We start from the raw sequence: 72,089 nt of genomic DNA, 5'->3' as shown, positions 1-72,089 counted from the left end.
TTACCGGGCACCGGCGGTGTGTCACTATCACCGACCGAATACGGAGCATAAGAAGAATTCCCCTCTCCCTGGCGGTCGGATGTCGATGTAGCAGTCATGCCTACGATGGGATATGAGGAGAAGGGCAAGGATTAGGACAAAAATCCTGAGTTGAAACAATGGAAGAACTAGCACGAAACGCCAGGTTTTGTGAAAGAAGTAGTCGCTCAAAGCAGCAGAGTCGCCATTGAAAAGGCAAATGAATGAATATATAGGGGCAAAGCAGCAACTGCCCGCCTACCCAAAAAGCCAATTTATCCTGGCCGCGTTAACGTCACCCTCTCCTAGGGAAACGCACTGACATGGTCCCTCCGAGCCCCTTTTACCTGATTGGGTAAATGATGTTGCCCCGCAGAATTCGAGGAATGACGAAGCCTCGGGGGCTCCTCGATGTCGCTAGCACCGGCCCGATAGAAGCTGTCGGTTTAACTCCGGCGCACGGCCCGACTTAAGGATCCCGGTCGCTCCAAAAGCGAATTTCGAAAGGCTAACGTCAAAAGTCGAGAGGTTAAAATCACGAGAGCAAAGGAACAAAAAGAAAATGGATAGAAGAAAGATCCCTCCTTTTACATTTCCAAAAACGTATCTACAAGAGACATCTTTACAAAATCCATCCCCCTGGGATTACATACACGTAAGGACTACTCTTCATCTCCGCTATCTTCGTCCTCATCGGGGGAAATCAAAAGTGCGAGTTCCATCTCCAATTCACGAGCCTCTACGAGATCAGCTGACAGATTAACGCCCCTGGCATCGATCTCCTCCAGGGTTTTTCTCCTTGCCTCTGCCCTAGCACGTTTAGCAACTCGAGCTAGTTTCTGATCAGCTGCTATCGATATGTCACGAGCTATTTTTGGCGCCCCGGCTGCATCCTCCAGATAAGTAGCAACATTCCTTTCAATCTCGGACTTGGCCGCATTCAATACAGCGATCTCCTTGCGAGCTCCCTCAAGAAGATCGAGAGATGACGCCAGTTCCGTAGCCGATACCTCACTCTGCTTCCTCAGCCCGAGGATCTCTGCGTTCAGTCAACTGATCTACAAATCATTTTGCTCGACCTGCAAAGGTAAAGTAAGCCAATTTGCATCGAAGTATGGGTGAAAAGGTCGAGTACAAGCAGGACGAAATACCTGCACAACGAGATCGGCCTTTTCCCGGAGCGCTCTCTCCAAAGCAGCCCACAGCTCTCCTGATTCTTTCTCTCCTCGGGCAGAATGAGCCTCCGATTCCCGCAGCATCGAAGCAAGCTTCTTGCACTCCTTCTCACGGTAAGAAAGCTCCTCGCGGAGCTGAAAGATGGCATGACCATACATGTCCTTGCACTAAGGTACAGCGGAAGAGTTAGAAAAGAAAAACGAAGAACGACACCCAAAAGAGGCATATGAAAGACGGCTACCACCTACTGCATGGATCTCTCCACAACTTTAACGGCGCCAGGAACGTCAAGACCGACGTTATCACTAACACCGTCAAAAATGTTGGCAAGTGAGCCTCCCCCCTTGAGAGGAGTCCCCGTTTTGACGACGCTTGCATCTCGAGCGTCCCTCAGATCCCCCGACGAGACCTGATAGCAAGAGATAAAATCATTCATGTCGCCGGTGTCCCCAAGAGGCAACCCCTGCTCCTGAAAAGCTCCGGTCCCGGACCCTTCAGGATCGATGGCAACGGTCCCCCTAGCAGAAACTGAGCCAAACTCAGTCATGCGATCCGAGGCCACATTAACACCCTCCTCGAGGGTCTTCGGTCCACGGGACCGAACCGAGTCAGCCGTCCCAGATTCAGCGGCCTCCAATCGAGACACCTGCGAGGCTCCCATACTCGACCTCATCCTCCGTGCTAGCAGACACTCATCGTCATCCTCATCCGCAGCCTCGGGATTTGCCTTATAGTAGAAGCAGAGGTCGTGGTAGTGGCTTGATGCTTGAGTGACCTGGGTTTCTATGCTGCGGGAGGATCAATAGACACCTTACTTTCCCTCTTCTTGCCCTTGCCGGGCTCTGACGCCTCCACTTCGCCACCAGGGGGCGACCTCATCAGCATATTCTCGCCGAGACCTGCACAAATGCAATAACCGCAAGCTGTCATCACAAAAGACGTAGAGAGAAACGCAAATCTNAAAAATAGTGAAAAGAAAATCATTTAGTAAATAAATAGTGATAGTGCTGTTTTAGCCTTGCTACCCCGAGGCTCATCGGGCTTGAGATGTGCCCCTCTGCTCGCAGCCTGTATGGAAGGTCTGCTCCAGATGTTAGATTGGCTGCTCTAATGGGTAGTAAGGACCGCGCTATGGTGGCGACCAGCTAAGGAATTCCTCCCAGGTGTTTTCATATCCCAAACTGAAGGTAGTGCCATGTTTCTTGAGTTTTATTGGTTTAGAGATCCCTTGAGGTTCTTGCCGAGCCCTTTGCCAGGTTCGTACCCACTCCAATTCAGTATACTCTCGATTTTTTTATCCCACCATTTGTCTTTGTCGACAACATTGACCCGCTCAATGTGGTGGTATGTTTCTCCACCCAACTTCCGTCTTCCCCCGATCGCCAGAGTGGTCTAACGATTGTATATAGGGTTGCTACCATCGCCGTGAATGATCACTTGTTGGTGATTCCATTCGCGACGAGACCTGATAGCAAGAGATAAAATCATTCATGTCGCCGGTGTCCCCAAGAGGCAACCCCTGCTCCTGAAAAGCTCCGGTCCCGGACCCTTCAGGATCGATGGCAACGGTCCCCCTAGCAGAAACTGAGCCAAACTCAGTCATGCGATCCGAGGCCACATTAACACCCTCCTCGAGGGTCTTCGGTCCACGGGACCGAACCGAGTCAGCCGTCCCAGATTCAGCGGCCTCCAATCGAGACACCTGCGAGGCTCCCATACTCGACCTCATCCTCCGTGCTAGCAGACACTCATCGTCATCCTCATCCGCAGCCTCGGGATTTGCCTTATAGTAGAAGCAGAGGTCGTGGTAGTGGCTTGATGCTTGAGTGACCTGGGTTTCTATGCTGCGGGAGGATCAATAGACACCTTACTTTCCCTCTTCTTGCCCTTGCCGGGCTCTGACGCCTCCACTTCGCCACCAGGGGGCGACCTCATCAGCATATTCTCGCCGAGACCTGCACAAATGCAATAACCGCAAGCTGTCATCACAAAAGACGTAGAGAGAAACGCAAATCTGAGGCATAGGCGGTAAGGAAACTCTGCCATGATTCTTGGCCACCCATCGCCCCTTGGCTAGGTCAGTGCAGGACCGAACAGGATATGGGAACGCCTTGTCTAATCGTTGGATCCATCCCGACAAATTCGGAACCGCCTCGGGGTACCAAGTAACAGTTGCAGGAGACGCAGAGATGTCGTTATTCAAAAAGAAAAATATTACTTATAAAACGCGATTAAGGGAAAATTTCTTACGCTGTGTATTCCACTTTTCCGGAAAAGGCATCCTCCGGGCCGGGATGACATCCACGGTCTTTACCCGGACGAACCTGCTCATCCACCCTCGATCCTTTCCCTCGTCGACGCTCGAGAAAAATGATTTTTTGGATCGATGATGGAGCCTGATCAAACCTCGATAAAATCGAGGGCTATACATCCTAATCAAATGGCTGAGGGTAAAGATCTCACCCTCAACCCCTTGGGTGAAGTGACGGTACATCAATACTATCCTTCAGAAAGAAGGATAGATCTGACCAAGCATTACTTGGTACTTGTCGCAGAAGTCAAGGATAACCGGGTCTATCTCCGTGGGAGAGGAGTCAGAAGAATTATCAGGACCCAAGGTGAAAGGGTAGGTATATACGTGGAGGAAGTCGGCCTTATAGTCCATTATATTCTCATGAGGACCGGGAATCTCCACCTCCATTGCCTTGCCCCATCGGCAGTCCATCCTCACCGTTTGTATGTTAGTCATGACGCTAATATATCGAGACACATGCTCACATCAGCCCGGTGTGGATGAAGTGGCATCGATGGTAAAATCTTTCGACACATCAAGATTAAGTGGAGTGCACTGTCTCAAGGAAGGTATCACTCTGGTTTTCTCTTTAGGCGATCGAGATGGTGATGCGACTTCGTTCCGCCGAGGGACCGTCCTAGAAGTCCTAGCCATATCAATGGTAAGTTTTTCTCTAAAACAAGATGGAAGAGTGTAAAAGATGATGGGTTTTGACTCGTGAATTTGAAGATGCGGAGTATCAAACAGTCGATATATTTATAGGAACTGCTAGGGCAGCAAAAAGGGCAGGCCGATAGGCAGTTCACGGGTTCCTCGATAATCGCATTTGACGGCGACCCTTGCACGATTTTCTGGGGTATGGCATTTAATGCTCTTATAGGTTGACGTCAAGGCAATGGTGCCCTTAAAATGGCAGTTCAAAATCATTTCCAATTACTTCGATTATAGGAAACGCGGAGACTATCTGTATACGGCAAAATGGGAGGTCCAATTTCCCGTCATCGAGGCATTTCGGAAGATCGCCTCGAAGCCTCGAGGCTGCAAAGATGCACTCGAGTCTTCTCCCTCGGAGTCCATCGACACTCGGCCTTGACAGGATATCGGTCGGGGCTAGAGTAAAAATGGTAAGTTCCCAAGACGCGGCTAAGTCTGTCGCGGCTGAGTCTGACAAAGCCTAGCTAGGCTATTCTGAGCCCTACTCGGGGCGTCTTTCTAGTCGTCCCATATCCACACCTTTACAGCGAATGTATGACTTACCATATAAGCTTCCCCCCTTCTATATAAAGGGGATTCGAATTATTTTGTAGGGGACTGATGTTGCTCCAAAGACTCTACATGAAATATATGATAAACTCTCTCTCTTTTCTCTCTAATACTCTCTCTTGATACTGTTGCTCTATTTTATTATCTTCATACTTGTTCCACATTTATTGCTTATTTATTGTTTATTATTGGCCATAAAGAGCCTCCTTTAATATTACTCCATCTGTTAGCCTTTCCTCGATTCTCCCTGATAGCTCGAGCCCGAGCTCGAACCCGACCTCGAGGCCCCAAATCGACCAGCTCAAGGCCCCGAAAGGCTATCTCTCATTTCGATTACTGCTTTATTTAGCTCGCGTATCACCCTTAAACTTTACACACTTAGCATCAACTGCTCCACAACTAGCATAAAAATAGATCACGTATTTTTAGAGTCCCATCAATAAATTTAATTGTCTTTACCATTTTCACGGTAAACACAAATGAAAGCTTACATCCTTTTTCTAACTGACAGCTAACACAAAGAGGGAGTTTATTCCATTTCTTGACATCAATACACTTATTACTACTAAGAATCTTTAAAGACTTTAGACTAGGGTGTCCCAATCTAGCATGCCAAATACTGTCAGTATTCTTCCACTCCTTTGATGTGGATAGGGCATAGCAGTTATGGTCCTCCAGTGCATATAGATCATTCTTCTTAGATCCCTTGGCCAGAAGTCTCCCTGAGATCTTGTCCTTTATAACAAAATGAGATTCATCAAACTCAAGTATACAAGAATTGTCCTTAGCAAGCTTACTAACTGACAGCAGTTTCTTTTTAATCATAGGAACAACAAGAATTTTTTTTACTTTAAGTCTAGATGTTGTTGTATTGCCAATATTTGTGATGTCAAGTTTAGTGACATCCCCAACTATTATCTTATCAGAACCATTATAAGGTCGAAGGTTTGACAGCTTACCTGTTTAATTCGTTATGTGACTGCTTGCACCAGAGTCAACATGCATAGCTTTTTCTTCAGCCTCTTTATTCTGCAAATTAACTACAAAAAAGACCTGTGGCAAATCCTTTGTAGCCTGGTAGGAATAGTCCCACCTGTAGAAGCATTTTAAGGTTGTGTGGTTGTTCCATCCACATATTTGGCAATTTTCCTTGCCTTTTGGTTGACTTGAATTTGCAGTGTTCTGAGTAGCTTGATTAATCTGATTGTTACCTTGTCCTGCAGGTCTAAAACCTCTTCCTCTTGAGGAGAAGTTTGAGTTTCCTCTTCTATTAGAGTAACCCCCACGACCTCTTCCTTTTTGAGAAGAAAAGGCCATATTGTAGTCTTGTTGATTCATTTCTTCTTCATCTTCTCTCATGTAAAATCGTCTAAGAGCATCGACAAACTAGTTCAGGGTAGGATATGGAACCTTTCCCAGCATGACAGTCCTAAAGGTCTTGTACTTTGGACCAAGTCCTCTAGCAAAGTTGATCACTTTGTTGTCTTCATAAACAGGCTTGTGTATGGCTGAAAGACCTTCACATATGCCTTTGAACTCCTTCAGATATTCATGAAGTCTCTTGGTTCCTAGCTTGATGGTCTGTAGTTGTTGCTTAAGTTGAAATTCCTTATCCTTGGTTGCCTACAGGTATGCTTCCTCCATGCATTCCCACATTTCTTTGGTAGTTGAACATCCCACAATGAGATACATGCTTTCCTCAATCATTGTAACAGATATCCAACTCCTCAGGAGCACATCTTTGTCCTCCCAGTCAGTGTTGTCATCACATTTGTCGACAGCCTTATTAGCACCAGCAGAAGTAGATGAATTGCTTGTGTCTGGCTTGCCTTCCTTGATCAGGTTTGTCGCCTTCATTACCTGAATCAACTGGAGTATTTGTGTCCTCGAGATTAAATAGTTCGATGGTTTCAACTTAACTGGACAGGAGGCAATCAGATGATGCAGGGAAGCAGGTGATAGACACAAAGAGGTTGAGGGTGTTGTTATGTCCATGTTTGATCTTGTTTTTGGTGTGGGCAGCGTAGCTTCAGAATGCTCTGATAGCATGTAGAAAACCACAAGATTGAGAAGGAATCGTGTGTTTTCACATGTATTACAAGGCCACAAGTGACTGCATTTATACAAGTCACAAAATAATCGAAAAACTAGGCTAAGTATGCTAAGTGATAGCGTCTACAAATGACTTTGTTCTACTACATGTATGACTATTATATTTAGTTAAGTACAAACTCTATAATGCAATCTAGCCATCCTTATCTCGTGTAAGCTTATCCATATCATGATCAGCTTCTTCAACATGGGAGGTTATAAGTACAGTGATCACAAGAGACAAAATCAACCTGAAAGGAAGGTCTCAGAAATTATTCTGAATCTTTATTCATTAAGCATAAACTTGAAGGTATTTTAATAATGAATTGAATAAAGTAGCTTGCAAGAGATGACTTTTGTTCAAACTTGAAAAATCTGCGACTTCTCCAAGTCACTTAACAATCGACATGGCTTACAACCACGAGGTGGCGAGACATTCTGCATTGTTTTTCAGTTTTGAAATTTCTCAACTGACACCATGAGAATTGCGCATTATTTAGCATCATTGTCTTACAAATAACGAAGCAACAAATTAACAATCACAAAGATGCTACTTAGGAAGTAACTTTGTGAAAAAATTATTGCACACATTAATTATCACTAGGGGGTTTGCCAATATTTATCTAGTCTTGTCTGATCCAAGTTATCTAGAAAAAAAATTCTTTACCATTGTCTTTGTTATATTTTGTTTTCTTTTTTTTAAAAGAATTTTTTTTTTCCAATTGAAATTATTCGGTAAGCTAGCCAGCCATTTAATTATGACACTGGAGTATGGAGTAGGCAAACGAAACCCAGCCAGAAAGATGCTTATGAAATAGAAAGGAGCATATTATAATGATATAAAATATAAACCTTTGAGTACGGAGTACAAATGCAAAATCAACTGACTCACAAACCTGCTCTTTCATTTTTGAAAGCTCGCGTATTTGCAACACTTAACACAACACAGAAAACAAATGATCATAAAAGAAAATTGATGCGAACACAAAATGATTGTCTGACTGACATAAGAAAAGGCTGAAATAGGCATTGGGGACATCGGCTTATTAGCAAGTGAAGCCAGTAGGAGGATTCCTTCCGCAGTTGTTGAGAACTAGGCTAAGGGAGAGTGGCACATTCAGATTTATTCCCAGCACATTTGCTCTTATGGCTGTGCACAAGCAAACTGCCGCCTCTAAATCCGCCAGCCCCGCGATCAAGCTGCAGCATGGCATCGTTGGAGGACTCCCAATTACCGCTCCCACCAATCCACCAACTAAATTTGCACATACACCCAACTTCAGAGCATCTCTCGGGCACCTGCTTTGTCCATTGCCAGCTCCGCCGCCATTCCCTGAACCACCACCGCTGTCGGAGCTGCCACCATTGCCCGAGCCACCAGTGTTACCGCCATTACCGGTGCTAGGAGGGTTATTATGACAAGAGCCACAATCAGTTCCACTGACTATGGCAAAGAAAAGGAGATTCAATGAGAGGAAAAGGGTAACTGAGGCTCTTGTTTTTGAAGCCATGTTATAAGGAAGCTAAGGCAGAAAGTACTTCCTACAAAATTAAAAGTGTAAAGAGAAGTAATTGCAAAGATTGTATGGTATAAGTCTGGTACTAATGTAGGCTATTTATAGAGCTAGGAGGATGAATAATTTACGAACAATCCCTCTTAAGCATAGGGAGAGATATTAAACTAATAATGCGTGCGGTGCATGGTGTTGAAAAAAAGAAGTGTCATTTTTACCAACTCTTAACTCTTAGATGATTTACTACTTTTGTTGTTTACAGCTCCTCTGCTACCTAGGTAACCAGGGAACCTTCTATTATGTGATGCCCGTGACTCGGTGCATGTGCATTAAATATTCTAATTAAGCCATTCTGCAGATTTCCTGATTCCCATTACTTAACCAAATTCATTAGGACATCGCCGATATATCACAAGATATCATGGCAGAACTAGTATGTCGATTACGGGTTCGGCCCCAACCGGTATCTGCTAGGGTGCGGCTTAGGTCAACTAACACAAAAAAGATACAGTTCACTCAAACGATTGTCATCGGGTTAAACTCCATATGGGAATGAGTAAGTAACTTTATTTCAAACTCTATATTTATTTTGATATTTTTTTTTGAATATATATAAATTTTTTATTTAGAACTCATTAATTTAATAGGACTAGAATTCCGAACGCATAAGCTTCAGCTACTCCTCTGCGACATATATATTGTAACTCCTATAGTTACTACGTTTACTTCTGATTTCTCTTCTCTATTACTCCGTAACTTTAAGGACTGTGGATTTGACTTTGTTTCTCCTAACTACAGGGTAATGAATACTGCTTCTAGCTAGTGGAAACGATCTCCTTTGATCTTCTGTATTCCTCTGTCTGCTTTTTTTCTTTTAGTTTACCTTTACATGAAAAAAAAAAAAGAACAACCGAGAGTGATTTCCTTTGATCTTCGACTCTCATGTCTAGTTGGGAATGTAAAGGCCATCATTAGATAGGAAATAACTTGCACATTTGATGTTTATACTAAATCGATTAATGTAAAATATAATCTACTATATCGACTTACGGATAATATAATATCCGTAGAATTTTTAATAACTATATAGCCTTGAACATTTACCTAATACATTTCCTTAGTCCTAGCCTCTTAATGCTACTCATATCACATGTGCACTTAACATGTATAATCTTCCAACCTTAAGTCTCCACCAAATTAATAACACATGCATATATATTCTGAGTTTACAATATCTTAAACTTCAAATCTTCAAGCAAAAAAAGAAAAAGATTTAGGTTAGACTATTAAACTAATACTCCACATGACCTGCAGGAGTACTGACCTCAATTATATTCAAGCAACAACCACATCCTGTGATTCGGAGGCATCTAACTTCATTTCTCTGTTTCTAATTTGTCTTATATATCAAATTTGCCTTATATCTCTATTGGGAATTCTGTATTATAATTGTTCAAAGGCGTGGGAATTTTTTAAAAAATAACACCGGTTCAAACATTCTGTAGAGATGCCTTGGATCACGGAAATTTCTAGTACTGGTGGAGGCTAAGAGGTAAGCAACTAATACTAAATAATCTATGTTAAATATTCCTTTAACATTTTCAACACCACACAACCCATGCATTACCTGTAATGACCCGACTTGTCGTTTTAAGAATTTATGCCTCGTTCAGCGACTTAAGGTCTCGAGCAGCTATGTAGTATGACCCGCGTGCGTGGCCGAGTTTGGCTTAAAGCCTCGACTAAGATCGTATTGTCTTTTGGGACATATTGGCATATTTGGTTAAGGTCCCGAGTGCCACGGGTGGATTTCGAAAGGTTAGCGGAATTGATTTTGGACATTGAAGCTGCTGATTTTTCTGCTGTTCTGGACAACATCTGGTGCATCGCTTCTGCGATGCCTTGGTTGCAGAAGCAACAGCGCAGAAACGTGATACTCGTCGCAGAAGCGACTGGAAAGGGGGCTGGGCAGTGCTGGGCGTTCATCGCAGAAGCGAGCTCGCAGGCGTGAGAAATCTGCCGCAGGTGCGAAACTGGGCAGCAACATTATTTAACCAAAAAATAGAATTTCGGTTAAAACTAGAAATTAAGAGAAAAAATCGGGTTACTGATAATCAGGAGACGAAAAGAATAAGGAATTTTTGAGAATAATAAAGCAGTAAATAAGTTTGTATTTCAATGTAATCTCAATGATATTTCGTGTCCTTACAAATGCTGAGATCTCCTCCTTTTATAGTTGATTTTTTTAGGAAAAGGTATAATGTCTCAGTCTTAAAGAGGCAATTATGAGCATTAAATGACATTAAATGAAACGTTACACAATCATTCCTATTCAATGCTGATTCGTTAACGTATTTGACATTTAATACTGAATTTAGACTCCTTTATGCTATCAGATTCATATCTTCAATTCCTTCTGACCTCCTGGCTTTAATTAAGTTAAATAGATACGAGACTCGTATCATTTGAATAGCATCTCGTGCCTATTTAACTCTCTTCTCTTCGTATCTGATATCGCCCGTGCCCCTCAATTGATCATCATGTTTTGACCATTTGACCAGTCCACGTGTCATGCCACGTCACCTTCAATATAAATTCAGTTTTTTTTCCCAATACAGATAGTCCCCCCACTTTCTATTTATTTATCAATTAAATATTTGGGAAGTGGATCTTCATTAAAAAGGGAATTTTTGCCATAATCAATGCTATGACAGTGTCGACGCTTCAATTGTCTCTTCTATTTAATGCACCATATACGTGTCACCTTCTCATTAGTTCTGCGATTTTGCAGCCTTTTTCTAAGGCTTTTTTAACTCCACTATTCACGAAGTGATAGTTGCCTTTATTATAGGCTTTCCATCATTACACTTCTTAATTATCGACGGTTGAGTTTATATATAAACTTGCCCCCTCTTTCCTTTGTCTTCTTCTTCACAAGCTTTTTACCAAATTTCTTGCTATTTACTTTACCAAACTTTTTGCTATTTACTCTTGTTCACTTCTTCTTCAGTTCATACCTTCTGTTTATACACTCCGCATAGCCATGCTTCTGCTACTAGAACCCTCTTCTGCATAATGAGCAGAGGAAGGGGGAACTATAGAAGGAGGAACGGTAGAAGAGGTGAAAATAGTAGTAGTCAAAGGAGTCGAGGCAGGTAAGGGAGCAGAAATTGACAAAGAGGCAGGAACAGACAAAGTGGGTAAGGAAACACTTGAAATTAGAGGAGGAGGAACGGAAAGAACAAGAACGGAAGATGAAAGAGGAATTTCATCTAAAACCGGACCTAATTCACCACTTTCGAAACCCTCAATAAAGAGGCGATGAGTGGATTCAGGGGAGTCCCTTGGAATGGTTTCTTCATCAATGGTAATAGTAACGGGTTCGGAGATACGAGCGGGAGAGATTTCGGTTTCATCCTCAGAAACAATGCGCCTCCTGGTTCTAGGACGAGCTGTCAAAGAGGTATCTTCATCTTCATCAACGTCAGAATCCTCTTCAACCACTTTTCTCTTTGACAGCGTGGCTTGCGTTCTTTCCAAAGCAAGAGGAGTACTGGAAGAAGCTCGAAGGGTGATAGCTACTTCAGCCGACATCCCTCGAATAGCAAATCCTGACAATAAGAAGGATAAAAAGTTAAAAGAGGGGAAAAGAATTTAACACACGAGAAGCAAAAAGGGATGTATACCGTGAGTTTTCACTTTCCAACCGTGTTTGTTGGAAATAGATCTCCAAGTTCGTGCCTCCATAGGCACGGCTTTCAAGACAGCATCTACCCAACCACGGAAATTAGGAACGGGTTCCACATCTCCCATGGTTGCTACAAAAAAGCAAAGGAATAATAATAAAATTAGAAGAGAAGTTGAAATAACGAAAGCAGATACGGCAAGGAAGAAAATACTTACGTGCAAAGTTCCATTTCTCAGGAAAAGGAATGTTTGATTCACCCACCAAATCAATTGTGGGAACAGCGACAAACCGGGTGTACCAGCCACGGTCGATATTATCTTCAGGGTTAACCAAAACCCTCTTACTTCTTGCAGTTAAGGTAAAAACACCATTGCGGAAAAATTCTCATTTTGAAGCTTAAAAGGAGAGAGTTGACAGGAGAGTTGACTTTTGAGCAAACGATCTCGAATTTTGATGATCTCAATAGCGTCGCATGATGATTTCGAACTTAGGCGTGTGACCGGATTTGGATTTGGACGTCAGTAGGACAATTCGACGCATTTTGGCGAAAGTTGGAAAATAGAAGATTTTTGGAGAATTCGACAATAGGTGGAAATTTTGATAACGAGGTCGGATTTCGATTCCGAAAATTGGAACAGCTCTGTTACGTCATTTATGACGCGCGTAAAAAATTTGAAGTCATTCCAGATTTATCTGATATGTTTCGGCACAAAATATAGAAGTTGGAAGATTTGAAAACTCATAATTCGATTCGATGCATGATTCGTAATTTCGGCATTGTTTGACGTGGTTTAAAGCCTCGACTAAGATCGTATTGTCTTTTGGGACATATTGGCATATTTGGTTAAGGTCCCGAGGGCCACGGGTGGATTTGGAAAGGTTAGCGGAATTGATTTTGGACATTGAAGCTGCTGATTTTTCTGCTGTTCTGGACAGCATCTGGTGCATCGCTTCTGCGATGCCTTGGTTGCAGAAGCAACATCGCAGAAACGTGATACTCGTCGCAGAAGCGACTGGAAAGGGGGCTGGGCAGTGCTGGGCATTCATCGCAGAAGCGAGCTCGCAGGCGTGAGAAATCTGCCGCAGGTGCGAAACTGGGCAGCAACATAAGGACCAAAAACCAGTCATTTTGCCATTTTCAATCGGGACTTTGGGAGCTTATATCTCGCGATCTATAAGGAATTTGGAGATGATCCAAAAATGAAAGTTGTAGCTCTTTGTGTCTAGTTTTCAAAAATACAAACGATTTGTCATTTAGAATTGTGTATAGAAGGTTATGGTTCATACACTTAAGGCTGTCTGGAAAGAGTTTTGAAATAGCCAGAAATTTCTGTTTCACGGGGTTGACTTTGGGAGCTTATATCTCGCCATCTATAAGAAACTGGGTGATGAACAACACATTAAAGTTGTAGCCCTTGGTGTCTAGTTTACAGTAAGTTAAATGATAATAGGCTCGATTTAGGTAATTTGGCGAATGTTTATGCTCCCGCTTCATTATATTCCAATGTCATAATATGGTTAAATGATGAAAAATGGGCTCTAATTGTGAATTTTACACATTGCAGGATGAGGAGCCTATGTGATGCCTTAAAGTTGTGATTGGAGCTAATTTGGAGCAAGAAATATCCCTCGGAGCTGAGTGTGCGTGAAGACTAGAAAAAAAATCGAGGAAATAAAGATCCAGACTAGCGCGAGCTCTAGCGCGAGCAGTAGCGCGATCGCGCTAGTCCAGTTGCGGGAGGCAGAATGTCAGTCGACTAGCGCGAGCTCTAGCGCGAGCACTAGCGCGTTCGCGCTAGTCCCAGTTCCGGAAAAGACTTGTTAGGGGCAAAATTGGAAATCTCGAGGAAATTTCACTTGACCTATATAAAGTCAAGTTCGCCCAAGGATTAGAGATCAAGGTTTTGATAGTTTAGTGCAAGAAACAGAGAGGCAAGAGGCAAGGAGGAAAATCCAACATCAAGTTCTTCTTTTCTTCTTCTTGTTTTTACGTTTTGAATGAAATTAAATATTATTGAGATGAACACTGCTATGAGTGGCGAAAACCTATTGTTCTAGGGTTATGGGTGAAACATGATTGTTGTTGTTCAGCGTTTAATTTAACAAAGTTTGTTTAATCATATTGGGTTGTTTATTTAATTCTTTTCTCAATTATTTTGCTGAGTAGCTAACAGTGGAATACTATCTACGAGTCTATAGTTGAACTCGAAAGTGGGAACTTTGGATTGCATATAGAATTAAATAGAGCAAGTTCTTGAACCTGGGCATCGGGGGACGGATTCGCAATTAGGATAGACATATACCTAATTGCCTTGCTTGGTTGAAATACAGGATTTATAAATGCATTCTTGTTAATCTTAATTCCATAGACATATAGTCATTAAGTTAATCTGAATAGGCGAGTAAGGAGTCGAAAGATCCTTATGAGTATTATCAACCCTGTCAATCAACAATCCAGATAAATTAATTAGCTATTTTAAGCCGAGAACGCAACGCGATTGTTAGCTAGCCTGTGACCCTGGAATATTTTCCCCTACTGATTGTTATTCGAAATTGCTGGTTGTTTGGTTGAGTATTCTAGTTGTTTCATTAATTGATATTTTTAGGTAGTAGATTAGAGACGATTATATTTTGTGGAAAAATCTCTTGGATCAATACGTTAATTGAGTTTGAATCAATGAATAGTTAATCACAAGCCTTGAACGATGCTCTACTCACTACTTTATTACTTGACGATCACGTGCACTTGCATGAGTGTTTTGTTCGCAACATTAATCTAGTTGCGTTTTCAATTAGTACTTTGATAAAAATAGAATCATAAAGAAAATCCAAAAATGAATAGAAGACCAATTAAGATCACATACGCAATCCTAAACTAGATAGATACTCGATTCCAATCCTAGCTCTCTGTGGATTTGATCCCGACCCAAAATCGGGTAAAAGCTATTGCGACCCTCTCTTGCTACTTATTAGTAGTGCGGAGTTGGAAGCGGTCACTTTTTGGCGCCGTTGCCGGGGAGCTAACGGTTTTGGCTATCTATTTAGTTAGTTTTGTGTGTTGTTCTTCTTTCCTTCTTTGTTACTAATTTGTGTGTGTGATTACTATAGGTACCAAATGGCTTTAAATGCTAATGACCCTCTTGGAAATGTACTTGCGGGGAAGGAGGTTGATGAAATTGGAGAGGATGAGGTGCCTCTTGTACCTCCCGGACCACGACGAGGCCGCCAGGCCAATGCTAATGAAAACGTTCCAGACCCTCCTCCGCCACCTCCAAGAGCGGTTCCACGGGTGCTGCCGAACCAAAGCTATGCAAGTGCTATTGTCCCACCCAGAATCCGAGCGGGCAATTTTCAGATAACCAATGTGATGTTGACCTTACTTGAGCAGCGTGGGTATTTCACGGGCGCTGCGGATCAAAATGCCTACAAACATCTCAAGGGGTTCGTGGATACATGTTGGGGTAGCAAGCAGACGAATGTGTCCGAGGATGCTCTTAGGTTGAGGCTATTCCCATTCTCACTTCGGGGGAAAGCATGGATTGGCTTGAGAGACTCCCCAACCATTCCATCACAACTTGGGATGAGTTGGCGGATAAGTTTATTGCTAAGTTTTTCTCACTCGGGCACATGGCGGCACTTCGAGATGAGATATTGGCCTTCAAGCAAGAGCCCATGGAACCTTTGCATGAGATTTAGGAGCGGTATAGAACAATGGTGAAGGAATGTCCCAATAATGACATGACGGCGAATATGTTGCAACAAACTTTCTACCGGGGCATCAACACTACAAATCAATGCATAGTCAATCAACTTGCTGGGGGTAATTTTATGAAATTGACGTATGATGAAGCTTGTGCCGTTCTTGATGAGATTGCGGACACGTCCTCCGCATGGCAAAGTAGAGCCAATGTTCCTCAAGGTAACCCTACGGTTATTCATTTGCATAAGGAATTACATGACCAAGGGCAAGCTATAGAGGAGTTGACAACTACTATGAACCAATTGGCTAAGGCACAGTTGCAACAAGTCCAAAATCCTCGCCAAGTGAATGACATGGAGGGTGTGAATATGCTTGTCAACAAGAGAAGACAACGAAGGCAACAAAACCAAGGAAATTCTCTGCAATTTGATGATGATTGTGATGGGTTTCAAAATGATGGCTATGATGAGCAAAATGAAGAGGTACAATATGTAAACAATTTTCAAGGCCAACGGGGCAACTCTTCCAACCAACAACAGTGGCGACCCCAGGGCAATTGGGGCAATCAACAACAAAACAATGGTAATTGGGGGAACAACAACCAAAACAACAACTGGGGCAATCAAGGCAACCAAGGGAATTGGAATGGTAGTAACAACAATTCGGGTGGCAACAATAATCAAAGTGGATGGAATAATGGAAATCAAGGAAACCGGGGGCAAGGCTTTCAAAGGCCCCCAATGTACCAACAACCGAACAATCCACCCCCTTTCCCTTCTCAAGGTCCTAGTTCTTCGGGTAATGATATGGGTAGAATTGAAATGATGTTCGAACAAATGATGAAGAAGAATGCGGATTCGGACGCACAGTTGGCTTCCCACAATACCTTTATCAGAAACTTGGAGGTGCAAATAGGCCAAATCTCTCAATCATTGAATACTCACCCGACGGGTGCTCTACCAAGTGATACGGTAGTGAACCCAAAGGGTGGGAACAACCATGTTATGGCGGTTACAACAAGAAGTGGGAGAGGCCGTGACGTAAATGCCTCGAAACAAAAGCAAGTTGTTGAGTTGCAAGAAGATGCGGTTCCTTTGGTAGTTGAAGATGTGGTTGATGACAATGAGAACAATGAAGTGAGGATTGACATTAAGGAAACCGAGGTGGAAGCTCAAGAGGCCGTGAACCTGTCTAGGGAGCACGTAATTGACTTGCCGGAGCCGGTTGTGCCAAAAGCCAAGGCACCTTTGCCTAGGCCACCTCCCCCTATCCTCAGAGGCTAGCCAAGCAGAAAAGTGAGAATCAATTCAAAAAGTTCATTGACATGATGAAGAGCTTATCCATCAACGTGCCTTTGGTGGAGGCTTTGGAGAAAATGCCTGGTTATGCTAAATTCATGAATGATTTGGTTACAATGAAAAGATCAATGGACTGTCATGAAACTATCAAGATGACCCACCAAGTTAGTGCTATAGTACATTCAATGGCCCCGAAATTAGAGGATCCTGGTGCTTTCACTATCCCCTGCACTATTGGTAGTGCAGACTTTGCCAAAGCTTTATGTGATCTTGGGGCAAGCATCAACTTAATGCCCTTCTCAATTTTCAAGACTTTGGGTATTGGGCCTCCGAGGCCAACTTCCATGCGATTGCAAATGGCAGACCGATCTATGAAGCGACCATTGGGTATTGTTGATGATGTGCTCGTCCGGGTGGACAAATTCATCTTGTCAGCTGATTTTGATATTGGATTGTGAGGTAGATTATGAGGTCCCGGTCATATTAGGGAGACCTTTCCTTGCTACGGGGAAGGCTCTAGTTGATGTGGAAGCAGGGGAACTCACTTTCAGGGTAGGTGATGAAAAGGTAGTATTTCATGTGTGCAAGTTAATGAAGCAGCCCAATTGTACCGAAGTGTGTTCATTTGTGGATTTAGTCACGGCTGTGATAACTGATGATACCAGTGCAATGATCAATGTTGAGGACCCTTTGGAGACCGTATTGTTGAATTTGGATGTCAATGATGATGCGGGCCGAGTGGAGTGCGTGAATGCTTTACATGGAATGGGCTCTTATTCTTATGAGCCTAGGAAACTTTCTTTAGATCTTGAAAATAGAAAGACGCCTCCAACAAAGCCTTCAATCGAGGAACCCCGGTGTTGGAGTTGAAGCCATTACCTCCACACCTCAGGTATGAATTCTTGGGCTCTAATTCAACTTTACCATTTATTCTTTTCTCTTGTCTTACTAACATGCAGGNCAAAGAAAGAAAAAGATAAGGCCACACCCGAGGGGGAGTTGATACCTAAGGAAACGCATGAATCAAAGAATACTAATGCAACTCCAGAGCCAGTGGAGGCTACAAGGCCACCACCCCCTTTCCCCTAGAGATTGCAGAAAAAGAATGATGATCGCATGTTCAGCAAATTTCTCTCCATGTCGAGCCAGGTTCAATTAAATATTCCACTCGTTGATGTACTGCGTGAAATTCCAATGTGTGCTAAGTACATAAAAGATATAGTGGGTCACAAGAGAAGATTGACTGAATTTCAGACAGTTGCACTTACTGAGGAGTGCACCTCAAGGGTCCAGAACAAGCTTCCTCAAAAGCTTAAGGATCCTAGCAGTTTCACCATTCCAGTGCGCATTGTTAATATTGATGTGGGTCGTGCTCTTTGCGATTTGGGGGCGAGTATAAATCTGATGCCCTTATCTTTGTTCAAGCAATTGGGCCTGGGAGCTCCAAGGCCAACTACTGTGATGTTGCAGCTGGCTGATAGATCAATAGCACACCCCGAGGGAGTGATTGAAGATGTGTTGCTGCAAATTGGAAAATTTATCTTCCCAGCTGACTTCATTATCCTGGATTATGAGGCTAACGAACTGGTCCCAATCATATTGGGGCGACCTCTCTTGGCTACTGGTGATGCAATCATTAAAGTGAGAGAGGGAAAAATGATTTTGAGGGTGGATGATGAGGAAGCAGTTTTTAATGTGTACAAGGCAATCCAACTTCCCCGCCACTATGAGGAGCTCTCAATGATATCCGTTGTTGAGGCGGATGAGCAAATTCTTGACACGACTGTATATCTAGACGACTCTCTAGAGAAAGCACTTATGTTGTTCAATAGCATGGGAAACGATGAGGAGGTTGAGGAGATGATGCACATCCTGGATACATCCTGTGCTTACATGCAAAGGATACACCCCTTTGAGCCCTTGAATAGGCCAGATGGGCCGCCCCCAAAACCGTCAATTGAGGAGGCTCCAAAATTGGAGCTTAAACCTTTGCCCCCTCACCTTCAATATGCTTATTTCGGTGATTCTGACACTTTACCTGTTATTATTTCTTCTGAATTGTCTAAATTGCAGGAAGAGAAGCTGTTGAGGGTGCTACGTGAGCACAAGCGAGCACTTGGGACAATGTCTGACATTAAAGGCATTAGTCCAGCTTTTTGCATGCATAAAATCCTCATGGAGGACAGACACAAGCCCAGTGTAGAGCAACAACGCCGACTCAATCCAATCATGAAAGAAGTGGTAAGAAAAGAAGTGATTAAGTGGCTTGACGCAGGTATTGTATTTCCAATCTCAGATAGCAAATAGGTAAGCCCCGTTCAATGTGTACCTAAGAAGGGGGGATGACTGTGGTTGTTAATGAAAATAATGATTTGATTCCCATAAGAATTGTCACTAGGTGGAGGATTTGTATAGATTATAGAAAATTGAATAATGCCACCCGAAAGGACCACTTTCCTCTCCCCTTTATTGACCAAATCCTTGATAGATTAGCTGGCCAGGAATATTACTGTTTCTTAGATGGGTACTCCGGGTATAATCAGATTGCTATAGCCCCAGAGGACCAAGAGAAAACCACATTTACGTGTCCATATGGCACGTATGCGTTCAAGAGAATGCCCTTTGGTCTCTGTAATGCACCTGCGACTTTTCAAAGGTGTATGATGGCTATTTTGACTTATATGGTTGAAAGATTTGTAGAAGTGTTCATGGATGATTTTTCTATGTTTGGGTGCTCTTTTGATAACTGTTTAATGAATCTGGATAAAGTACTTGCTAGATGTGAAGAGACGAACCTGGTGCTAAACTGGGAAAAGTGCCACTTCATGCTACGTGAAGGTATAGTATTGGGGCACAAGGTGTCTAAAAATGGTTTGCAGGTGGACAAAGAAAAGGTGGAAGCAATTGAAAAATTGCCCCCACCAACGTCCGTCAAAGGCATTCGCAGTTTCTTGGGCCATGCAGGTTTTTATCGTCGTTTCATTAAAGATTTTTCGAAAATTTCCTCTCCCTTGTGCAGGTTGCTTGTGAAAGATGTCTCCTTCAAGGGAAGGCTAGTGACTGCACCAATTATCATAGCCCCGGATTGGGAGCAACCCTTTGAGTTGATGTGTGATGCGAGTGACATAGCTATTGGAGCTGTTTTGGGGCAAAGAAGAAATAAAATCTTTCACTCTATCTACTATGCGAGCAAAACTCTGAATCCAGCCCAGATGAATTACACAGTTACTAAAAAGGAGTTGCTTGCAGTGGTGTGGGCGTTTGACAAGTTCAGATCATATTTAGTGGGGACCAAAGTCATCGTCTACACAGATCATTCGGCTATCAGATACTTGTTTGAGAAGAAAGACGCCAAGCCGAGACTGATTCGTTGGGTCCTTCTCTTGCAAGAGTTTGACTTAGAAATCCAAGATCGAAAAGGAACAGAGAACCATGTGGCTGATCACTTGCCCGTCGAGCTTGAACACAAAGCTTATTGGGCAATTAAAAAGCTGAACATGGATATGGATTTAGCTGGAGAGAAGAGGTTGCTGCAACTCAACGAGCTTGATGAGTTTCGATTGTACGCATATGAGAATGCCAAGTTGTATAAAGAGATGACTAAAATATGGCATGACAAGCACATCCAACATCGAGAATTTGAGCCGGGGCAAGAAGTTCTGTTATTCAATTCGAGGTTGAAGCTCTTTCCTGGAAAGCTTAAATCTCGTTGGTCAGGCCTTTTCGTTGTGGTAAGTGTGATGCCTCATGGAGCTGTGGAGTTGCGGGATATGAGCTCAAATAGTACCTTCTTGGTAAATGGCCAGTGGATAAAACATTATTGGGGTGGTGACATTGCACGTCACAAGACCTCGATGGACCTGTCAGATGCTTGAAAACGTGTTGAGTCGTGCCGTGATGTTAAATCAGGCACTGGATGGGAGGCAACCCATTGAATTGTTGTAATCGTCGTGCCACGACAATAACTAAGGCGCTGGTTGGGAGGCAACCCAATGATAGTTCTAGTGTTACTTGTGAGTTTTACAGCGTGCTAACCAATGCAGGTGACAAAGGGCGGGCGAAAAGACCATCGACCATGGTGGACTCAGGTGAAAAACATGGAAAAACATGTTGCCCAGTAGCGCGATCGCGCAACAACTCGCGCTAGAGGTCGCGCTAACTGGGTAACATTCTGCCTAAGCTACACAAAACTAGCGCGAACGCGCTAGGGTTTGCGCTACAGCTCGCGCTACTAGCGCGATCGCGCTAGTGCTCGCGCTAAAAGTGCATGATTCTGCCTGGACTAGCGCGATCGCGCTAGTGTTCGCGCTAGTGTACGCGCTAGTCCCGCCCCAGAAATCACTGGGTTGGGTCGTTTTAAAGTTTTTTTTTTAATTTTTAATTTTTTAGGTTTCTTTTTTTCTTTAGTCTAACTTAATTCCCCCTCCCCCCCTCTTCTATTTCCCCATCGCATAAACCCCCAAAACTCACACACCCCTCTTCCAAAAACACTCCCAACATCTCAAATTCTCACGATTCCCTTCCCCCCAGTCTCACGATCCCCCTTCCCCACCAGGCTCACACATGTTCTTCTCTCTACTCACCACAGGTATGAGCCCTAGTTGCAATTTCTTCTCTTTCTCTCTCTTTATTTTTCAGATTTTTGTTGTAGTCCAATGCGTTGTTGTAGTAGTTGTTCTTTGGTTTTTATGTGGAGGAATTGGTAAAATATGCAGTGGTGTTGTTGGGTGGTAAGTGTGGGGTGGGGGATACTTGATTTGTGATCTTGATGAGATTCTGTGGTGGATTTATGTTATAAAACATTTCAAAAGGGTTGTGAAGGCCTAATGCCCACAAGGTGTTTGTGGAAAGGCCTCAATGAAATTTACTATGTAGTTGTGACCACTCACGCGGGTGAAGTCTGAGTAACCGCAGTGTGTCACAATTTTTGTGTTCAACCTTGCTAATGTATTCCCGTTTTTCAGGTATCATGGCTCCATCGCGAAAACGCCGCACCACAGGTCCATCCTCAAGCAGCCAAGCCGCCGCACCCAGGACACAAGGGGCAACACCTGCACGCCCTTTTGACAGTAACAAATTTGTCTCAGCCGCTGCTCAAGGCCGCTTTGCGGAGAAGGCCACTAAACAGCCGATTCCAAAGAGGGGAATTGATATGAATTCAGTCCAGCAGAAATGCCCTCACATGTACACGGAGTTGCTAAGGCAGGGGCTGCAGACCTTCATTAATGAGCCAGGGGATGCCAATGCAATGGTTGTACGGGAGTTTTATGCTAATCTGCCTGAGCATGACAATAGTGTGGTCACAGTGCGACGCAAGGCGGTGAATGCCTCTATTGAGGCGATACGAATGGCATACCATTTGCCCCCTCCCGTGCCTGAGCATGATGACTTCTATGAGTATGGCCGGAACCCAACGGACGCAAAGTGGGAGCAATTCTTTGATGCGATTTGCGTACCCGGAAAAGAGGTGCAATGGATGCAATACGGTGAGAAGCTTCACTCCTCAGCATTATCCCCTGAGGCGAAGAGCTGGTTGTATGTGATTAACAGCCGTCTTATTCCGTCCAAAAACACTACGGAGGTAAATGCACCTCGAGCTGCTTTGATTTGGTGTTTCATCAGGGGTCTTAACTTCGATATAGCCAAAGTGATGCACAATGAAATGTTCGTTCGCTGCCCAGTGATAAGGTATGGGTTCTTTTTCCCCTCTTTAGTGACTCAGCTTTGCAGGCAAGCTCGGGTGCCCGAAAATCTCCATGTGGATGGGCTAGTATGAAATGGCCACAAGGTCCGGCCCGATAAGGTCGCCACAGCGACATCAGGTGAAGCGGATGAGAGTGGCTCGGATGACTCGGACGAAGGGGTGGCTGATCAGGTGAATGTGGAGGGCGAAACACAGCCCCAAAAGCCCATTGCAGCAGCTGCAGCACCGTCCGGAGCAGCATCATCTTCAGGAACTGCCAGAGTGTCCCGTTTCACCGCGTTGGAGCAGGAGGTGGCCGGGTTACGCTCCTCCGTGATTGAGTTGGGAACCCGTGTAGACGCAGTGGCTGCTCAGCAGACAAAGTCTGAGAAGAAATTTTTGGGCTGGCTGAGAGCTTTGGGTCGTGCGTGCCATGTGAACCCCGACACTGTCTCCGGCCAGGAGTGAGCATTCAGGGAAGTTCCTTTACCTCACTATTACTTCAATTCTTAAGCCATGGGGACATGTCTTCATTTTAAGTGTGGGGTAGGGGATACTTCAGTGTATATATGTAGTTGTATAAATCGTATGTATGCTTGTTTAGTTTTATTTTGTTTGGTTTTGACAGTTTTAATAATTTAGTAAGAGTTCATTAGTTAGTTCATTAGTTTAAATTAGGTAAGTGGCTTGCCCCGACGACGGGTCTCTTTCGGCGGGGTTCTTGAGGGACTAAGTCGATAAAAAAATGGAAAATATGAAGACTCTTCCTGATTACGGATCCTTTAGACAATTTTCTTGAGGGAAGTTAGTCTAGAAAAATACCAAAAAGATTTTTGATTTTTTATTTTTGGGTAGTGTAGTAACTCCCCCTTGGTTTTTCTTTGGGCCACGGTTCTTTTCCAAGAGTTTAAACTTGAACCGGGTATAGGTAGTTTGTTTTTAAGTTATTTTATTTTCTTTTTGATTTGCAGATTAGGTTTAATGGGCTACGAGCTAGAGAATCAAAAGAGAACCTATAGCGTCGACACACCTGAACACAACAGACACTAGAGTGTAACGCTTAGTCTTATTGGTTGAATTTCACTAAAGTGCCTTAATTGTATGTTTGTCACTGACTTGAATGCTCATAATGGAGTGTCTCGATGAGTTAATCTGGAATGAGTCATATGCCATGTGTGGTGAGGTTTTTGTATAGTCTATGTATTGTACTTGTGTCTAGAACTTGCCCGGTATGTGAGTCGAAGCGAAATTTTAGGTGATGCTCGGTTTGAAAAATGGTTTTAGGCTTTCTTTGATCTTTTTGAGCTTAATTGCTTACATCAAATAAAATCTATCCCTAGTTAAACCTTTTGAGCCTGTTGACTTTTATTTGGCACCCACATTACAAGCCTATACCCTTTTTATTCTTAATTGACATTGTTTTGATCCCTTTTCCTCTTAAAGCACTTTAATTGTAAGCGCTAAAAGAAGTAATAAGGGACTAAGTGTGGGGTGGCTTTGGAGTGGAACCAATAAAATAAAGGAAGGTGCACTTATTTTTGTAAAAGAATACGGCACTAGTGGAAATTGAAAAAGAAAGAAAAAAAATCTGAAAAAAAAGGAGAAAGAAAAAAAAATGTAGTTGAATAAATATTTTATTTTTGCTAGTGGAGTATACATTAAGATGATGCTCAAAGGAAGAGGGAAAACTTTTGGGAGTGATTTTATTTGTGAAATTGAAGTTGGGATTGAAGAATTTGCGCCTAAGTTATCATGTGATGTGTTAAAGTGCTTAGGAGGGTTAGTCACTGTTCCTAAATACATCCTACCCGTCCCTTAGCCCACATTACAACCATGAAAAAGTCCTAATTGATTTTAGATCGAGCGAGCCTACATTAGTAGAGATTTACATTAAGGGCAAGCTTATCGTACCCATTACATGCAAGTGACTTCTTTTGTGAGGGTGAGCGATTTTCTTTGATATATGTGAGCATGAAACTCGAAGATATGAATTAATTTTATTCTCTTTGCTGTGATTGTGAGGGCATGTGATTCGTGAAGGAAAAGCAAGTCTTGACTTCTGTGTAGAGTACTTTGAGGAAGTGTGAATATTGCTTGGCANATTACCGGGTGGAGGGTTTGCATGGACTACCGGAAGCTAAACAAGGTGACCCGCAAGGATCATTCCCTTTGCCATTCCTTGACCAAATGCTTGATCGCCTTGCGGGGCGTGCCTTTTATTGCTTTTTGGATGGATATTCGGGTTATAATCAAATCTTAATCGCTCCGAAAGACCAAGAGAAGACAACATTCACTTGCCCATATGGCACATTTGCTTTCTCTCAGATGCCGTTCGGGTTGTGCAATGCTCCGGCGACCTTCCAACGATGCATGATGGTTGTTTTCACGATATGGTGGAAGACATTTTGGAGGTCTTTATGGATGATTTTAGTGTGGTTGGTGATTCGTTTGAAGAGTGTTTGGGAAATTTGGATAGAGTTTTAGCCCGGTGTGAAGACACAAACCTTGTACTCAATTGAGAAAAATGCCACTTCATGGTCGAAGAGGGCATAGTGTTGGGCCATAAAATTTCAAAGCATGGGATTGAAGTAGACAAAGCCAAGATAGAAGTAATTTCAAGGCTTCCTCCCCCCCCATCTGTCAAGGGGGTGAGGAGTTTTCTTGGACATGCGGGTTCTACCGAAGATTTATCAAGGACTTCTCGAAGGTAGTGAATCCTCTTTGCAAGTTGCTAGAAAAGGATACAAAGTTCGTATTTGATGAGAGATGTATGCAAGCCTTTGAACTCCTCAAGCATAAGTTGACAACCACACCGATCATTACCGCACACAATTGGAGCTTGACTTTCGAGCTCATGTGCGACGCGAGTGATGTTGCGGTTGGGGCAGTTTTGGGTCAAAGAGTGAACAAAATGTTTCATCCAGTGTACTATGCGAGCAAGACTATGAACGAGGCTCAAAGGAACTACACAGTGACTGAGAAGGAATTGTTGGCTATTGTGTTCGCCATGGAAAAATTTCAGCCATATCTTATGGGAGCCAAAGTCATAGTGCACACCGATCATGCCGCCCTTAGGTATTTGATGACAAAGAAAGACTCCAAGGCAAGGTTGATGCGATGGGTGTTACTTCTTCAAGAGTTTGATTTGGAGATAGTGGACCGGAAAGGTAGTGAGAACCAAGTGGCGGATCATTTGTCCCGCTTGGAGGAGGAAGGAAGGCCGTGTGATGGCCTAGAGATCAATGATACATTCCCCGATGAGCAACTACTTTCTGTGTCGATGAGTGATATGCCATGGTTTGCGGACATTGCTAATTTCCTTGTGACTGGCATCATCCCGTGTGAGCTCTCTTCTAACCAAAAGAAGAAGCTCAAACGGGATAGTCTGGACTTCTATTGGGACAAGCCATACTTGTTCAAGATTTGCACCAACGGAGTGATCCGGAGGTGTGTACCTGAGGAGGAGCAATTTAGCATCCTAGAGGCTTGTCATTCCTCCCCCTATGGTGGCCATCATGGAGGGGCGAGGACGGCTTCGAAAGTTCTGAGTTGTGGTTTTTATTGGCCAACCTTGTTCAAAGATGCAAGTGATCTAGTAAAAAGGTGTGATCAATGTCAACGAGCGGGCGGGATTTCCAAGAAAGATGAGATGCCTCTAAACACTATTCTTGAAGTTGATATCTTTGATGTATGGGGTATCGATTTTATGGGCCCTTTTGTAAGCTCGTGTGGAAACACCTACATTCTTGTAGCGGTTGATTATGTCTCAAAATGGGTTGAGGCCGTGGCCTTGCCCAACAATGAAGCTAGGAGTGTGGTGGCATTTTTAAAGAAGAGCATTTTCACAAGGTTTGGCACGCCTCGGGCAATTATTAGTGATGGAGGATCGCATTTTTGTAATAGAGCCTTTGATGCCTTGCTTTCCAAGTATGGTGTCAACCACAAAGTCTCTACGCCTTATCATCCTCAAGCAAGTGGCCAGGTTGAAGTGTCCAACAGGGAGATCAAGAGCATTTTGTCCAAAACTGTCAATGCCAATAGGACCGATTGGTCTAAAAAGTTAGATGATGCTCTATGGGCTTACCAGACCGCTTACAAGACCCCAATTGGTATGTCACCGTACCGGTTGGTGTTTGGGAAAGCATGTCATTTTTACCAGTGGAGTTGGAGCATAAGGCCATGTGGGCCTTGAAGAAGTTGAATCTTGATTGGGATATAGCTGCTAATCTTCGGGTGGAGCAACTCAATGAGCTTGATGAATTTAGGTTCCACGCCTACTCTAGTTCGTCCTTGTATAAGGATAAAATGAAATATATTCATGACAAATACACTCAGGGCAAAGAGTTCAAGGTGGGAGATTTGGTGCTCTTATTCAATTCTCGACTATGGTTGTTCTCGGGAAAGCTGAAATCAAAGTGGAGTGGACCATTTGAAGTTGTGTTGGTGACCCCTTTAGGTGCTCTTGATTTGAAAAAAAAATGGTGAAGTCTTCAGAGTGAATGGGCACCGTGTCAAGCATTATCTTGGGAAGTTTGATGATAGCCATGTGGTGGCTGTTGTTCATTTCAAATGATTGGATGGTAACATGCGTCGTGCCGTGACGTTAAATCAGGCGCTTCTTGGGAGGCAACCCATGTGTTTTTCTTCTTGTATTCATTGATTTTCTTTGTAGTATAGGAATGATTTTTGGGCTAACTGGTTGTGAGATGTTACAGGGTTGAGTTGATGCAGTGCAGGACATAATTGAAAAAATACACAGGTCTCTGAAGTTTGCAGTGCGGCCGCACTACCATTTTGTGCGGACCGCACTGGAAGAGGGTGTAGAAGTAAGCTCTCAGAAGTTTGCCACCGCGGCCGCAGTCCATTTTTCGCCGTCCGCGGTGGGCCTCTGTGGCCGCAGTCCATTTTGTGCGGACCGCAGAGGGCTGCCTTCTCAAACTTGAATAAGAACAGGGTACTGCAGACCGCGGTCCATTTTGTGCAGTCCGCACTGGTATGTGAGAATGGGCCCAGGGTTTTCTCTATAAATAGACCTTGGGGGCCTCCTTTTACCCTTTTCGAACCCTTCACTCTCAGACCTAAGAAAACATTGTTCATCACACCCTCTGCTCATAATTAATTGTTGGAAAGTATTTGCTTCAATTCATCTCATTATCTGGTACCACAATCTTCCTTTTACTTGTTTAATTTTGTTAATTTTTGTTTTTCTTAGCTTTTAGGTCTTCTTCCTCCCCTATTTTCTTAAATCTCCATGCTAGGTTAGTTTAAATCTTAATTCCTGTGGACTGAGTTAGTATAATGGATTGGGCAATCAATTAGAGACACTACTTAGGTGAAAAATTGAGCTTAAAATCTAAAATTTGGAAACCTTAGTTTAGTGCCAAATCTGGGCACCCTGTGCGGACCGCGGTCAATTCTGTGCGGTCCGCGGTGCCCCAGTGCGGCCGCAGTTGCTTATGTGCGGTCCGCACTGCTGAGATTCAGAGGCTACGTTTTTGGAACCCCACACCTGTGCGGACCGTGATAGGTTTTGTGCGGTCCGCGGAGTCTCCAGTGCGACCGCAATTGATTTTTTGCGGTCCGCACTGGGTACTTCTGCAACATGTCTGCAACAATTCTTGTTCTGCTTCTGCTACTTTATTCTTAACTGATTACACTGATACTAACAAGCTGTTTGAACTGTGATTGCAGACAATGGTGAGACAAAGGGGTAAACAACCGGGCAGAGGAAAATCCTCCCGCGGAGGGAAAAAGAAGATGATAAAACTCACTCCCCAAGCTCAGGAAAACATAAAAAGGACCAGGAAACTAATAAAAGCTGCTGATAGAGCTGCCACCCATTCCTTGGGGATATGAACCATCAAGGGATATTTCTTCGGACTCCGTGCCAGAATATATCGAAGACTGGTCGGAGAGATTCAGGCTACGAGACACTCCTCCACCATCACCCACTGCTCAAGCACCAACACATGTGATTTCTGTCGTCTGAGGGCTCAGCAGCAGGTAGTGGGGAATACTCCACCTCTCCTACAGCTTCATTATCTGGAGAGGGTGCAGTAGGTGCGGAGGAGGAAGTTGGGAGAGATGAGGAAGTGGCAGAAGGAGGTGAGCCTCAGGTGGGAAGTATTGCCACAACTAGAAAACCGGAGGTTTGGCGAGATAGGTTGGTGAGTGAGGTAGCGTACCACAAATTTTAGGGAGTGGTGGCCGGTGAGAAAATTGATACCGGAGAGGAGCTTCATTGATAGAGATCTTTTACCCCACAACCCCAATGTGCAAAGACAATTTAGGACTAGAGTGGGCTGGGAACATTTTCTAGAAGAATGTGTGGATGCCAATGAACACATGGTCAAGGAGTTTTATTGCAATGTAGCCCACATAAAAAAGGGCTCCAAAGTGACCAAGGTTCGTAATAAGATAGTGTTGTTTGATGGCAAATACCTCAACGAATACTTGGGCTTCAATGAGGAGGATGAAACTTTGTACACGGCGAAGTTGGAGATGGGCGAGGAGGTCCGTCCATGGTTAGCTCAGTACCTGGCAATCCCAGGTACCATTCCGGATTGGTTGACTGCTGGGGTCAAAATATTGCGGAGGACCTTAAACTTTGAGGCGAGGGGTTGGGAGGCGTTTGTTTGCAGCCGGTTGGATCCTACTAAACATGACCAGACCCTTCCTCTCCACCGGGCTGTATTGGTTGCTTCGATTATGGCGGGATACCCCATAAATATGGGGAATGTGATGTCCCGCATTATCTCGATAGTGGGAGCAGAGCATGACCAGAACTACCCTTTCCCTAGCACCCTCACTATGTACTTTCGGGACTTGGAGGTGGACAAGAAGCCCTACGACGTCAAGGTCAAGGCGACAGCCCCGTTCTCCTGGTATAGCTTGAAGGGGAATGACAACCCCAAGGACAAGAACTACAAAGCCCCTACTTCTGCCCCAACTGGCCAGTCTGAAGAGCCAGTTGTGGTAGAGGTCCCTGTTGAGCCTACCTCCACTTCTGCAGCCATTCCTCCTGGCCATTCCACATCAGCATGCCCGGAGATCCCATCTACCCGGGCCCATCCCATCACTGCCCACCGGCTGAGCCAGGCCCTGCTGAGTATAAACAACTGGATGCAGACTGCCTCATACAAGTTGTCCGCATTGACTACTACTGTAGTGGCTCAGTCGGCATCTCCGTCAGCACAAGTCCCACAGTCGATAGAGGATGCTTTGAAGGAGATACTTGAGAACTAGAAGAAAATCCTCATCGCTCAGGATGCATTGGCCAAGGCAGTCGATTCACACAGCAAGGCTCTCAAGGAGCTTGCTAAGGAGCATAAGAAGTTGCGGAAGACACGGGCCTCCAAGGAGTCAGTGAAGGAGCTGCGGGCAGATGTTGATAGACTGAAGGCAGACCACCTGCCTTTGGACCTGTTGCTTGATGTTCCAGTCCCAGCAGCTCATCCACAGCCGGAGCAGACCCAGAGGCCTCCGAAGAGGAGGAAGATTCCTAGGGAAGATGATGCCATCATCCAGTTGGCGGACCCACCGGAGGCTTCTTCCAGTCAGCCACAGGATGCATCAGTTCCAGAGCCTGTCCAGGTCCAGGCCCAGGTCCCAGTAGCAGCAGAGCAGACCACCGGGAACCAGTCTGAAGTTCTCGAGCGCACAGAGGACCCAGGGACCACCCATGATCCTATGCAGACAGACACGGCTTAGGGAGTCTTCTATATCCTTTTTCTATATTTTTGGTGCTTATTTAGACTAGTTGGCATTGGGGACAATGCCAGCTTTCATTTGAGGAGGTGAGCCCTACATTTTTGTGGATGACTGTATATATTGATATTTTTATGCTTTCTTGACTTTTCACATTTGGTCTGTATATAATTTGATATTATCGCACTTTTATTTCATATTTGGTCTGTATATAAAGTTACATCATATTGTATATATTCATCCCCCGTTGTATATTCAAATCCCCTCTTGTATATATTTATTCTATTTTCGCAAAATTTTTCGTTTTTAGCTTCTTAGCTTCTTACTTGTGATTCGTAGCTTTTTGTTTTCGGAGTTTTCAATAAACCTTTGGTTTTCTTAATGCCACGGTTCTTTCCAAAGGTGGAATGTTGTGTGAACCGGGTGGCTCTTCCCAATGATAGATGGCGTGACAACCTTCTTAAGGGTTTGAGTCCGTTTTTCTTTTTGTTTTTAGTAGTTTGTAGTTAAGGGTACCTCAAGCAAAGCTTCACTTGGGCCTAGCACATTTGCCTTTGATCTTATGGTCAAAAATAAATTGTTGTGTTTAGGATGGTGAAAGTCGTGACCTTGAGACTCTTGTGTTGACCGATGTTCATCAAGTGGTTTTTCGGGACCATTGTGTGCTCAAATCGTATCTAAGGTTGTTGTGGGTCCCCGACTCTATGTCTTTAGCAATCCCTTAGCTTGTGTGGTGAGTAATTGAATTGCGAGCCCAAGTCCCGAGCCATTGGTCTAGAACTTGCCCTGAATATTTGTTGAGGCGAAATCCTAAGTAAATTTTGACTTGAGACGTGATTATAGGCTCTCCTTGATCCAAATGATATATTGAACAATTCCATAGCCTACCAATGATAAGATCCCTAGTCAACCCTTTTGAGCCTTAGACCTTTTTCTTTCAAGAACCATGATACAAGCCTATACCCGTTCTAAAAAGATACCCTCTCTTGGCACCCAAATCTTTCCTTTAGCACATGGCAAAAGTATAAGTTTGGGGGGAGAGACGAGGGTTGCAATAAAGTGGTAAAAAGGCACAAAAGTGAAGAAAAGGAAAGGCAATGAAAAAGAAAGAAAAGCAAAAGGACAAAAAGGTGAAAAAGACTACAAAGGGACTCAAGAAAAGCAAAGAAAGAAAGGTGTGGAAATTTGAAAAAGGAGAAAAGGTTTGAAATGCATAAGAAAGAGTGACAATATGTCTCCTAACCCCTTAGAAAGAAGTGAAATGACTCAAAGAGTCAAGAAAAATTGTGCCAAATGAATCAAAAGAAGTGCTTAAGGGAAGATGGAACCCACTTGAACAAAAACTTGTCCTGCCCTAAACCAAAAGCCTTCGCAATGACTCCACAAAAGCCCTATATGATCTTGAGTCGAATGAAGCTTACATTAGTGGATACTTACATAAGGGGCAAGCATATGGTACTTAAAGCCGGACTTGTGACCTTTCCTTGAGAGAGATGAGTGAATTTCCAATAACCTCGTTTTGTGTGCCAATATTCTAAAAGTGAGGTTTGCTTAGGGAGAGTTGAGATGTGTGAGTTTGGGTTTCACAATGACCAAAGTAATTGAAAGAGTTCTTTAATGTGTTGAGTCAACTCTTGATGCTCTTGTGTCGCACTTGATCCATGGTTTTTCAAAGGTTAAATGTTGTTAATGATTCATTTGTATTGAGGGTAATTGTTAGTCCCAATTGATACTAGTTGAGGTTGCTTTAGGACAGCTGAAAATTTCTTGGATTTTCCCTTAAGGGGCGGGTCTTATTTTGTTTGCTTGAGGACAAGCAAAAGCTTAAGTTTGGGGGAGTTGATAGCTAGGGATTTTGACGCATTTTATACCCCTTTGTGCTTATGCTTTGATAATAAATTCATACAAAATAGTCCCAAAAGGCTCATAAGTTGTGCTTGATTGCAAGTTTGATCAACAAAGTGCCAAGATGTCAAAGATCAGCTCGAAAGGAGTGAAACCTGCACAAGTACCAAAAGACAAGACAAACTCAGGAAAAACAGGCCTAGTGCGGCCGCACTACACTTTGTGCGGTCCGCACTAGAGAGGTTCATAGACTCAGCATTTCAGGCTTCGAAGCAATGCGGACGCACTAAACTTTGTGCGGTCCGCGGTGGACCTACGCGGCCGCACTACCATTCTCTACGGTCCACAGAGGCAAGGTTCAGAGAGATGCCAAGTGGAAAGATTCAAGCCTGTGCAGTCCGCGGTCGACTTTGTGCGGACCACGCTAGAAGCCTCCGCGGCCACAGGCCATTCTGTACGGTCCGCGGAGCCCAGGTTCAGAGAGTCGAAATTTCAAGTTCAAGAGCCTAGTGCGTCCGCACACCATTTTGTCTGACCCCGCAGGGGCAATTTTGTCTAGTTTTCCCAACTTAGTATAAATAGATTCCTTTTCCATTTTTACGGCATCTGACGTTGTAATACAGTAGTTGCGCTCGTGAGAAGACTTTTCTTAGCCATTTTGGGCATTCTTACTTAGTTTTAATCGTTAAATCTTTGTATTTACTTAGTAATTAATTAATATGTCTTTCTCTTCATCTATTTCTCTGATTTTCTCTTCAAGCATGAGTAGCTAGACCCATTAGCTAGGGTTGTGGCTCAACCCTAGCGTGGGTAATTGATGGGTGTTGTGATTTAAGGTTGGATTGACTATAGGTATTTGTTATTTGGGTCAATTTTATGGTTTAATTTATGAATTAGTGATTGCGAACACTAGTTTGTGCTAAGTTGACTTGGGCTCTTCTTGAGAAAGAGAGCCCAAGTCTCCAAAATTGACTCAACAAGGAATTGGGATGGACTCAAGAGATTTGATAGTCCCGATTGAAGGGTTAAACCTCGAGAGAGTGATACCCGACTTGAACCCTAGTTGCTTGAGCAAATATGTATACCTAATTGGTCTTGAGAGAGTCAATTGGGCAAAACCACTCTTTCTACCGAGAGGTGTAGATTGGGTAGTATTGAGCAACGGTTATAACATATTTTCCCAATCATGTCAATCGCGCCTTAGATGCAATTACCCGTCAATTAGCCACCTATGTGAAAGTCACTACCCTAGTGCCTTTTAAATTATTAGATACAACTTGCAATATTTATCTCTTAGCTTAATCTAGTTGCATTTTCAATTAATAGTTTGATAAAATAGAATCATAAAGAAAATCCAAAAATGAATAGAAGACCAATTAAGAGCATATACGCAATCCTAAACTTGATAGATACTCGATTCCAATCCTAGCTCTCTGTGGATTCGATCCCGAATCAAAATCGGGTAAAAGCTATTGCGACCCTCTCTTGCTACTTATTAGTTGTGCGGAGTTGGCAACGATCAGTATTTATATTATAATCCAAAAAAAGATCGGGAAGAATTGACAAAAATGGTAATTGTTTTGTGCTTGCCCTATAGTTTTCCTTCTGACCCTAACTTTGTGCATTATATTAGAATTTTTTTAATCATACTTATAAAGGTTTTTCTCGCACAACCGTAAAGAGCGATATTTATAAATATAAACATGAATATGAACAATATTTGTGCTATTTATTTACTCATATAAATTGTCATGCTGCTATTACAACTGATATTAATAGAAGTGGCAACGACTGTGATTACCTTACTGTTACCAGTCATTGGATTGAAGAGGATTGGATAATGCAAAAGCGCATTATTGCTAGTAGTAGTGATTTTTCACAACTAAATGAGCTTGAAGTTTATTTGTCGCACGGAATTGATGAAGTGAATCCCGGCGGTTCCTTTAATCTTTTAGAATGGTGGAAGGACAAAGAAAAATACTTTCCGGTTCTTTTAAGGATGACCCGAGATATTTTAACTATTCAAGCTTCAACAGTGGCATCGGAGAGTGCTTTCAGTCAAGCAAGACTTCAACTCAGTAATTATAAAGCGTCTATGAGGGAGAGTTTGGAAAAATCAGTACTTTTCAGAGATTGGATCCGTTCGGAATGAAATTTTGGACTTGATGAATCACAACCAGAGGAAGACGAAACTTACGAAGAAATGCTAGCTGAACTTGCGGAGGATGCTGCTTCGCCAGGAAGCGGCAATGACCAAGCTACTTTTCCGCCACCACCAACGGAAATTCCTCCGAACCTTGAAGGATTTATGAAGTTTGTAAGAGATACCATGTAACTTGTATGAACAAAAATTAGTATGTATTATGTAACTTGTATTTTGGCACATCTTGATTAGTTTCTTTTTCTTCTCAATGATGGTATTAGCACCTTGCTGTGCTCAGTCCATACGGGGGAGGAAGGCTAAGAAAGATATTGCCATGTTTTTTTAATGCTATAATAAAATTATAAGGCATTGCTTTGAATATCTCTTTACAATACTTTTGTCTTTAAATCTGAATTGAAAAAATTTAGGTCACAATTCTATAATAAAATTTATAAAGCATTGACTTAGTTTTTTAAATATTTTTTTTGTCTCTAATTTCGATTTTTTTAAAAAAAATTAGCCGTTGGGCCCACTTAGCTCGCCGGCCCGACCCATTTAGCCAAGGACCATGAGTTCGTGGGTCCGATCCCGGGCCGGTTCCTACAAAAAAAATATTTTGGCCCGTTTATTTTGGGATCGGCCCGGGCCCGTTTGGAACTTGGCCCGTTTAGGGACTTAGGGACCGGCCCGGCCCACTTGTCACCGTTAGCAAGGGGTGTTACCTAATAGTCTAATATCCTTTCGAAGGAAAAATACACTATATAAATAGATAAAAATTATTTTTATAGCCATATATGATATATGTTGATTTCCTTTGATTTAATCGTATATTTACTTTTATATACTTTCATGTAGGGCTGGGCATAATTTGGTAAATACCGAATTATCGTACCGAAACTGAAAATTTTGGTATTTGGTATATGGTATTTTGGTATTTGGTATGGTATTCGGTTTAAGTTTTAAAAAAAATTGGTATTAGGTATGGTATTTGGTATTTTAAGATAAAATACCAATATCGTACCGAAATATATATTATGTTACACAAAACACATATTATCAATTATAACATAAATATAAAAAATCTAAAAATTTTCTTTACTTTATTCTCAAAGGTCATCAATTAACTCTAAACAAGTAACAAGACATTTGTAATGATCAAATATTCTTTTATGTACAATTTTATCTATTTTGGGTCGATATTTGCTAGTTTTTGACAAAATTTTAGTCAACAAACATTTTTACTTTTGTATTTTTGAGTACTTTAACTAAGAATATTAGAGTGTATGACTCTATGCACTAGAATAAACCGAAACCAAAAGGAGAAAAACCAAACCATACCGAATTTAATTAGGTACGGTATTGGTATATGATTTTAAGAAACCGAATACCGAAAATACCGAACCGAAATGTCTAAATACCGTACCATACCGACCGACGAACACCCCTACTTTCATGCCCCTTAATGAAAATTTTGGTTCCACTATTGGCTTCAGGTAAACTAAAATATGTCTTCTGCCCGGCCAAAAATATGACAACTACCATAGTAAAATGAAGAATTTGCAAAAATATGAAGACATGTCTGTTTGGAAAGCCATCAGGTAATTGGAATTGGTGTAATTACTAGGGTAGTAATTACACAACCTAGTAATTATACAGTTGTGTAATTATGACGACCTGTTTGTTTGTCATAGTGTAATTACAGTGTAATTACAAGTTTACTGTTTGGTTGCACAAGTGTAATTACACAGTTAGATTAAATTTTAAATGAAGTAATTATCAAAACTTAAAAGTCATTATAATAAATATATGCCTATAAATTTTTATAAGTGTAAATGATATTATATTTGGTATTTAAGATATATATTTTTTCGTGAATATACATTAATTAGTAATCATATATTTATAATTAATAATTGTAAAAAATAATTTATATATATTTTTTAAATTAATAATATTTAGTTTAGATACTTACAAAACTAAAAATATATGTTCTGTAAGAACATCATGGAATTCATGTCTGATAAAATAAATTAATATATATAAATATAATGTCATAACACTATACAAATTTTTGACAAAACTAATTTATTAATTCTAACTAAAAAAATGAACAATATGCAATGTGAGCCAATACTACTAAAACAAATAAATTGGAACCATGAATGTAGCAACAATTTTAAAACACACACAAAAAAAAATAGTTTAACATATGTCAAATTCCAACATAATAATGGAGTAGTAAGTTCCACTACAACTTAAGATTAGGAAACATAATAAGATTATAATCATATTTAACAACGAAATTTTACTTTAATTGCATCACTCATTATATGCCAAGTTTGTTAATGGCTCATTATTTTAATATTAGGAGGTGTAGTTTCAAAAAATAGAATAATAAAATAAATAATAAATAAATTATAAGCAATTACATGTGATCATAAGAAGTAAAGGTAGAAAAATAAAAGATAAATAATGTACAAAGAAAAATTATTTTAAAATTTCAAAAAAAATTAAAAAGTAAAAATAAAATTAAATAAATAGAAATAAAAGTTGTAAAGAAAATAAATAAAATAAAATAAAAAGGAAAGAAACTAAAAAAATAATATTGTAATTACACAGTGTAATTACCACCAATTCTCACCTCCCCTTGAGAATTGGAGAGTGTAACTACACCCAATTTCATGCGGACCAAGTAATTACTTGGCCAAACAAACATGCCAAACTGTGTAATTATACCCAATTATACACCAAATCCAATTTTTAAGGTGGCTTTCCAAACATGCTCCAAATATAATGACGTAATTCTTTTACGAGGGAAATAATGAAATCGTGTTGTTGAAATTTGAAATTAGAATAATATGTGCGTAAAATGGAAGCAACAAACAAAAATAGAAAGCGAGCAGGAGAAGTATTGAAGGAAGATTCTGGAAGTTGCAGCTAAACCGTGATTAATTACAAAATTTAGTAAGTTTAATTATCTATCTACCACGAGTCACTACATTTCTCGTATAAATTCCTCATTGGAACCTTTCTCTCTCCTTTTTCCCTCTTTCTCTCTCTACTCGCGCCTCTTCGAGATCCACCACTCTCTCTACAGCAAAACCCTAGAACTCAAAGCTTCTTAGAGAGAGAGAGAGAAAGGCGAAGAGAGAGAAGCTCAGAGACTATACCAGCAAATCTCTCTCTCACATTTCCCCGATCTAATACAAATCCAGGTACATCAAATTAATCTTACTCCTTTTCCGTACAGGACCTCCATGGTATTTAATAAAGTTCATTTTTTGACGTGTTTATATTCGTTTTTATATGTGATGTGGTGAGATATGTGAATAAGTGATCACGAGCCTAAGGTTTTGAGATTTTTTTTGTTATATTTTTGGGTTAATTTAATACATTTCATGTTTTTTCGTGTTTATATTCGTCTCTATATGTGATGTACTAATAGATATGTGAATAAAAATCACGAGCCTAGGGTTTTGACTTTTTGAGCTTTTATTTTTGTTAATTTTTCTGGTTTATTTTGTATTTAGGCCTTTATTGAGGATGGCGGCAGTAGCAGCAGCAGCGGCAGCACAACCAGTTTCTGCTCAAGTTGTGCGTGTTGAATTAATTCCTGATTTTTCTCAGCTCATTTCTGTATTTTTTTGTCTAATTAGATAGTCATTTGAGTTTATTTTTGTTTGTATATAGGTGGCTAATGCATTTGTGCAGCAATACTATCATATATTGCACCATTCGCCTGGGCTTGTATTTAGGTTTTATCAGGATATAAGCAAGCTTGGACGCCCTGAAGATGATGGTTCCATGGGCATCACTACCACAATGCAAGTAAGCACGGCCTTTCCCCAATATTGATTTAGTTTTAGGAATTCGCGTGCAATGTGCCTAAATATTTTGTTCCTTTATGATTGTGGTTTCTTAATTTTTTATTGGCTGCTTGGAAAATTCTGTAAGAATTGAGAGGTAGTTGATTGATTAGATGAGGAACAAGGGATTTGAGTTTTGTTGAATTTTGATTTTTATTTCTGCAGGTAAAGATCACATTTTTTTTAAGAAGAAATTTATTAAATCATAATTAATGTTAGATGATCACATGTAAAAATCACATTTATCTAATTAATATCCACATATCGCCCAGGAAAAGAATGGTTTTAATCCCTCTGGTTTAAACTAAATGCCTTAATTTGACTTTGCACTTATACTGAAAAGTTAAAAATCAGTTGGTATTAGTTGAGAGAGCATGTTCTATATCAACTATTAGTTTTTGTAGAATATTATAGAGCGAAAAAGTAGTACGGTTTGGAGAATATTAGCTGTTGAGATGTGGATGCATACTTGAATTTGTAATGCAGGTTTTTGGTTTGAAGAAGATCTAGTTGCCTTTTAATGACTTTAAAACTGGTCAACATTGAGAGGCTCATGTTTAGGTATAATAGGGAGATAGATTTTTTACTTTATGCTGCTCTGTGCTGTTTTCTCGTTTGAATGATCACTGCTGAAGTTGCTCATGTTCTGTTGTTTGATGTCAAACACAGGCAATCAATGATAAGATACTCTCACTTAACTATGGAGACTTCAGAGCAGAGATTAAGTCTGTGGATGCCCAAGAATCCTTCAATGGCGGGGTGCATGTCCTTGTGACTGGATATTTAACTGGGAAAGACAACTTGATCCTAAATTTCTGTCAAACTTTCTTCCTAGCACCGCAAGATAGAGGGTACTTTGTCTTGAATGATATGTTTCGATACGTAGAGAATGTCAGTCAGCATGATGCAGTCCAGATTCCAGTAACTGATGTTGAGGCTCCTGTCACGCCACAGCAAGGTAATTGAAACAAATGATGGGTTCTTTTGGCAGTACCCTAATTAGCAACTGACGAAGTATTTGTTTTGAAGTTGTTGCAGATCCACCTCCAGTACAGGAGAATCACATTCCTGAGCAAAGCACACCGCCAGCGGAGGAAGCTGATGTGGGAGAAGTTTACAACCCACCTGAGAATGGTGATGTGCCTATTGTTGAAGAGGAAGTGCCTGTGTCTGAGGTTGTTGATGAAGTCCAAGATGGATCTGAAGTGGTAGTTGAATCTGACACCAAAACTGGGGAAGTTCCTAAGAAGTCATATGCTTCAATTGTAAGTGGTCATGGGCAACAAATAACTGAAAGCATATTCTTCTTAGTGTATACTTTCAAGGGGTTAATTTGCAATATTAGTACCTCTATATTTACATAGTTAATACGGACTAGAGCATTTGCTAAGTCCTATTGGGTTTCAAAGATGATTTGGGGAAGGAAAAGGTCTATTGAAGTTCTCTTAGTTAGACAATTTGCAATTTGTTTCAGGTCATGCATCTCAAGGAAAGCGCTGCTACTTTCTCCCCTCCTCCAGCACCTGCTAGGAAGCCTATGGCAAAGAGGGTTGAGCAAGTGAATCAACCAGCCGCAATAGCAACTGATGGCCCAGTTTCCAGCTCAGATAGTGTTGATAATATAAATGACCCAGAAGGAGAAGGCATGCAACTGCAGAGTTTGCTTCCATTTTTAATTATATTTCACTATAATTTGTGTTGATTTCTCATTCTTGTGTTTATTAATCTGCCTCCAGCAGCTGATGGCTACTCAGTCTACATAAAAGGCCTGCCTATGAGTGCGACTGTGGCCTTACTTGCAGATGAGTTCAAGAAGTTTGGGCCTATCAAAAATGGAGGCATTCAAGTCAGAAGTAACAGGGTATGTCTGTTTGTGCTATTTTCCTGCTAGCTAAAGAAAAATCTGCATGTGCATTCTTTTGCTATAAGTTCCTCTGCAATTATGGATTCTTTAATCAATAAACTGTTTTATGTCAGCAACAGGGATTTTGTTTTGGATTTGTGGAATTTGAAGTGGAGAGTGCTGTGCAAAAAGCAATCGAGGTATCTCATCTTCACCCCCCCACATGCATGTCATGTGTTATTAGTTGAAGAGGATGAGAAAAACAGATTGCCCCCCCCCAAATGCATGTCATGTTTTATAAGTTGGAGTGGATGAGAGGAACAGTTGCTAAAATATCTTTCATCAAGTACAAGTACTTTGGGAAATGTATAAGAAATCAGTGAGCACCCATATGCCTTGCTTTTATTAGTAGTGTTGAGTAACCATATTGCTGTGAGCTGTTCTTTTCTTTGAAGTTGAGCTTTTTGTCGTTTCTGCTTCACTTTAAACTGCTTTTGTGGAATTAATTAATTGATTTTGTTTCAATGTCTGTTTTAGTTTTACATTATATTGTTTGATGTTTCTAGTATCCAGCTCTTTGGCAATAATGACTTGGTAACTTTTCTAACTTATTGTTGCATAGTAGCACTATGAAAACTCATACTGATTTTGACTGCTTTATGCTGGAAGGTTTCTCAAATAAAAGGTGTTGAATTTTAAGTAGTTTGAATGTTAATCTTGTACGATCTGTCAAATGAGTGGGTTGTATCAGATTTTGGAGGAGTTGAAATAGGTTTGAGTCAATGAACAAGTTGTGAACCCACTTCCTGAAATTTCTTTTGGGATATGATGGGCTAAACAATGGGTCATAGCCCCGCCTTTCCAATTCAAAACCGGGTCTTTTTAATATGTAGTTTGTCCAAGTAAATCTTTTCTCTCATTGTAATTTCGTCATCTTGCCGCAGATGATCTGGAATTCAATGCCATGTAATATTTTCACTAATTCTGCAGCTGGAATGAAATTTATGCCAATTAGGTTTATTTGGGTAAGGCTGCGTACTATAGACTCTTGTGGTCCGGCCTTCCCCGGACCCCGCGCATAGCGGGAGCTTAGGGTGCCAGGCTGTCCCTATTTTAGGTTTATTTGGGTAATTCTTTACAATTTAATTTGGGCTATTAAGGTATTCCTAGTTGACCTGAACTTTTGCATCCGTTGATTTGTGCTGCCTATCAATGAAGTTTACTCGTCGAACCTGTAAAAATTCTGTCGGGTTACATTACATGTGTCTGGGTAAAATTTGGTATTGTCCAAAACTCCAAGTTAAGTAAATGTTCCTTGCACAACCCAGCTTGCACTTTTGTGGGTCAATCACATTTGACCTTAATTAACAATTCTTATCGTCACCTCAGCCAGTTCTGCAAATTAAAACTATCTCCTCTGCATTTATTTTGTACTATTTTCCTTTTTGTCATCTCTAAAAGAGGTTGACATGTTTGTAGATTTAGAAACTAGATTTCTTCTTTCCCATTTGATATTTGTCATGAGTTGTTGTAAACCCCACTAGATGAAAAAACAGATTGTGGAAGGTACAAGAGTATATTTGACATGCGGCTATAGTATGCATTCCAAGTTGTTCCCTGTAGAAACTTTAAATTGTTAAATCTGGTTTGGAAGATTTCATGTGGCAGGCCTCGGAAGCAGATAGTGTTTTTATTGAATATGCACTTTGGGTTATGTTGGTATGGTTATTATTTAGGCTAGTATGCATGCTAGTACTCCTTGCTTGTGTTATGCCTCAGCCAATTTGTTCCTTTGCCCCCGCTCAGTTTTCTTTTGGGCTTCCTTTGCTTCAGGCTTCTCCAGTTCTAATCGGTGGACGGCAAGCTGTGGTCGAGGAGAAGAGGTCTACCAATTCTCGAGGTAAGCTTAACGATTGTCCTTTGGAAGTGATTAGAATGACAGATGCGTAGCCAATAGGAAAAATTTAAATAATTGCATATTCGACATGTGTTGTGTTGGGTATTGTAAAGGACATGTTTCTATAATTACTGGGTCCTTTCTGATTGAGGAGAATATTATCTCGTTTTCCCGCTCTCCTGGCAAAGCATTCTTAAAAAGAGGCAGCTGAAATGGCATTTTTGAGGGGCCGTTGATGTTTTGGTTTTAATTTGTACATAAAGCGATATCCATTTATGTACATAAAGGGGAAATGCATATCGAAGCGGATAATGGAGCAGCGGGTAGGGGCCGTAGGGCTGCCCTGCTTTATTATGGATCTTAAGAAGGAAAATGTTAAAAATTTGGACTTCACGAATCTCTCCTAGAAAGTGTAGCTACATTATTACCTTTTTACAATGAATTTAGTTGTCTTATCTCTATTGCAGGTAACACCAGAGGTAGGTTTCAATCTGGAAGGGGTGCTGGATTCAGGAACGATGGTGGAAGAGGACGGGGAAATTATGGAGGTGGCAGGGGCTATGGTCGAGATGATTTCAATGGAAGAAATGAGTTCAACAACAGGGGTGGCAGTCGTGGGGGGTCATCAAACCGCGGAGGTGATGGATATCGACGAACTGACAACACAGGTGGGCGAATGAGTCGTGGTGGTGGGGTTCCTAATGGAACAGCTAAAAACACGGCACCACGCTATTCTGCTACTGCTTGAATAGTAGTAGCTTACAGCGAAATGAGGGTTGGTACTATTATTTGAATCGACATTTGAATGGTTAATTGTTGAGGTGGAAAGAAATTTTGTGAGGAGCTATGATGTTTTCCCAAGAGCTCTATTTGCTAATTTTTCTAGTTATTTTTTCTTTTTGGTTAATTGATAGGTGAGATAGGAATGGAGTTCTTAGAAGATTCCTTTGTGTAGCATATCTCAGCCCTAGGAAGAGATTATCCCGTCTTTTCTGGGCCTTTTTGTATTGAATTATTGTTTGGGGCTTTTTACTTGTGGTAATCGTGGAAATTTATTTATTTTAACCGTGATTTTGCGTGGCTTTATGATCAGATGCAGCGTAAGTTGTCTTCTCTGTTGTCTCTCTTTTATCTAGTATCGAAAGGAATACTAGTAGTTATTTTGTTATTTTATAAAGATGGTGTCCGATTAACTTGCGCATCTCAACAATTTCATCCATAGTTCCTACTACTTTTTATCAATATAGACATGTGATAATCTTATTCATCAAAGCTTTAGACAGATGCGAATAAATCGCCTAGTATTATTTTGTCTTCGGATTGGATTTTGGTCTCCAAATTCATAGACTGTTAGGCCGCACAGATTAAGCAGGCTAAACATTGATACTTCTCATCTGCCCATTGTGCCGGTGCTCATCTAAGTACCAGTTCACAATGAATGTAACTGAAGGCGTACAGCACCATATCCATCAGAATCATGTACGACATAATAAATGTATACATGCTGAAAAATATCTAAACTGGTCTCACTGCATATGATAATTAACTACACACTTACTGATTGATGACTTCATCATAAGCATCTGGAAGAAGACATTTAAAGCCGCTGCCTTTAGGAGTTTATCTGCAAACAAGATGGTTACATATAGAAAACCTCTAGATCTATGCACTAACAACTTGAAATGCATCCCATACTCTAGACGAAATCACAGCTGACCTACACACTACATAGAGCGACGAAATTAAATACCAGAAAAAATAATGTTGCTTAATCGTGAATTCTGAAGTACATTACTAGCCACAAAATTGCCAATATCTAAACTCCGATAGCAGCCTTCTGAATTAAATAGAACTTGCTATATTATTTAACTTCTGGTCCTTCCATAAAAATTCAACACCGTATAGACAATTGAAAACTAGAACACCAAACTACTGTTGATAAAAAACGCGAAGACCTGGATAGACGAAATACCACCTAAGGCATAGAAACATGAGCACTAATTTTCCGTGGGAGAGAGCAACGGCAAGTCATGTTAAGGGATGCTTGTAGGAATAGCTTGTTAAACCCATGAAGCATAAATCCACCTGACCTCATTTATTTAAAGACCAAAATTACATGCCTGCACGTACTCATTTTCATAATCGACATACTTTGTCCAAAGAGGCCGAAATTGGTTCATTGCAATATCAAGCCATGGCTTCATATTCCCATTAAAGTGGACAACTGCAGCATTATTGATTTCATCCATGCTTATGCTTGGATTGTAGCCAAGCCCCAACACATGCCAAGATTTGTCGAGTGGCTTCGTAGTAGAATAAAATGTGATTAAACCTGGAGGCAGTGTACCCAATTTCCATAAGGTTCGGTTTTCGTTCTGCAAAGAATAGAAGCTCCATTAGTTAAAATACTATAAACTTGTAATGAAAATTATACTAGCCTAACTAACTAAAATGCAGTGCAGCATGACACTTCAGAAATTGGAAAATTTGTTTTAATGGAAACAGCAATGAAAGCTAGCATCTCTCACTGGCTTAATCTACCGGAAGCAGGACACCATGCTTAATAACCTCTTCGGATCTATAACTACTGGACATGGTTTGTGAAGAGCTCAAAACAGACCACGCCAAGTAACTAAATTGCTGAGGGTCACTAATTCAAGATATGAAGAAAAAGAAAGAAACAAAAGATGTACACATGTTCATATGTATTGTATGCATGCCAGCATGCGTCCACACACACACAGACACACACAGACACACACACACACACACACACACACACACACACACACAGAGAGAGAGAGAGAGAGAGAGAGAGAGAGAGAGAGAGAGAGAGAGAACCTTTGACAATGCAAAAAGCTGAGAATGCACTCCGTTCTGGTCACGGTTAAAATTTGGTCCAAGCCGCTCCATCAATGCCACAAAGCACCAAAATGATTCTGGTTCATCTTCCATCACATACAATATTGGTGAAAGAAAATCACTCATACCCTACAAGTCAATAGAATAAAAAGGTTCATCTAAAGTGAGAAACCAAGAAAGGAAAGGAACTGACACTAAGTTGTAAAGAGAACAATGGAGCATAAAGGTAACAAGAACATGGATCAAAAGCGTGTTTCCACCAATATCATCCACCAAAAATTGAATTCTCCATAGAGATATGACAGTCAAAAGGGAAACTGAGTAATCTCAGGCTGGTAATATTAGATATTGTGATCTGTATTATATGAGATCATTTGTTCACTGATAGCGTGACAATCCCTTGCAAAAAGATCCAATTGAAGGTAAACTATCAGGACATTGGATAGTAATAATGTTAGGTACCAAAAAAGACATGCATAAAAGCAGCATTATTACGTTGCTACCTTTTTTAAAATAACTGTGGTGCCCTGACAACCTCTCACGCGCCTCAACTTATCTAGCGGGTATCTACTACCTCCCACCAACATATGTACTGGGTAAAGCGCACCATGGCTTAGGCAGATAGGGTGAGATCATCTAGAGTTTTTTTTGTCTCTACTGGGATTTGAAGCTTGGTCTTCTAGGGCCTTTCCACTTCCATGACCGCTAGGTCACAATCTTGAATGCTTTTATTATCTTGCTACTTTATTATGCCAAAACTCTATCCTGGTTATAGTAAAAGCTTCAGAGTGAAGAAAAGTTAAATCTTGAAGCAGATTTTTGCAATGAAGAAAAACAAGTCTCTCAGTAAGAATGAAGAGTCTGTTAAAATATTCAAGCTTCTGAATCTTATTCTTTTATTTCACAAAATTACACTACCAAAAAGTTGGGATTTATTTCTGCAGAAAAGTAACATTAATATTGAACACAGTGCTGCCTAGATATACATTGTTTCAAGTTCAAGTCTCTCTATTGTGAAACAACAGATCTAAGAGAAAGAGAAAGGGTGGCAAGAAGCCTGAATAATTTCAATGTTTAGAAATCTGAAAATCATGCATGTAGCAGATTTGCATGAGCATATTATTAGCAAAAACACACCAATTAACGTATCGCAGTTACCTGGCAGTAACCCAGGTCAAAGTTGTAGAATGAGTAAGTGAGCAGTATGTCACGCAAACACTTCACATTAGAATTATCATCCCCCTCATAGAATGGAATCGACCTATCAGTCCTGACCTTAAAGATGAATTCAAAAAAGAATAAGGAAAGAAGAACAATATGAAGTGTCATAATTTTATAAACCAAAATAATACTATGTTATAGCAGTAACACTGGTAGTTAATGGCTCGGATGTGAAGAACTGCATATTGCCTCTCAACCTCTCATATACAAATCATTTGTAGGCCAAAAAGGCTGGACTAATAAAATACTTACCACATCTTTTTCAATAAGACCCTTTCTTTCTCGAAATTTTGTAAATCTTTTGGTCTGCTCTTTAGAGATGCTCTGCATAAAAAGATCCAATATGAACATTAAAATTTAAAGCTTCATTTTACCAAAAAGGATCTCAAAGCCATTGTCTCATATTGGTCCTCTCTGGAAGAAAGAAATATAGGGGAGTTGATTCCCCTCGTAGAACATGAAAAGCATAACGCCCCATCAAAAATGCTTAATTCTTTTAACCCTGAAAATGCTTTGGAGGAAGGAAAAATAGGGAGTTGACTTCCCTAGTTCATCATAAGTCAAAATCCCAAAGACATGTTATTATTTCCAAGCTCATCGGTGTCCTATTTCACGAAAACAAAAGGAAACACATAAAAATGACTATTACTATCTCTATGAATATGCATTCCTCTTTTCAATATTTAATTTACCATTGGCATCATTTAATCTAGTAGAGACAGGGGAATGGAGTAATGACATGAAAATCTGAGATGATATCATACTCGGGTCAATTGAAAGACAAAGCGTGAGATACTCAAAGAGAAAACAGAGACATCGCAATCCAGCAGCATCATAATGACGGTCACAAGAATCTCATCAGATTGCAAGTGAATTAAACATAAGATGCAGCTTATTCAACAATACTAGTCATGAAAGACATTTGTCTAGAGAGAGCTAGACAAACCTTCCACTGGTTCTTCAATGTCTCATACTCTGACTTTTTGATAGATGCAAGGTATTTCCTCTCAGCATACGTTGAATCATACGAATGACATCCCAACAGAAATCTCCAGATCTGGAAGCACAATGACCAATGGAAGTACATTATGCCTGCTTAGACAGACAGTGAGAAGGACAAATCTCCACAAGAACATACCTCTTTCCTCAGACCTTTCTCCACTCCTCCATAAAAGATCCTCTTTCTTAGTGCCTGAGAGTCTATGATCCTCCCTTCAGAGTCCAAAAAGGTGGACCACTGAGGAAAAACTTAATGAAGTAAGGAATGAAGAACTTAGCTGCGAATGCCAGACACAACATTACACTATATAACCACAGGCTAGAAAGTTAAATTGGGATAATTGCGTGTACACACACACACACACACATATGTTACATGTGTGTATTTATGTATGTATACACACACAGACACACTCATAATGTAGGAATTTCTCATCCAAGGCCGACCAGATGTGCAGTATTTTGACAAATAACCTTTTGAACTAAGTTGTTAAACCTACAAGTTGGATTATGTGGCATTCTTAGAATGTCATGCTAATCAAATTACCTTAAACACAATAACAATATCATATTGGGGCACATAAATGATCTATTAAAAAAGTCATGGCCATTATAGTCTTCATGGAAATGGTATTTGGTCTTCACAAACTAATTTAACTCAAAAAAGTAACAATGCGTGAACTATCTAAAGTCACTAGAACCAGCATTTTTTTACCTCTTCTATTTGGAAGGATCACAAATCATACAAAAAGGAGACATTGACTAGCCACTAGGCGCTAATTAATTATCTTACTCAACTTTAGTCAAGTACTCCTTATCTACATTTGAAACGCAAATGTTGAATATGGAAAACGTTGCCTCATCAGATTTCATCAAGTATAACAGATTACAAACTCACTAGTCACTCCACTTACGTTCAAGAGCACAGCCAGTTTTGTGTCTAAATGTGGGAATCATTGTAGGTTGATGGAGAGCATAAAAAATAGTAAAATTAGGATAAATCCTTTTAGTAACAATTTCGTTGATGCTCTCTTAGGTACATGCTACAATTTCACCTCGCTGTAGTATTAAATAGGTAACAGTTTCCCCCATAAAGGAACTTGGGTGAGAGGGACCTTAATAAAGCTGAATGGTACAGAAGATTAATATAGCCGACCCTAATAGAACATCATGGTATAGAGGACTCATTAACCAACCCAACTAATCTAGGATTGAGATGTAGTTGGTTGATTAATTTATTGATAAAGATTAGGCACTAATGAAACAACAATATTAGGGCTTCCAGTGTAGGAATACATTCTCTCAAGAGAAAGTTTAACTTGAAGAAGTTAATGTTCAAATGCAGAGTATTTAACGCCAATTACTTACTAACTCTCACAAAAAAAAATTGAAGTGGTATGCAAAAGCGAGCAAGTCTATGATAAATTGGGACAGACAATGAGACGTTTTATGTTGGGAACTGCAACATTCTTTCTTTCAATTAAACGTCTCTCAAAGAAGTTCCAAAAAACAACATTCAGTTAAGTTATAGAGCACCTTAAATAAAAATTGCTGGGACATCCATAAACATAGTTGACTTCCACTTCTCAACAAATAATTTCTGATCTGAGAAACTTTCACTGCGATAAATAGAAAAAGCTAAACATGAAGTAGCTTGCAACTGATTCAGCGAACCACATAGAACCTCTTCTAATACAATGATAACAACAACGATGTAGAACTGGAGAATGAGTGCCTTGTGATTTATTATAAGTTTTGACACGTGCCTCATTACTCTTTGACTAAACAAATGAATCCAACGACACATTTAACGAAGTGTACGAAGCCTTTGCTTAACCCTAAACGATTTAGTTGTTTTGACAACAGATACAAATGATAATTATCACAATTACAACTATGAATCATCAGAAAGTTCAAATCTTTTACAGAATGGACATTTATTTGTATTTAGGTCTGCAATACACCTTCACATGTACGGCCTAATTCTTTTCTTGATTCAAGTACGTGGAAATTTGATAATAGGTTGCGGTGAAACTCAAAATCAGGACCCCTGCCTACTCTGTTGCCATGTTGAATTATGTGACAACCTCATTTCCAAACATAAGTTTTTAAAAAAGGGGCAATTTTATTTAGTTATTCACGTCTGCAACAACAATCGAATGAGACGGACCTGAGCTTCTGGCCGAAAAAACTTACTCTTGACCTAGAACTGGCATGATGCCAATTGCCAACAGTTCAAAAAATGCTACCTTACAATTACACAGATAGACAAGCCTTATACCTCTTTTGATCCCAACGGAGGCTGGCGCGGTTTTCCCCATACTAACGACAATTTGTCATACTGCATCATAAAGAAAAGACGTAGATGAATCACAGAAAGACCACTACATGCACTTATTAACTTCAAGGAGGAGGTAGGGGGGGGGAGGGGGGGGGTCCAGAATAACTCATGCTACCAAGCTAGATATGAATAAGTAGCCTAGACAATAAGTGGTAATTTGAAAAACTTTTCTCAAGCATACTAGTTCACTGATTTTCCTCTAAATTTCAACTGTTAATGAGGACATCTGTCATTACAGCTGCTGAAGGGAAAGTAGCTCTGAAATAAAGATTATTAATCAGTAACCATGTCAAATACTTCATCCACCCTTACAATCTGAACTGGGTTTCAATAAAAATTAATTTCTCTGCTTTTAACTTTAAGTAAAAATAAATTAATGTGCAGCTAAAATAATAAGTGTACTTAGAACTTTATAACAATATAAAGAAAAGATGACACAGTCCAGTCTACATCTACAGGTAGGATTCAGATAGTGCAACTTTATTCATTGTTTCTCAAATTGATTTGTTTACAAAAATTTAGTCTTCAGTTCCATGGAGTAACCCTTTATCTCCTTTCCAACAAAAGCAAAAAATTAACTTTTTGACCAACAAAAAGGGAAAAGAAAAGGTAAAAACTTCAGTTTATCCATGAATTGGAGCAACTAGATAACTATAATCATATGATTGGAGGGATTTTTTATATCACCAAGAAAGCTGAAAACTAAAACAGGTTTTTATTCACTAGTAGGTCTTTATTTACATGCCCAGCAAGTCAAATGGCTCCTCAAGTATGGACATACCTCAAAAGTTTCATCACGCAATACCGCTTCTTCATTGTGACTATTTTTTTCATTAGAACATTTCTGTTTAAGGATAAAGAAATACATCAGAACAGTCCTGTTTATGGAGTTGATATTATATCCAAAAATGCCATTTTGCAGGATCATTCTTATAGTTTTCAGTACAGTAGACAATAAACTGAAGCGGTACATTCATTCTTTGGACCCAAGGATAAATCATGTTAACAGCCTTGCCACTTCTCCATCGGAGCATCAGCAGTATTAAACCAAGAAATTGTCTGACTTCTTATTAACTTGTAGTTTTTCGTAAATTACTAAATCTTCTTAAGCATAAGTGCAGAATTCTCGTTGTTGACTAACCAAATCAAATTCCCAGTTACAAAAAAAATTAAATGCACAAATAAGAACGGAATTCATGAACAGCATTCTTGTAAGCCAGGAGCTGTAAAGGCAATGAAACTAAGAAGAGAAGTGGAGTACATGTGAGGTTCTTACCTCCAAAGAATCTGCAGGCACAGGAACATCTGCAAGCGGCTCATGAACATCATTAGATTCAACAACAAAAGAATAATTATTTAGCTTTTTGTCATGCTTCCTCCTTGCATTAGAAATGAAACCATCACCACGAGCTTCACGAAGAAGTTGAGACTTTGTTTCACGAGCAAATCTGGTGACAAGAGAAAATTTCTCCAGTACTTGAATAGAAAAATGTCGAGGATCATTATGTTTTTGTCTTTGACTGCCATTTTGTTGAATATATGTGGAGCTCTTATCAGGGGCTCCTCCGTCTGTCCAACTGGGTGAAGATTCACTGGGTGCAACGGATGAAATTGGACTGTTTGCAACAGAGACGGCCCCCGGAAGCTCCAAGGAAGAGAGAGTTCTCTATAAAAATCATATCGAAGTATGAAGTCGAAGTGTGATTTTGTGAAAGAGCAATAGATGAATTGTTAAAAAGTTAAAAAGAATTTTAAATGACATTAGCCGCACCTGGAGCGGATCTTGGAAATCATTGACAAGAAATATATTTGCATCTTCAGCAGACCTGAAAATACCCTTAACTAGTGAGCGACAGGAAATCCTCCAGTAATCTAGTTACTCTCTGTCAGTACTAGGTCAATGCACGACAAAATAGATACCAAAATCAACCAATATCCCAACTTTCCAGTACTACAAGTATCTATGCCTTCTGAAACGTGAAAAAATAGTCCGTAGGTATCCATAAAGAAGGTGAACCAGCCACAACTTCCAGTACAATTAGTTACTATACCAGAATTTCAGCTAGCATAAACAACATACATCAATTGATAGGTGGCACTCAAACTAGTATTTGCTAGTAACTTACACTCACATCTGCCACCTCCAGAGATCATGTTCTTTCAAATTATCTCCCATCCACCAAAGAACCTCCCTGTGTTTTCAAATAATATTACTGATAATTGGTTTATCGTTATTTGTATGTTACACTAGCATCAAACAGCAATCCGTGTGTGAGCTGTCTTGTTCTAATTTCTACTTTCTCATTCTTTCCATCTCAAAATAAAAGGTAAAACAGAAACATAAAGGGGTTTTGGTCCCAAACTGCAATGAAGAATCAACAAGAAAGAAAAAGAAAAGGAAAACACATAAATCTGTGAATTTTTTTAATAGTCCATTTAGCTAGTTATAGAATCATAAAAAGCCGATGCCCAAAAGAAGATTAAGTAACCAATATACCTCACAAGAAATGCATGTTGCTTAATCGTTGCAAGAAATTCCTTGAGACCACCATTGTAAAAATAAAGTGGAGGAAATGCTAGTCCTGCATAAGACATGACAGTTGCACAATCAACAAAGTGGTACTGTGGGAAGTATGAACAAGATCTACCAAAAATGGCATGGAAAATGAAGCCAGAATGTAACTTACCAAAAAAATATACAAATAAAGCCATGCATGTAAGTTTTAAAGCTAGATAGAATAAAAGATGTCTATCCATCACGAATGCATATATGCCTATATACAATGGCATACAAGTTAAATGCATTGACTTCAAACATCATGATATATTGAGAAGCAGAATAATTATGCCTAAATCAATCAAGTGGATTACCAAAGAGGGACCTGAAACATCATGATATTATAAGACATTTGAAACAAGGAGGACCAACAACTAGATTTTTCAAAAAAAATAGATTTACGGAAGGCTTGTCATGAAACTTAAACCTATTCAGAAACAATAGAAAACACGGAGCTAAAATGAACTAATATCCCATTCATTGACAACCCTTTAGAAAATGTTGCTGGCTCCACATCTTTTGTACATAGGTTGAACAAATTGGAGCCACATTGAGAAAAAGGAAGCTGGTTTTACCACCGAAACAAACAGCTAGACAATTGTGCAAAATTGGCACATACTGGAGAAATAAAAAATCCATTTTTTTCCTTATAGGCACATACTGGAGAAATAAAAAATTCATTTTTTTCATTATAGGTACTGGAGAAAATAAGAAATCCTTTGATACTTTGTCAAAAACATTTGCTGTTTCAGAAGAGGTATCATATCTTGGTGACCCAAAATTTAATTGAACACGAAGGATAACACGGAGAGATCTTAAGTTCAGCTAGCAAGTTGAGTTTCGAGCAACATTCCACTTTAAGTTCAGCTAGCAATGTCCTTACCGCTAGCAAATTTTCACTTTTTTCAGTTAGCAAATTGAATTTCAGATCATTCTCAACGAACCAAAGCCAGCCATGTCCTTAGCCTTTATAGGAGCAACTTTGATCTCACTCCAGCTTCAAAATTATTGCCAATAGTTGCCGATTATGCTTTGGAAATTCTCCTACAGTCCTATCCACGAGTCCTAAGATTGCCATAAAATGAACTAAAACGTACCATGGATTTAGGAGCAATTTTGACTCCAACCCTAGCTTCCGAAGTATTGTCTGTAGTTCTTGTCTTATGCTTCTCAAAATTTGCCTACCACAGGTCATAACATTGCCATGAATCATAATGTGTTCCACATCTTGCTCGATGAACCAAATTTAACCATGTATCTAGGAGCAATTGATTCCTAGCCTAGCTTCTAAAGTATTCCCAAATAGGAGTTGTCTTAGCCTCTAACTGCCCAAAAGTCATAACATTGCCATGATATCAAAATGCTTATATTCATGGAAATCCATTTGAGAAAGCATAATCAAAATGAAACATATCTTAAGAGTTTTAGGGCTTGTTCGGCCAAACTTCCAAAACCTGCTTATGTTAAATGAGAGTAGTAGTTTTTGTTTGACACACATCTGAGAAGCACTTTTATATGTATTAGAGAATTAATTTTTGTTTGACCATCTTATCAAAAAATGCTTATGAGTGTCAAAATAGGAAAATGGACATGCAAAGATTCAATCTATTGCTTGTCAAAAAGAAAGAATCACTTTTCTATTAGTATAACTTACATAAATAAATGATTTTTAACAATTTATTATAAGAGACTTTAATTAAATTTTTTAATTTTATTTAATTAAAATGTTGAAAAAAATAAGAAATAAATCAAAATATTTATTAGTATAAAATATACTTAAGCCAGATGGATTAAACTTAGGAGGGATAGTTTAGTGAATACAAATTTTTGATAAGGATGTTTTCTTAATAACAAATTTTATGTTCCGGATTCTACTTCCGAGGAGATGCTACAAATTTCTATTTTCTTTCACAGTAGAAATGTTACATCCCGTACTTTTCTACATTGGATTTGTCATAAGATAATTGACATAAGTTCAAGGACAAGATTATTTTTGAGGTTATAAGTATTTATACTATTTCAAACAAGTGATAAGTAAAGTCGTGAAGGTGAAAGGGTAAACGAATTGAGGAAAATGAGTTTCGTCGAAGTTTGACATTTTGGGATGAAATATGATCCAAGTTATAATACTCCGTATTTATGGACTAGTGCTATACCACATGATCATGATAGTATGATATATGAAGTATGTTAAAGGTGATTAGTATTTAAGCGAAACGCGATATAGTAAGGAATTATGTGTGTATCTAATTAAATTGGAGACTATAGAAGGAAGAGGAGAAATAAGTCAATATTATTGAATAATTATTATGTGGGCATGATTCACATGGGTTAGGAATAGGTGGCACCAAGGGATGGAGACATGAATGCATAAGGTGAAGAGGGCATCTATTTTGTCTATAAAAGTTACATGTGTATTTAAAAGGTGTGTTGGCATCTTATTAAAAAGGATGACCTATGATTGATACATGTATAGATAAAGTTACTACTTAATAAATTTAGATGACTTTCCTAACTTTTCATTTAAGTAAGATACTTGCTCAAAACGCGAATGGAGATACATATCTCATTAGCGTAATATTTCAAGGGATTAAGGCCATTCATGAGGTTATAGAGGATTTGTGACTATGTTATTGTAAGACCCCGTAAGTTTAACAACCTTGATACCGTTAGATACATTTTGATATGGTATTTATTTTGAGTGGAGCATTTTTTGTAAGAAAGTTTGAAAAATATGATTTTATATAGTTATTAACTATGTTGCTCGGACTCTCCAAAAATGTCGCCGGGTAAGTGACTGCGTGTCGGATCCTTCAAAAGTAGTGTATTTTTGGAGGATCCGACATGGGTGCGGCAGCATTTCGGAGAGTCCGCGCAACATAGGTTATTAATATTACTACTTCCGAATATGCTTTAAATTATAGATATAATATGATAAAGTTTATGAGATTTTCTTTATTGTAAAGATATAAATTATTTTCTCACAAGAAAAGAAGGTTATATTTTTACCATTTTAAGAATTAAGCGCACGAAAATTTGTACTCTTTATACGAGATTAACAAAATTTGAAGTTGATAAAATATATGAAATTTTTGCATGGATGTTTTAATGATAATAGTGTATGTATTGATTTTATATGGTATCATGATTTATTAATATATTAGCATTTTAATAGTAGCACTTTAGGATGAGAATTTGTGGACAATTACAAGGTGACAAGGATGTCATCACGTGGCTACATAGCAAAGAGCAACAAGTGACTGATACAAATTATCATGTTGGCGGCATCTTTATAGCCAATTTCTTAGTGATAAAGTCATGGCTTTAATTGTGTGGGCCCATAGACATAAATAAAGCAATTCTTCACTTAAGCTCTCATTTTAGTGATATGGAATTGACAAAATGGGGCTGCTCTCTAGAGATCTTAGACAAACAAAAACGAACAGAGGGGTTAGTCACGACAAGTATACATTTGGTTGGTTGTTTCGAACTCGTGGTGCTATCGTTAAGCCGGAAGTAGTTCGAGATTGAGGCATAGAGGAGATTGTTCAGAAATACAAGTAGGAAGTTGATATTAAAGGTATGTTAAGGCTAATCCTTCCTTCTTTTGGCATGATCCAAGTAACGATACGTAAACGTAATGTTATTCCATAAATGGTTCTACTCTTAGTAGTTAAGGATGTCTACGTTATTCATTCCTATAAAGTGTAGTTCAAAACATGTCTAAGTATGTTCCTAAGTCTCTTTTGAGGCATATGATAAAGATGTTAATGTTCATAATTTAGTGATACATGCATCTTCATTTACCACCGTGCTACGGCCGGTTGGGCAGTCATGCATCTTCATTTACCACCGAGCTACGGCCGGTCAATAGTTACCACCAGTTGGGCAGTTACGTAACATTATTTACCACCGGTTGAACAGTTATGCATTTACCACCGAGCTACAGCCGGTCAGGCAGTTACCACCGGTTGGGCAGTTATGTATCATTATTTACCAACGGTTGGGCAGTTATACATTTACCACCGAGTTACGGCCGGTCGGGCAGTCATGCATCTTCATTTACCACCGTGCTACGGCCGCTCGGGCAGTCATGCATCTTCATTTACCACCGTGCTACGGCCAGTCGGGCAGTCATGCATCTTCATTTACCACCGAGCTACGGTCGGTCGGGCAGTCATGCATCTTTATTTACCACCGAGCTATGGCCGGTCGGGCAGTCATGCATTTACCACCGAGCTACGGCCGGTTGGACAATCACGCATTTACCACCGAGCTACGGCCGGTCGGGCAGTTACCATCGGTTGGGCAGTTATGTATCATTATTTACGACCGATTGGGCAGTTATGCATTTACCACCGTGCGAAGGCCGGTAGGGCAGTTACCACTGATCAGTTGGGCAGTCATGTTACTATATGGATAATAGTTCCGAAGATATATATATATCTATATATATATATATATATATATATATATATATATATATATAAGTATAATTAGTATGCATATATGGTGGCACCTCAGAGATTCAGTTTCATTCTTATATCTCTTTAATTAATGTTGACTTATTGTTATGTTTCAGTTCCGCCTTACATACTCGGTACATTATTCGCACTGACGTCCTTTTGTTGTGGATGTTGCATTCATGCCTGCAGATATAGGTAATCAGTTTGACGAGCCCTCATAGTAGACGAGGTTAGCATTTAGCGAAGGATCGGTAAGACTCCACTTCATTCGGAGTGCAGCCGAGTCTATAAAGCATCGTGTCAGAGTTTTCCTATATACTTATGGGTAGGCAGGGGCCCTGTCCCATTTGATGTCGAATAATATTAGAGGCTTTGTAGACAGAGATTCATTTGGTACAGTATGTCAGAGGCCTTGACGGCCCATATGTATTCATGTTTTAAGAACGATGTTTCATTGATACAGCGTTTGCCCACTTACAGTTGTACATTATGAGTAGCGGCCATGTTGGACCATGATAGTTACAAAAGGAATGAGTTCAGTCAACTCAACCTATGTATGTTCTAGTTTTGGTCGAACAATCACGAGTTATAGAGTGGTTCGCTCGGGCCAGCACGGTACCGGGTGCCAGCCACGCCTCCCCAGGATGGGGCGTGACAAGAAAATTGCTTCTCATGATTCTCAATCACGCTTTTTCCCACGGGCTCAGCCAAATAACTTAACTCTCCAAAATAAGAAAAAAGAAAAAGAGCTTTCCCAAAAGTTGACCAAATAGGCCATCGATCATGCCAAATGAAGAACAACAACAACAACAACAACTACCCAGTAAAATCCCACTAATGGGGTCTGGGGAGGGTAGTGTGTATGCAGACCTTACCCCTACCCCGCAAGAGTGGCTGTTTCCGAAAGACCCTCAGCAAAATGAAGAACATAGATGGATTATCTCAGAAAACAATAGCATTGGACTTTCTACTTCCTAAATTCTCAAGAAATTATATCAAGTGACAGCTGAGAAATTGAGTACTGAAGCCACACCAGGCATGCAAGGAATAATAACACTGATAATTTAGAAAGTAAAAGTGATCTATTTCCAAAAGAGACAAATAGAGTAGCAAGTAAACTAACTTCTCACAACAGAAAAGGTTAAACTATTCTATGGAAACAACAGTTAAAAAATCACTGGTATATAGAACAGAAAGGTTTGGGAAACTATAGTACATGATCACGTACCTGACGACAAAACTATAATAGCATACTGCCAACCCAATGTAGGAGTGTGTCTACGGATTGACCTAATATCCGAGAAAGGCACTGCTCTTATTGTATAGAGACTCTTATCTGAACCAAGATATAGAAAAGATAACATTATGGAACAGCTAATGGAACTTTTTATGTGCATAAAATCACAACTCTTTTTTGAGTCACAATACAGATAACTTAAGTCCAACCTTTTTCAGACAGCCTTGCACTTGAGCTTTGCCCTTTATATGGAATCCAAGTCTGTCACAAAAGCACTTTGATGGCTCAGTTAAATAGGCAGAACCAATTGATATTTGCAACAAAAGTGAGCCCCCTCCCCCCCAAAAAAAAAACACACAAACACACACACAACATAAAGGCGTCATCCTTGTTTAATGGGAAGGATAGGGGGAAAACCAAATTTAAGTTAGAAAGAGGAAGGCAAAGGGGATACTTGGTTAATGTACTAGACTGCGTTAGTTTGAACTTTGAAAGGAAAACTCGTTCCGTTTTCACCCATTACTCCAAGAGGTTATTGGTATATACTACAAGCCAAAAAAAATTAAGGGACACCTCATATATTTAACCCTTATATTTATTGTTAAATTATATTAAGCCCTGTTATGCATACTCGTCTTTCACTCTTTGAACCAACTGTTATATAAAGAAATTTCCAAACAGTAGGAGCTTTTGCAGATCCAGTTGCATTTGAACTTTAACACCACCTCACACCTATACTTTGGTACGAAAATTATGGGAGGCAGGGATGTAGCAAACTTCAAATATCATGTATGACACAAAAGAGCAGATGATCCAATAGCAATTATCAAAGACTATATTTGAAATTGGTCATACATAAAAATGAGTCTAACGAAGCATGAAATCTACTTACCATTAACAGAGAACTTCCTTGCTTGATCAGCTTCAGCCGACCCCTGATCCTCTCCCATGCATGTTGAGTTGGGTGTATTGCCACATTATCTTTCAAATACACTATTTCAACACCAACTTGTTCACTGGATGAACTCGGTTTACTGCTACCAGTCGTAGTCATGCTCGTCGAACCCTAGTACACACCACAAACATAAAAAACTTTAAATCCATTTTACCAAATCACAACAAAGCAGGACAATAATCAGCTTCATAAACTTCTGGAGGAGTAACTAAAATACTCCCTCTGTCCCAATTAATATAAGACACTTTCCTCTTCAGTCTATCCCTAAAAGAATGATCATTTCTACATTTAGAAACCATTTAACTTTAAACTTCTCATTTTAACCATAATGAGATTATTTATAGCCACAGAAATGTCTGATGACTGATTTTAGACCACAAGCGTCAACCATCGTTCTTCCTTAAACTCCTTACTCAGTCAAGCACTTCCACATAAATTGGGAGAAAGTCCAAATGGAGTATATTACACAAAATCAACAAGCTCAACGTCTAGAATCAAGCTCCATAGTAAATCACACATCATAAGCACATATTAACTTCATCAAAATATACAGTAATTTCCTCTATTTAAGCTCGAGATAATTACGTATAATTCAGAAATTTATAAAAATTAATAGATAATTACTCAATATGGTAGCTATATATTTTTTTTTGTGTGTGTGTGTGTGTGTGTGTGTGTTTTTGTCGATTATCAAACGTAATTTGTGTATGCTGATAAGATAATTCGTGACAAAAGTTGCTCAACAATATACATAAATTGGCGAATCAATAATTAGCATATACTATTAAATAAAAGCAAGGATCACAAAAATTATAATCAAGCATCGAGAAATCACAAAATCACAAGCACAAATTAAGTTAACCTAATATACATTAACATTCCGTTTCCGAGAGATGAATCAATAAATAAACGGACAAAATAGGAGCAATTGAATCAAAATGCGAAGAAACGGTGACAAGTAAGTGATCATAAAAAATTGTGAAATGGCAAAGAGGTAAATGTGGAGAGGAAATTAATGCTGACTTGATGCATAGAAGCAGCGTAATCGGCGTCGTCGGAGAGATCGTGGAGGTCTATTTCGTGCATCTATGGCGAATGACTGCTGCTGAAGTAGACAAGCTGCTACCTGCTAGTCTTGGTGACTAAGGGAGAAGAAGATTCAATAGACGGAGCAGGTAACGGTCTACGTGTTTCCGTGTGTATTTTGACCCTTTTTGAAACAAATCTATCGTTTGCTATTTATATTTTTCTCTTTTTTTTTTTTATAAATTAAAATATTTACGGCTTGTTCGACTTATGATGTTGTTGTATTGTATTGTATCGCATTTTTAAATATAAATTTTTATTTTGATTGTTACTTCAATTTTATTATATCGTATCATTAAATCTGTCGTTACGTAGCGACGAAAAATATCACTTTATGGAACGACCGATTTGGTGAGGTCACATTGTTACCTTATTTTTTTCTCTCATCATGTCTATCCTCGTAATTAAATAATTCTATTTTATCCTTTACCCTACCTTTTTATATAATAATTCTACTTTGTACCTTACTTTTTTTTAATAATATTACAAGTTATTCTTTATATTATTGGTGCATGACGTCATGAAACGACCACAAATAATTCAATCTATCCAATTTTGTATATATCAAAACGACAACACAATACAATGTTATGCGATACATTATAAAACAATACATAATAACCATCCAAACAAGCTGTTAAATGACCATATTAATCAATCATACTTTCTCAATTCCAATCCTAAATTAGGTACCAATGATTATTCTCTATATGATTGGCAGATCTGTAGATAACAATATAAGTAAAATAGAAAAATCTTTTATGGGATCATTTTCTTTATTTAAATTGTAACTGATATTACTAATCATGAAAAGGTGGTTTGCTTTGAAGCTTCTGAACTCTCTGACATTTGAACGAGAAAAAATATAGCAATGCGAAACACTAGTCTTAGTTGCCGACTTTCTCGTCGTATTTTTTTTTTATCTTCAGTTGAACTATTAGTTAGGTTATTATTTATCCGTAAAACAGTATAATTGAATTTATATGTGATTTATAGACAAACGAATCGATTTGATCTCAATATGATAAAGAAATTGAATAAGGATACAAGACTTAGCGCTAAAATTGAAATAAGACAGCAAGTAGCTTCGTTCCGGAAGCAGAACTTTCGAAGGCAGTAACAACAATATTAATGAGCAAAAAATAAAATGTTCTTGAGCTTTTGAGTAGTATGTAGCATAAGTTTAGTCAGAAAATTCATCTCCCTACTGTCACGACCCCAATTTTCCTCCGTAGGATATCGTGATGGCACCTAGTCTCTAAGACTAGGTGAGCCTAACATTCATGCAGAATATAACTGAAATAATAATTAAAGTCTCAATAACTCAACAACTAATATAAAATAAACTCCGCAACTCAGCATATACAACTTCCCAAAACCCGTTGATAACAAGTCACAAGCTCTACGAACAAGTACTGATCATCCCTATACAACGATGTGTCTACAAAAAGGAAAGAAATGAAATAAACTAGGTAGAGGGGACTCCAAGGCCCGCGGACGCCGGCAGGTATACCTTGAAGTCTCCGAAGCTGAACTCGTCTCACTAGTGCCTGGACTTGTAGGAGGTACCTGGATCTGCACAAAAGATGTGCAGAAGTGTAGCATGAGTACACCACAATGGTACCCAGTAAGTGCAAAGTCTAACCTCGGTAGAGTAGTACGAGGTCAATTCAAGGCCCTAATGGAATAAATAAGAAACAGAACGAGTAATTAACAATGTAATAGTAATAACAATAGAAATGAAACAAATAAGAAATATACCAAGATTGACTACACAAAACTAAGGCAAATAATGCATCACGGAAGAAAACAAGGAATGTTATGCCAAGGAAACGAAACAACCAAAAACAAGTAAAGTAATAGAGATGTATCAACAAGGGTCACTACCGAGGTACCGCCTACAAAATAATTCACAATCTTTCTTTATACCACCGCGGGAGCCTTCCATTTAGTTTTGAAAATTATTTTTTCCGAAATAGCTTCCTGCGTTTTAGCCCACCTTATCACACCGCGTGCTTCAAGTAGTTCCCCTACTAGCAACACGTGTATCAAGCCCACCTTATCTCACAGCATGCCTTTCAACCCCAAAACCTTATACCACCACATACGTATCAATATCACAACGTATCACAAATCGCACCTCAAGTGCGCAATATTACAACTTGCAGCCAAACCAATAACAATAGTGTTTTTACAACAAATGCCCCATGGCTCAACCCCAATATGCATAAGAGTCTCACAATAACAACCGGAAGTGAATAACTCAACAAGAATAGTATTTCACAACTTTACAACTTCGCCTCAATGTAAATCACGGCCTTTATAACTCAATACCAATTTCAACAACAAGATACTCCAAAAATAACAACTTCAAGTAAAGAACTCAATGGTTAAATAATGAATAAAGAACAGAGGAAACAATACTTCAACTAAACATGTAAAGGCAATTAACAAGTAAGAGACAAGACAAGTAGAGCATGTGAAGACAGACTAGTAATGATGATTATAACATGTTAAGGTAACTCAATTAAGGCATGAAAGGAATCTACATAGCTAAAACCGGTAAATTTCTACATTTAGCCCGTGTACATACTCGTCACCTTGCGTACACGGCTTCACACATCACAATTATCACAAACAACACCAATCCTAAGGGGTAATTTCCCACATAAAGTTAGGCAAGCCACTTATATCAAAACATGCTAACTCGATCCACAAGTAAGCCTTTCCCTCGATTATTCAGTTTCGAAAGGCTGGAATCTTGCCAAAACAACTTCATACCATAAATATAAACTATAGAAAACTATTTCGGCAATAAAGTTATGATATTTACAAAGAAACAAAAAGTCAACCCAGGCCCGCATCTCGGAACCCGATCAAAATTATAAAATCCGAATACCCATTCGGTAACGAGTCCAATCATACAAGAATTACTCAAATCCGGCCTTAAATCTTCTTTCAAATCCCCAAAATTTAGCCTAAGAAGTTTTCACAAATTTTCCCCAAATTTCCAACACAAATCACTAATTAGATGATGAAAATAATAATAGATTTATGGAATATAGTCAAATCCGGGTTAAAATCACTTACCCCAACCATTTCTTTGAAAAACTCTCAAAAAAATCACCACCAACCAAGCTCTCTAGGTCCAAAAATGAAAATGAGATCAAACCCTAAAATAAACCCTATTTCTGCACAGTGATTTCGCTTTTGCGGGCACTCAGTCGCATCTAAGACGCTGCACCTGAGGAAAAACCATCGCAGGTGTGGTTCCAACTTAAGCCCAGAGGTTCCGCTTCTGTGAACAAATGCTCGCACCTGCGAGCCCGCTTCTACGAAGAAAACGACCGCACCTGCGATCCCGTCCAAGGCCTCCCTCCAAATCTCGCTTCTGCCAAAGCTAGTCCGCGATTCCGGAAGCGCACCTGCGCCCAGGTGATCGCATCTGCGAACCCAGGCCTTTGCTGCCTCTTTTCTCTTCCGCGCTTCACCACTCGCACCCGCGAGTCCCCACCTATGGCCAATCCCTCTGCAGGTGCGATGACACCAGAAGGCTGGAGCTTCAGCAACATGATTAAGTCCAATTTTGTTCTGGATTCAATCTGAATCACACCCGGGCCCCCCGAGATCCCGTCCGAATATACCAACAAGTTCCAAAATACATAACAGACCTACTCGAGGCCAAAAATCACATCAAACAACATCAATTCTATGAATCGCAACCCAATTCAAGCCTATTGAAACTATGAACTTTTGAATTCCAAAACTAATGCCGATTCATACCAAAACAACTCCGATTGACTTCAAATTTTGCACACAAGTCACAAATGACATGGCATACCTATTCTAACTTACAGAATCGAAATCCGACGCTGATATTAATAAAGTCAACTCCCGGTCAAACTTTCCAACCTTCCTAACCTTCAACTTTCTAACTTTCGCCAATTCGAGTCGAAATGACCTACAGACCTCCAAATCAACATTCAGACGCTCTCCTACATCAAAACTCCATTTCAGAGTTTTCTACACAAAAGTCAAACTACGGTCAACTCTATCGACTTAAGGCTCCAACTTAAGGACTATGTGTCCCATTTCATTCCGAAAGTCACCCGAACAAAACCAAACACCCCTAGCAAGTCATTTAACCATAATACAACATAGAGGATGCAATAAATAAGGGATCGGGGCTAAAATACTCAAAATAACCGGCCGGGTCGTTACATCCTCCCCCTCTTAAAACAAACGTTCGTCCTCGAACGAGTATAGAGACATACCTGAAGTGGTGAAAAGATGAGGATAATGGCTACGCATATCATGCTCGGTCTCCTAAGTCGCCTCGTCGACTGGTTGACCCCTCACTGAACCTTTACTAAAGTAATGTTCTTCGACCTCAACTTTTGGAGCTGCCTGTCCAAAATGGCTGTCGGTTCCTCAACATAAGACAAATCTTGTCCAACTGTACTGAGATGAAATCCAACACATGAGACAGATCACCGTGATACTTCCGAAGCGTAGAAACATGGAATACTGGATGAACAACAGCTAGACTAGGTGGCAGTGCAAGCTTGTAGGCCACCTCTCCAATCCTCTCAAGAATCTCAAAAGGTCTGATATACCTAGGGCTCAATTTGTCATTCTTTCCGAACCTCATAACACCCTTCATGGGCGAAACCCGGAGCAAGACTCGCTCCCCAACCATGAACACCATATCACGAACCTTCCGATCCGCATAACTCTTCTGTCTCGATTGGGCTGTACGAAGCCGATCTTGAATCAATTTAACCTTTTCCAAAGCATCCTGAACCAAGTCTGTACCCAATAGCCTAGCCTCACCCAGCTCAAACCAACCCACAGGAGATCGACACCGCCTCCCATACAAGGCCTCATACAGGGCCATCTGAATGCCGACTGGTAACTATTGTTATACGCAAACTCTGCAAGTGGCAATAACTGATCCTAAGAACCCCCGAACTCCATCACAAATGCACGAAACATATCCTCCAATATCTGAATAATGCGCTTGGACTGTCCGTCTGTCCGAGGGTGGAATGTTGTGCTCAACTCAACCCGTGTGCCCAACTCTCGCTGTACGGCCTTCCAGAATTGCGATGTAAATTGCGTACTCCGGTCAGGGATGATAGATACCGTCACACCATGAAGTCGGACAATCTCGCGAATATAAACCTGAGCCAGCTGCTCTGAAGAATAAGTAGTCACCACTGGAATGAAAGAGCCGACTTAGTCAACCTATCCACAATCACCCATACTGCATCGAACTTCTTCTGAGTTTGTGGGAGCCCGAAACAAAATCCATAGTAACCCGCTCCCATTTCCAGTCTGGAATCTTTAGCCTCTCAAGTAATCCACCTGGCCGCTGATGCTCATACTTCACCTGCTGGCAATTTAGGCACCAAGCTACATACTCCATTATGTCTTTCTTTATTCACCTCCACTAATAGCGCTGTCTCAAGTCGTGATACATCTTTGCGGCACCCGGATGAATGGAGTACCGCGAACTGTAAGCCTCCTGAAGAATCAACTCAACTCACGCAAACCATCTACATTGGGCACACATAGCCAGCCCTGCATCCGTAACATACCGCCATCCCAATAGTAACCTCCTTGGCATCGCCGTGCTGAATCGTGTCCTTGAGGACAAGCAAATAGGGGTCGTCATACTAACTCTCTCTAATACGATCATTTAGAGAAGACCGAGAAACCACACAAGACAAAACTCGACTCGGCTCTGAAACATCCAATCTAACAAACGGGCTGGCCAAGGCTTGAACATATAATGCTAATGGCCTCTCCGTTGCCGGGATATGCTAAAATGCCTAAGCTCTCCGCCTTATGACTCAAGACATTGGCCACCACAGTGGCCTTCCCGGGATGATATAGAATAGTGATATCATAGTCCTTAAGCAACTCTAACCATATCCGATAATGCAAGTTAAGATCCTTCTGTTTGAACAGATGTTGTAGACTCCGATAGTCGGCATAGACCTCACAAGGGACGATATACAAAAGTGCCGCCAAATATTCAAGGCATGAACAATAGCTGCTAACTCAAGGTCATGGACAGGATTCTCATGTACCATCAGTTGTCTAGATGCGTAGGAAATCACCCTACCGTCTTGCATCAACACCACGCCGGCCAACACGGGACGCATCATAGTACACAATGTAAGACCCCGAACCGTAGGCAATACTAACACTGGGGCTGTAGTCAAAGCAATATTGAGCTTTTGAAAGCTCTCCTCACACTCCTCAGTCCACTTGAACGGAGCACCCTTCTAGGTAAATCTGGTCAAAGGTGCAGCAGTAGATGAGAAACCTTCTACGAATCGACGGTAATATCCCGCTAAACCAAGAAAACTCCGGATCTTAGTAGCTGAAGATGGTCTGGGCTAACTCTGCACTGCTTTAATCTTCTTCGGATCTACCTTGATCCACTCGCTCGACACTACATGCCCAAAAAATGCCACCAAATCAAGCCAGAATTCACACTTTGAAAATTTTGCATTTTTCTCTCAAGGTCTGAAGCACAGTCCTCAAATGCCGCTCATGATCCTCCCGGCTTCGAGAGTACATCAAGATTTCGTTAATATAAACAATGATGAATTAGTCAAGATAGGGCTGGAATACACTGTTCATCAAGTGCATGAATGCTGCTGGAGCATTGGTCAACCCAATTGACATCACAAGGAACTCGTAATAAACATACTGAATTCTGAAGGCAGTCTTCGAAAGTTCGGATCTCGAATCTTCAACTGGTGATAGCATGACCACCACAGGAAGAAATCGGGGAGCATGGTCCCTAGTCACATTTTTGCCAAGCCTGATTCTCTATGGCATGGCCTTCTTTGATTGGATGGAGACAGATATATAGAAAGTGTGCAGTGAGGGAGCCGCTAGACGCCAGATAAGCCATTATGAAGCGCCATTAGCCTAGTTTAGGCGACCACAAATCAATCTTTGAGAACACTCTGGCACCCTGTAGTTGATCAAATAGGTCATCAATGCGTGGCAATGGATACCTGTTCTTCACTGTAACCTTATTCAACTGCCGATAATCAAGACACATGCGCATAGAACCATCCTTCTTCTTTACAAACAAGATCGGAGCACCCCAAGGTGATACACTAGGCCGAATGAAACCCTTATTAAGAAACTCTTACAATTTCTCCATTAACTCCTTCAACTCCGCTGGGCCATGCAATATGGTGGAATAGAAATAGGCTGAGTGCCTGCAATAAATCAGTACCAAAATCAATATCCCTATCGGACGACATCTGATAACTAGGTATTTTATCAGCTTATCTCATCGTTAATCTTAGATATTTGCTATGTTTGATTGAGTAAATCGTGTGTTTAATCTCGTTTACATCAATTTTACATGTTTAATGTGATTTAGAAGTGATTGTGGAGAAACCAAGTAAAAACGAGTCAAAAAGGAGCTAAAATGAACACAGGAACACTGCCCAGTAAATTACCCTTCGCAAACGCAAAGGAATAAACGTGAACCCAGAGCTCCGGGAAACAAACCTTCGCGAACGCAAAGTCATGTCCGCGAACGCGAAGTTGGAGGAAACAAACCTTCGCAAACATGAAGGGACGATCGCGAATGCGAAGCTGAAGGAAATAAACCTTAGCGAACGCAAAGAAGAAATGGGCGGATAAACTGGGCAGTTCTGGAATTTCACGTTTTTGACACCAAACGATTTAATACACGACCTAGCTTATTGGAAAGATATCTTTGGCCAATCTTTTGGCTAATTTTCAGTCTCCTTGACTAGAGAATACAAGTTTTGGAGCTAGGGTTCTTGCACACACACTTGGGTCTTGAAGATTTGAAGTTTTTGGTTGAGAATTTCTTACCCATATATGTTCATTTCTTCATTTCTTTGCTTTGTAATGTATATCTAAGAGTGTAGTATTTTTTTTCAACACTTGAATCTTGTTTATAGAAATATTCATATTTAAAGTGTGGATTAAATAACTTGTTGTGCTTATGTATCGAATAATTTTTATTTATATTGAAGTAAGTTATTGTTTCTTTAATTATTCTTGTTCTTTAATGTTTCAAAGGGATTAGCTAACCCCAGGACTCGCCCATTTACTTTGAATTAATTTGGGAAAGATAATTTGGGGTTGGGGAAGATTAATTAACAAAAACTTGAGGCATTAACCCTCACTTTATAGATTCTACCTAGCTAGGAATAGGATTGAACTACTTGTAGCCATATTCGGGTGTGCTTAATCTCTTAATTATTTTAGGGATAATTCAATTAGGAAGTCTTGTTAGTCTTCTGAAGGAGCTAATAAAGAATTATTAGCTGAGGCTAATTAACATAAACTCGTTCATATTTGTAAAATAGTGAAATACATTGGATCGTTACTTGAGTGTAATTCCCATTACATCATGCTTGTAGCCATTGATCACTTTACTTGCTTTCTAGGTTAGTTTATATTTTTGCAATTAGTTATAAATATTTTTACAATCACCTTTTAAGTGTTTGGCTTAGCATAATAAGTGATAACTCTCTTACACGCCTAATCGCCTACATATTGTTCTTTGTGGATTCGACCCCGACTCATAGTTGGATAAATTATATTGCATGCGATCATGTCCATTTACTTTTTAGTAGTGGATTGGGACGTCAACAAAATTTGGTGCCATTGCCGAGGAACAATTTGGCGTATATAGGTTGTTTGAGAAATAAGCATACGTGCTTTGGACCAAACTAGTGAATATTTGTGTAATTATTTTCTTATCTTTTTTTAATTTTTTGTAGTTGTTGTTTATTTTCTTAGTTTTGAAAAATGGCATCATGTAATGAAAATTGGTCGGATGGTAGTTGTTCATACTTTGATGACCCTTGTCCTTATTGTGGAGGACCACACTCGTGGAAAAATTATTTAAATTCTCCCGGGGGCGGATTGTGCGCACAATCTCAAACCCATGAGTGGAGTATTTGTGATAAGTGTGGTGGTCAAAATGGACATTGGGATAATTGTACTTATATGTCCTTCCCGTCCCCGAACCTCCACTATAATGATTCTACTTTTTGTGATGATAATAATAGGGATACGGAAGTGGAAAAAATTGAGCATGGTCAAAATGGAAAGTTCAAGCTCATGGCGGAATGCCTACTTGAAGGAGGAAACAAAGAGCAAAGGGCCTTGGAGGAACTTCTGGAAACTAGTCTCCAAAATGATTTGGCACTTGAAAGGTTGAACTTACAAATGGGAGAAAGCTTGAAGCCTTATGTCACGCCCCAACCTCGGAAAGCGCGACCTGCACTCAACTGAGTGGACCCGGCCGAGCAAGCCTGTTAGACACTTCCTACCCGACCCACTTATGATCAAGAGAGGGCATGCTTTCATTAATTATACAATAGGAAGATCATATATATATTACTAAATCATTCTATCAGTTACATCATTGTTAAGTTCCAAAATACATACATTTTACGATTTAGTGGAACAGGAGTCCAAAACAAAACATAATCTGTCTGACCTTTCTAGCACCCATACACAACCCACATAATGTCTACGGAGCCTCTAAAGATACAAAAGAGTGTAAAGATAGTGCCAGAGACAAGGCCCCGGCTATACCTCAAAAGTAACTATAACATAGCAAAAGATATAATACAAGACCCCAGAATGAAGTGGGGCTCATCGAGTCTGCTGGGAAGAGGATGCATCACTAGATGCGATCAACACTGTCTGCTATGGAACCAGCTACATCCATTTAAAGATGTAGCGCCCCCGGCAAAAGGTACATTAGTATTGCCGAATAGTAATAGTATGTATAACTAAACACCATCTCATTAGAATGAACAATATTACAAGAAGGAAGTAATCATAAAATCAATAAATTTCCCTAACTTTAGGTTGGGACGTCTTTAATACTGATACATCATCATCCACGATACCACCGCATTCTTACGCGGAGTCCGATCACGACCCGATCGGCTAGGTCGTCTTATTTGAGACATAAGCCATAATCACAATTCCATTCTCAAATTCAGTTTCAATTTCCAGCACATTTACCACCATGTGTGCGGTATGGTGTCCGATCACCGCCCGACCGGCTAGTCCGTCTCGCCTGAGACATTACCATTTTCTATCAATCATCTTATTTCATACTTCTTTCACGTTTTTTCAGTTCATCGGTACTAGTGGCCATAATTGTTATATCATACTTGGCACATGGCCGCATTTTATAATTCAAGTTCTTTTCCACATTCGCATTATTATCATATCAACAACAACAAGGCCTTTCATTCAAAATTTTGATTACACACGTGAGCAATTTAGAATCTAAGGCAAATAGAGGCTTTTTACACAATTGGCATAACAATCTTTATTCGAATTCGACTTGAAGTCTAGGCATTTGTAGCACATATCCTATATTTTTAACACATCCTCAATCGATAAGATGACATGATGAAAACACAGGAACATATATTGCACATATATTTTTCAATGCAATCACATTCGGAGTAGCAATTCCTATAGCGATCAATTTGGGACTTACACTGATTTCATGAACACCAAGGGGTTCAATTCTAGGGGGGGGGGGGGAGTTAGCCATACATACCTCAATAGAGCTTCCTTAAATTCTTCTATATTCCGGAACTCTTAGCAACTTCAATCTATTTTAGGAATATAACAGGTTGAACCAAAAATTAGAAAGATGATCATGATTCTAGCTCATTTGAGCACATTATCAAACACAGGTGTGCATTATGTTTGTAAGACCCTTTTTGCGAAAGATTCGATCATCCTACACCCCATTCTTTACCATTTTTAGCTCACAACCCTCCTACATTCTTTTATCACACATGCATGCAAGATAACAACTTTTTTACCCAAGGATAGTTTTGGCTAATTACTCATTTTTTTTGTAGAATTTTGAAATTAAGAGCTGGGGCATCGATTCTTACCTCTAAGGTGAAGACTTAGTGAATTTCCTTGTTAATATTCAATGATTTGAGCAACAATAGATGGGTAATAGGTTGAAGAACACTTCCCTACCCTAAGCTCTCTCTCTCTCTCTCTCTCACTCCAAAAGTATCAAATTTTAAAAGAAAAATGATCCAAAATGCTTATATGAAGAGATTCGGTCGGGTTATAAAAACCCCAAAATGAAGCCCCAGAACAGGATCTGCAGTCGTATATATGACCGCGTAATGGTTATGCGGTTAGCGAAATGACCGCAAAAAGTGGTCCTGGGAACTGGGCTGGTCTGCTTCACTCTGCAGCCGTTATGCGGCCCACAGACCTGTTTTGCGATCGTATAATGCGTCGCAGAACCTCCCTCCGCAAAAGTCCAAGGACGATTATGCGAGCAAAGTGCAGCCTGCGAAGTGGTTATGCGGTCGCATAATTGGCCGTGAAACTGACCTCAAGATTGGCCAAAAATATTGCTTCACTCTGCGGCCATTCTGCGGCCCGCAGAGTTATTATGCGGCCGCATAATGGGCCGCAGAAATGCCTACTTCTGCAAAAATATTTCCTTCAACTCCCCAGCGTATTGTTTAATCCAAAAAGTCTGAACCGCAGCTCGCAAGCCCGCCGTGAAGAATTTCTACTACTATTAATCCCTACGCCTACTTCGGCATCGTGTAATCCAGGTTTTTAGGAAAAATTTTACGGGGCCTTACATCCTCCCCCACTTAAGATCATTCGTCCTCGAATGAGGATCAAGGTCCACTATTAGCAACCTATGCATCTCGATTTTCATACCACACACCAGCAGCTCTAAATTTGACTAACTCCCTAGATTTTCAAAAATTTCGCCATAGTTCCCTTTGTAACTAGGCCTATCCACCTGTCAGAGAGCCCCAGAAACACATCTTACAAATATATGCACAACCCAACGACGTAACAAAACTCATAACAATACCAATCGTGGACTCATAAGCAACATATAACCAAAAATAACACCTTTACATCAATTGAACAAGTGATGCAAATTCATAGGCGACAAGTTCACAAAATGAAAGGATTACATAGCTATTCAAACAAGTAAGGATACTTCTTCTTCATTTCTTCCTCGGCTTCCCAAGTGGCCTCTTCAACCTGTTGGTTTCACCATAACACTTTCACGGAGGCAATTTCTTTATCCTCAACTTTCGGACTTACCTATCAAGAATGGCAACTGGAATTTCTTCATATGACAATTCTTTATTAACCTCAATGGTCTCAACTAGCACAATAACTGATGGATCTCTAACTACCTTCTTCAACATGGACACATGGAATACTGGGTGCACTAATGACATCTCGGGTGGTAGCTCAAGCTTGTACGCCACATGACTAATTCTATGAA

At 40.2% G+C, this 72,089-nt stretch overlaps 3 protein-coding genes across 8 annotated transcripts; 1 reads left to right on the top strand and 2 right to left on the bottom strand.

The window, feature by feature from the left end:
* On the bottom strand, positions 7,802 to 8,415 carry LOC109240099 (14 kDa proline-rich protein DC2.15-like). The gene has a single exon (XM_019406726.1). The coding sequence runs from the start codon at positions 8,350 to 8,352 to the stop codon at positions 7,888 to 7,890; it is 465 nt and encodes a 154-aa protein (XP_019262271.1). The 5' UTR covers positions 8,353 to 8,415; the 3' UTR covers positions 7,802 to 7,887.
* On the top strand, positions 37,436 to 43,117 carry LOC109239890 (putative G3BP-like protein). Of its 6 annotated transcripts, none has more exons than XM_019406833.1 (10): positions 37,436 to 37,634; positions 37,950 to 38,013; positions 38,110 to 38,247; positions 38,955 to 39,243; positions 39,324 to 39,550; positions 39,760 to 39,928; positions 40,025 to 40,146; positions 40,269 to 40,328; positions 41,962 to 42,028; positions 42,493 to 43,117. In XM_019406833.1, the coding sequence occupies exons 2-10, from the start codon at positions 37,963 to 37,965 to the stop codon at positions 42,771 to 42,773; spliced, it is 1,404 nt and encodes a 467-aa protein (XP_019262378.1). In that variant the 5' UTR covers positions 37,436 to 37,634; positions 37,950 to 37,962; the 3' UTR covers positions 42,774 to 43,117. The 6 variants fall into 6 exon arrangements, with proteins under 6 accessions (XP_019262378.1, XP_019262310.1, XP_019262249.1 ...); XM_019406765.1 differs by having other exon boundaries at positions 40,022 to 40,146; positions 40,263 to 40,328; XM_019406704.1 differs by having other exon boundaries at positions 39,315 to 39,550.
* LOC109233036 (GTPase-activating protein gyp7-like) lies at positions 43,399 to 59,869 on the bottom strand. The gene is made up of 17 exons (XM_019398779.1): positions 59,687 to 59,869; positions 58,601 to 58,774; positions 57,918 to 57,969; positions 57,700 to 57,807; positions 51,946 to 52,030; positions 51,220 to 51,274; positions 50,725 to 51,114; positions 50,230 to 50,292; positions 49,389 to 49,448; positions 47,247 to 47,345; positions 47,055 to 47,165; positions 46,361 to 46,432; positions 46,046 to 46,162; positions 44,824 to 45,016; positions 44,142 to 44,357; positions 43,584 to 43,649; positions 43,399 to 43,469 (listed from the first exon to the last, which is right to left on the bottom strand). Exons 1-17 carry the CDS (start codon positions 59,747 to 59,749, stop codon positions 43,399 to 43,401), a joined length of 1,995 nt encoding a protein of 664 aa, XP_019254324.1. The 5' UTR covers positions 59,750 to 59,869.

Source organism: Nicotiana attenuata, chromosome 1 (assembly GCF_001879085.1).
Source record: "Nicotiana attenuata strain UT chromosome 1, NIATTr2, whole genome shotgun sequence".
In the NCBI taxonomy this organism is placed as follows: domain Eukaryota; kingdom Viridiplantae; phylum Streptophyta; class Magnoliopsida; order Solanales; family Solanaceae; genus Nicotiana; species Nicotiana attenuata.
The sequence above is the reverse complement of the archived record's forward strand: the minus strand, read 5'-3'. Positions and strand labels throughout refer to the sequence as shown.

What these genes read in the sequence shown, in the direction of transcription:
- LOC109240099 (XM_019406726.1), bottom strand. Translation starts at nt 8,352, where the DNA reads ATGGCTTCAAAAACAAGAGCCTCAGTTACCCTTTTCCTCTCATTGAAT.
- LOC109233036 (XM_019398779.1), bottom strand. Translation starts at nt 59,749, where the DNA reads ATGCACGAAATAGACCTCCACGATCTCTCCGACGACGCCGATTACGCT. An exon ending in TGCAAGGCTGTCTGAAAAAG is followed by an intron (nt 57,808 to 57,917) that starts GTTGGACTTAAG and finishes ATCTTGGTTCAG; the next exon opens with ATAAGAGTCTCTATACAATA. An exon ending in AAATGAGTACGTGCAGGCAT is followed by an intron (nt 43,650 to 44,141) that starts GTAATTTTGGTC and finishes TCTTGTTTGCAG; the next exon opens with ATAAACTCCTAAAGGCAGCG.
- LOC109239890 (XM_019406514.1), top strand. Translation starts at nt 37,963, where the DNA reads ATGGCGGCAGTAGCAGCAGCAGCGGCAGCACAACCAGTTTCTGCTCAA. An exon ending in AAATGACCCAGAAGGAGAAG is followed by an intron (nt 39,929 to 40,021) that starts GCATGCAACTGC and finishes ATCTGCCTCCAG; the next exon opens with CAGCTGATGGCTACTCAGTC. An exon ending in GAGGTCTACCAATTCTCGAG is followed by an intron (nt 42,029 to 42,492) that starts GTAAGCTTAACG and finishes TCTCTATTGCAG; the next exon opens with GTAACACCAGAGGTAGGTTT.